Here is a 66,880-nt window from a genome sequence, read left to right on the forward strand (position 1 = left end):
TAGAGGTCCTCAAAACACGGACTCGCCGCTCAGCTGGCAAATAAGTCCACCAATAGTCCATCAATAGCCCAAGTGACAAATAGTTTTTCATCGACAAACATCATCGACATAGCAAAAAGCTCCGGTTTTCTCATCCGTCTTAAGGACGCTCTGCCAGAAACTTTTGTGGCTTTCAAACGTGCATTTTTTGGGGGGCAAATTCCAGTTCGTCTTTCTTTACCGTCTTCCCACGGCGGCGGTGTCGCACCCCCGGCCGGCCGTCTTCCGTTAAATCCACTTTGGCTCAAAGAACTGCGACGGACGGACGGTGCGGTCTGAAACCGACGCGCGCACCTCGACCTTGGAGTTCACCTCTAACCTCCCCCGGAAGTCGTGACGGACTCCTCTCCACCTTTTTTTTTTTTTTTTTTTTTTTAAACAGGCTGATTACAAGATTGAAGACACCTGCGATGCTAATCACAAGGACACACCTTAGCTTGAAAGCCCCCCCCCCACCCACCCCTGTGGTCAAATTCATTTTTCTTTCATTATCTTTTCTTGGGGTGCCACCATTTTTTTTTTGATCCAGGTCAGTTTCACTATTTCATTTTTTTTTTTTTCCCCACTTAAACCACCGGGGGTCGCTTGCGAAAAAAAATCAGTGTGAATCTGCTCATTGAGGGCAAGGATGCAAAAAGACAAGAGCGAACCATCAAGATAAATAAGAAGTCTTTTTTTTTTTTTATTGGGTGCGTTTCTTCTCTCATTCTTCTTTCGTACACGGCATCAAGCTCACAGTCGGGTCACAGAGAGACGTCGGGGGCTCCAATCACCAAAACGTGCACTTTTTTTTTTTTTTTGCCTCTCAACTCCTCAAACTAGTTCTTTATTTAAACATACCCTGGTGTCAGTGTAGAAAAAAAAAAAAAAACAACGACAAAATACTTGTTTTCAGTAACCACGACGACGTCCGTTTTTTTTTTCTTTTTTTTTCTTTTTTTCTTAAACAAGTGTGCAAAATAAGACAGATTTTGGAATCCTTCAGCGCTCGGCGTCTCAAAAGTCCCAGGATCCTCGGCGACGACGGAGCTCTCGCTCCACCTCAGTCCTGCCCGCTCAAGTTTTTCAATACAGCTTTGCCTTTCATTTCTTTCTTTTTTTTTTATTATTATTAAAGTGCTCCTCTAGCAAAAAAAAAAAAAAAAAAAAAACACAAAAGAAATCCCAGACGTGAGATCAGTCTTGATTTTTTTTTTTTTTTTGCCTCTGGTTTTAAACAGATTTTTAAAAAAAAACAAAAACAAAACAAAAAAAAAGCAATAATATTAATAATGAGGAATGTTCTTCTGAAGGTCAGAAAGGTCCCGCCAGGATCATACAAACTCCAGCTTGCCGTGGCCGCTGTACATCCCCCAGTGCACCAGCGACAGCACCCGCTCGCCGGCCGACTCGCCCTGCCGCGTCTTGTCGCAGCTCAGGCAGCAGTTCTCGTGGCCCGTCACCGGCACCATGCACTCCAGGTCCAGCTTCTTGGCCGGGTGGTGGAGGCCCAGGTCGTGGTGGTGGTGGTGGTGGTGCGGGCCGTGGTGGTGGTGCAGGCCGTGGTGGTGGTGGTGGCCGTGGAAGCTGTAGTGGAGGCGCGACAGCATCTGCTGCCGCCGGTCGCGCAGCCGCTTGCTCTCGCTGCGCAGCATCCGCAGCGCCAGCATGACCAGCAGCACCAGGACCAGGCCGCCGGCGATGGGCACGGCGATGACCGCCGCCCGGAACCACACCTCGCGGGCCGAGCTCAGCTCCTGCACGCGGGTCACCAGGTTGCGGTTGGCGCCGTCCAGCTGGTAGCGGCTGTGATCTAGCGCACCGGAGAGAGAGAGAGAGAGAGAGAGAGAGAGAGAGAGAGAGAGAGAGAATAAGACAAATGTCGAGGTTAGCTGCGAGCTAGCATGTTGTTACAAGTCCATTTATATATATTTTGTATCAAAAATTTATATTTGGTATTATACAGTACAGCGGTCCACACCCTTTTTTTTGTTCTACTGACCGGTTTCATTGTCAGACAGTATTGCGAGGGAGCGACATGGGGGCTGTGGTATTTTATAAAGATAATAATAACTGTGACTTTACTGCAAGGGTGGACCAACATAGCGTGAGCAACATTCGCTTTTGTCCCTTTTCTAAATCCTTCTTTTTCTCGGTGGGCTCTTCTTCCGTCTCCTCACTGGGCCCCTTTTCTCCTTCGCAAAAGAAACTTTCCGAAGACGTCAGTCATTTTGCTAGCCGGCTAACTAGCTTGCTAACTAGCTAGCTTGATTTTGGGTTTGATTTTAGTGGCAACGCGTCACGTGACCAAGACAAGCGCCTTGACGTGCGTCAAGAGTTGAGCAACAGACGGCTGTAACGGAGAGAATCCGGTCATTTTCAAAATAAGACGTCGTAAACAGAAATCATGGCGGTTGTTTTTATATTTTAAGTTATTATAACTACTACTACTAAGAATAGTATTATAGTATTATTATTTTACTGACTATTACTGTTGATAGTATATACTAAATACACTAATATTTTATACCGTATAGTATTGCATAACTGTGATTGCCGCTTTTTAAACACTTTTTTTGGAACACTTTCTTCATTCCTTGTGATGCACAATCACGTCGAGTTCTGCCACACCAGACCAGCATTTCACTGCCGTGTAATGCGACACGTCACAAGTAAAAATCTTTGAATGCACGATGGCAGCGGGTTTTTTTTATTTTGTTTTGTTTTTAACTTTAAAGGGAGACACGACTGTCTTTGAACGTGCACGGCTTTTTGCAGCCTAATGAGAAGCTTTTCGGGCGCAGCCTTTTCCTGGAAACCACATATATAAAGAGGGGAAAATGAGACGAGCGAGGAAGGCAAAAAAACCAAAAACAACAACAGATGAGTCAGAGAGGCTCAAATTGTGTGCTAATGATCGCGGTCGCTTTCTCGTGCTAGCCGGATCGTTTGAGTGTCCAAGTCGAGGTCTTGGGTTCAAATGGGGCGGGAGAGTGAGAGCCGTTTTCACACCTTTGCTTTGCGTTTTTTTTTTTTTTTTTACATTGCACTTCTGAAGATGAAAAAAAAAGTTTTTCAACAGCAGCTCGTTTGGGGCAACAAAAGACAAAGTGAAAAAAAAACAAACAAAAAGCATGAAGACGGCTTTTTTTCTTGTAGTTTGTTGTTCCCTTTGCGATCTCTTTCACAATCCCAAAACAAGTCGGACTGATCGCTGCCGTTTTCGTGACCTGGATTTTCAATAAAAGTTTTTTTTTTTTTTTTAAACCTTCCGACAATCACGTCACGCCAATTAAGCGCGTGCACGTCCCCCGCATCTGCTCCCGAAACATTACGCAACCTTTTCCCTTAGCGCACGTCCTCCAGATTAGCACGCCGTCGTTAGCCCCGATAGCATCTTTTTAGGTTTTATTCAACTTTCATTTACCCGGGGGAGCAATTAAGAAGAGATTCCTGTTGACAAGTGCAGCTTGAACAAAGAAGTAAAGCCTCTTTGAGCGGCGTCTTTGGGTTAGCGTTAGCTTCCCGGTTTGGTCCGCTAGATGGTCCGTTTGCGTACTCGCACTGAAGTGCGCGCTAGCGGGGTTGGATTCCAAGTGAACCCGAGACCCCTCGGGCAAACTGTTTTGACTGTTGGGGCCACAGCGGGTTATTAAATTTGACAGGGGGGCGGGGGGGCGGAGCAGCAGCAGATGGATGGAGAGTTTTGTGTGACCAACCAACCCATTTAGCGCTTTCTTGAATTCTATGACTTACTGACTACAAATAACATATCTTCAAGTTCGGCGGGCCGGATTAAAAAAACTCACCGGGCCGCACAGGGCCCCCGGGCCGTAGTTTGGCCACGCCTGTCCTAGTCTGTGCTCTCGCAGTGAGAATCCCCCTCGCAGCCCCGTGCGCTTTTTTTTTTTTAATGACTTTAATTGGCTTAAATATGGAGCAAATGTTCATCCATATGTTTTTTAAACAGTCGGGTGGGGGGGGGGTAATGACAAGGTGCGCGCAAAATAATAGCTTCATGACGTCACGTTACTAGCTTCCCACCGCTCGTTAAAGTCAGCTCTGGAACAAAACCAAAAAAAAAAAAAAAAAAGAGCAGCAAAGAAGACCGGGGAGAAGCGGTAGAAGAAGGAAAAAAAAACTACGGCGGCTCCGCGAGCTAGCGTACGAGAAACTCCTTTTACCTGCCGCGTCCCTGGTGTGCGCCAACTCCTGCAGGCCTCTGTAATTGCACATGTCGTCGTGGCAGCATTCCAAGTGGCCGGTGCACACGTCAGCCGCCGCGTTAGCCACCGGGTCCAGGCAGCCGTGGGTGAGCGGGGAGTTGGCGCCGAGCGGCTCCAGCACCCTGGTGAAGCAGGCGTCGACCTCCGACTTGCACATGTAGCCCGTGGACACGCAGTGCGGCGCGTCACAGTAGCACCTGATCTCCCCTGGAAGAGGCGGAGAGGGGGGAGGGAGGGGTTAAGATACCTTTGCAACGACAAGCTGTGCTTTTATAGAAAATGCTAAGCCAGGCGGAGGGCGGGGGGGGCAAACTACGGCCCGGGGGCCATGTGTGGCCCGTCAAAGCTTTTCAATCCGGCCTGCCAAACTTGAAGAAGTCATATTGACAGTCAGTCAGTCAGTCAGTCATAAAGTGTTTTAAGACTCATTTCAATAAAGAGCTGAATACCATTGGGCTTCAAAGACACTGATTTTTGATTGCAACTTCAATTCAATCGACACGTCGTTTCTCTCCATATGCCATCATATATCAACTCCTCCTGTGGAGGTCGGTCACCAAAACACTCCATCCATCTGCTGCTGCTGCTCCGTCGCAAAGTTGCGGGAGGTCATCGGGGTTCACAGTTGTAGGTACCAGAGAGGATTCTTGCTCCCAACAGCATTAGCTTGCCCCCCTCTGCCCCCCCAACCCCCCCACCACCCTTTATTAAGTACAAATACGGCCTTTGTGGCAAGACGGCCAAGTCTGTCAATGTTTCCCCCGTGGCTGCGCCTCACTTTTATTTTGAAAGCGGCATGCCGTGCGGTAAATCCAGCCAGATCCAGACTTCCTTCAAAGACCACCGGAAGATTTTTTTTTTTGTCTCACTTTTTTTTTTTTTTTTTTTTTTGCATCGTTTCAGCGGACGTCCCTCTCCGTCCCCCCAACCACCAACCACCTCCCCACCCCCCCGCTTTATAAAAACAGGAAGTGAGTCTGTAATTAGCGGTCCGTTTGCCCGAGTGGATTTCTTTCAACCCAACAGCAAACTCATAAAGAGAAAGAGGGGGGTTGGGGTGGAGGTGGCAGCAGCGGCTCAGAAAGTCTCCGTTTTTGACCGTGTTTTGCTTGCGACGCTTTACTTGTGGTCGTGAGCGGGCGGGGGAGAGGGAGGGGGGGGTTGGTGGGCAGGGCGAGGGGGCGACCCTGAGGTCCACCCGAGGGAGCTCACTGTAAACCTTATCATTACAGTGGCTTTCTTTTACATGGGCCCACTCATTACATCACCCACCGCTTCTTCTTCTCCTCCTCCTCCTCCTCCTCTTTTCTTAGAAAAAAAAAAACTTTATTCGTTTCAGAATTCAGAATTGCGCGTCGACAACCTCCCCCCGGAGAACCGTTAGCCTGCTCAGCGCCCATTTGCTAACAGCGGCGAACATGAAAGAGCCACGACAGAAGCTTGCTAGCTTGCTAGCAGTGCAAGTTTTGACCTTAGACCAGCGGGTGGGCAAACTTTTTTGACTGGTGGGGACCACAGTGGCTTCTAAGGTTTGACAGAGAGGTCGGAGCAGCGGCAGATGGATGCAGTGTTTCGGTGAGCCACCTCATAGGAGAAACAAATATATCATGGGATATGTCCAAAACGTGCTATAATGTCAATTGAAAATGAACAAAAGCAAAGTTACAACAAAATCTGTGTCTTTGAAGCCCTACGGTATTTTGCTCTTTATTGAAATTACTCTGCAAACACTGAAAAATTGGATGAAATACAGCTACTTCATGACTGACTGAATATTAATATGACTTCTTAAAGTTCGGATCGGCCGGTTTAAAAAGCTTTAACGGGCCGCACATGGTCCCCGGGCCATGGTTTGCCCATGCACGGCTTAAAACATTGCGACGATGGGAGATTCTTCTAAACCAAAACTCCTGAAAATTGCCCTTTCAAAACTCCATAAGAACACGTTGCTGCGGAGACTGAATCCTGATAAACTCCAATTTAAGGGGGGCGGGGGGCTGATTCAAACCACAGGAAACTAACCAACTCCCAACCTGCTCCCAGGGACGGACGGGGAGCACATTCATCAGATCAGTCGTTTCCCTGTGAGTGATCGGAGCGACAGGAGCTCGGCCAGGTCACTTGGAGAATATTTCATTAGAAACTCGAGGGCCCCCCTTGTTGGCCAAGGGGGTAAAACGGGCATGGGCGGGCAAACTACGGCCCGGGGTGCCTCATGCGGCCCGTTGAGCTTTTTAATCCGGCCCGACGAACTTAAAAGAAATGATATTATTAGTTGGGTAGTCGCAGGAGTTTTGTTTCGTCCATTTTTTTCAGCGTTCTAGGAGTCATTTCAATAAAGAGCCAAACACCGTTTTTCAACCGACATGCTCTCTACCAACAACATATTTTTAATTCCTCCTATGGATGTGGGTCACCAAAACACTCCATCCATCTGCTGCTGCTCCGCCGCCCCCTCTCTGTCACATTTTAGAAGCCCCCCCCCCCTCCAAAATCAAACAGTTTGCACACCTCTGGGGTAAAAAAAAAAAAAAAAAAAAAAGGAGCAAGGTGAAGCAGATTGGACAGGCTAATAATCTTCAGTGAATGGAAACTTCAAAAACGACCAACCAAAAAAAAAAAAAAGAATACCCAAGTGAATCACAGCAGTGTGGATTGGTCCGGTGCAGCGCAAGGGACTAAATCACAGGCCTTCCACCCCCCACCCCCCCATGACTTTGGGGGTAATTAAAGCTGTTTTTGTGGATATGACTCCTACATCCTGGGCCTTTGCAAGCGCAGTTGAATTACGGCTGGGGGACCATTTTTTGGGGGGTTGGTAGCAATGTAGTTATTGAGGGGAACTTCAAAAAGTAACAAAGCGGTACAGAACAACAACTAGGTTGGAAACAAAACAGTCGTCACAGCCAAAGCCACTCTTAGCTGTGTTTTAACTCTTTTTTTTTTTAAAGACTTTGTCGACTTTGAAGTCTTGTAGTCGACTTGTAGTCGACTCTAGACTTTATCTGAAATGTACCGAGACGGTTTTGTTTTAAAGTCGAGACACACACAAAAAAAGGGGGGAAGGTGAAAACTGTAAGGACGGGTTCAGTCTAGTTTTAACACACACCAAAGAAAAAAAAGGAGAAAAAAAAGCCAACAAACGTGCCCAGCCCAGCCAAACCCAAAGATTAATTATACCTTTAGTCAGAAGAACCGCCATGGCACAGAGTTCCAGTTGCAGCCACACTGAAATGAAAGTCGACTGTCGATCCATTTACAGCCGGGGTGGGGTGTGTGTGTGGGGGGGAAGTCACTAGCGCCACCGCCGTCGCGGCACAAACGAGCAAAACGAGTCCGCCTCACGTCCCGCGGAGCATCGGTCGGATTTCCGCCGGCCGATCGGTGCTGAGCGTCGGCTTCACATGGAGCTCACGGGGCGGACGGAGGCATTCCGGCGTTCGGTCGGAGGGGGGGAAATCCACCACCATGGAAGAGAAAAGTCGCGGAAGATGTCACGTCCTCTCCCGAGTGTCTCTTCTGCATGGAGACGTGAAAAGTCAGCCGACTTTTGTGTCGTTTGTTTTATGGTTATTTATAAAAATAATAATAATTTTAAAAAAAAAAGTGCGTTCACGTAAGAGCTGTAAGGCGCCTTCGTCTTCGAGCGGATAAAGTAAAAAGAAACGACGGGGGGGGGGATATACTCCGGTAAACGCGGTGAAACTGGTGCAAAAAATATATATATATATATATCACCGAGGCTCTTCTTCTCCTCCTGCTGCTACTTCGACGTGAAGCCGTACACGATAAAGCATCGTTGTTTTTGTTTTGTTGTTGTTTCTTGGGTTCGGCGAAATGTTGATTAAAAAAAATCAAAAGGGGGGAAAAGTCCGCTGGACGAGATCCACACGCAAACGCAGCACACGGGAGGGTTTTACTGAACAAATAGCTTCCGACCGCCGCGGCCCCGCCCCCTCACGATCCTGATTGGTTGGGAGCGTCGGTTGCGCGTCACCGTTTGCGCTCGGTGCTTCCTTTCAAAATAAAAGAAGCATATATCGACCTGAGAAATTATGCTATAAAATAGCCACATTATTTTTTCCCCCCCTTCACTTCCTTTCGAGAAATAATTATGGCGAAATACCGTTGTTAAAGCAAAAAAGAAAAGAAAAAAGAATATAAACACATTGTGAATTACAATTTTTCACTCGCTGAATAGCCATTTCCCTTTAGAAAAAAAGGTAGTGGCCGCAAGTATTTAGCTGACAAAATTATTATTGTATTGTTGTTACATTTTATAGCTTAATAATTCACTTGTCATTTCTTCTTTAAGTCAAACTCACGCATTTTAATTAATACATGCATGAAACAATATAGTGTAAAACAACAACAACAACAACAACAACAACAACAACACAAATTGTAAGAGCGAGTTCTGTATTGTCACAAACAATTGAGGAATAAAATAACATTTCCTGGAGACAAAAATTAGCGTGAGTGAAGTGTAAATGTGGCCAGTAAACAGAAGCCGCGAGCCCTTTGAAGGACCCAAAGCAAGGTATATGACATTACAGTCTAGTAGACACAGTGGCGGTGGTGTGTGTGCGTGTGTGTGTGGGTGAGGTCAGGAGTGTTGGAGGAGGGGGGAGGGGGAGTCTACCTTCAGCCACGCCGACGCCGGGCTCAGTCGCTGCTTCTTCCCCCTGCGGGCTGCAGCAGGAGACGGTGGCAGCCGGGAGGAGTGCAGCACTAGGCGGCGTTGTTGTTCGGTTGGGGCGCGACGGAACAATGCACAAAAAAAAAAAGGAAAAAAAAAAAAAAGGCCCATGGCGCCTACAAGACGACACGCACGCGCAAGCACAAGACACGTGGTTTTATAAAAGAGGGTTTGATGCATATCGGAAACTACACACAACAGGGTGCTGTTGGTGTGTGTGTGTGTGTGTGTGTGTGTGTGTGTCTGTGTGTGTGTGTGTGTGTGCGCGCGCGCGCCTGCGCGCTGACGGTTTTTAACAAACAAAAAACTATATTCAATTAAACTGAAGTTTGACGTGATGAAAAAAATAGATACATATATTTGTGTGTTACTATACTGAATTGAAGTTTGTGTGCATATATATATATATATATATATATATATATATATATATATATATATATATATATATATATATGTATGTATACATATAAAAGTTATACATTTTATATATATATATATAATATGCATATATGTTTGTGTGTACATACATATCCCCGTGGCTAGGATCTCAACCTAACCTAACCTTTCTCGACCGTGCGACCCAACAGACAACAAAGACACGTTTTCTGCTTCAGGGCAAAGAGAGCAAAGGAAGGCACGACAATTACCCTTATGTGCAATTCCACGGAGGCGCCAGAGCGCGACTGTTCTTACGTCATCCTGACTGCTGGGGGGTGGAGGTGGTGGTGCTGGTGGTGGTGGCAGGGGGTGGGTTGGAACTGAGCAGTCGCCCCATCACGGTCAGCAGCGAGCCGGAGTCAATGCTGCCATCTAGTGGTCAGAGGTTTAAGCGGACCCCTTCCAGACTTCCAGAAAGGACGACACCACAATTTGCTTGTTTTGTAAGACAAGTTAACCACAACTTCTAACCACACTTGCAAGCCACTTTTTTTTTTTTTTTTTTTTTTTTTTTTATGACCCTCACAGAAGAAATGCTAATTGTTGTAAGGCCACAGTGGGGGGACCGGTTTTTCAGCGGGGCCCCAACGGTGAGGAGTCAACAAAAAAGGTCTCTACCTGCTGAGAGGATGAGCGTCAACAAGCTTTCAGTCAAGTGGGGGCCGGCTGGGGGAAGGAACGACTACGCCTCACAGGTAGTGTCTGATTTCACACATTAGGAGACGCTCGGAGATGCGGACCGTTGGCAGATAAAAGGGATGCGGCAGACAAAAAGGCCCCTCTCTCCCTCCTGCGGCTGGGGCAACGATTGGGATTGTTGGGACGATGGGGAGCAAAAAAAATGGGCTTTCAAATGCACTCAGTCCCATGTAGATAGTTTCCCAAGTGGAATGACAGAATTTGTGTAGAAGTCTCGAGCTAGCCAACGACGGCATACTTGAGGACGCGTTGCAAGACAGGGACACTTCCTCCTTCAAAAAGAAAGAAAGATAGAAAGAAAGATAGAAACAACATCCCCTGTGGACGACTGCACTGATAAACAATGCGGTGAATGTGTCTACAGCAGGGGTGGGAAAACCTTTTGGACTGGTGGGGACACAATGGGTTCTAAACTTTGTCAGAGAGGCCGGAGCAGCGGTGGCAGCAGCAGACGTGTGGAGTGTTTTGGAGAGCCACCTCAAGGGAGAAACAAATATATGACGGGATATGTACAAAACATTTGTTTTAATGTCCATTGAAAATGAACAAAAGCAAAGTTACAACAAAATGTCTGTGTTTAGCTCTTTATTAAAATGGCAATGACCTGAAATTACTCTTAGAACACCGTTTAATTGAGTAAATACTGGTATTTTATGACTTACTTACTATTATATATACAGTATACGTATGCAATTTCTTCAAATTCGGTAGGCCTGATTAAAAATCTTAACGGACCGCATATGGCCCCTGGGCCGCAGTTTGCCCATGTCTGGCCTACAGTAGCTTCCATGTTTCCCAATGGGGTTTCGGGCTCTAAATTTAGAGGCATTAATACAATCGCAATACAAAAGGAGCCATGTGTTGCCTGTAGCTGTACAGGTGCTGACCACGCTCGGGCAACAGAGAACTTCCAACGAGAGCTGGCAGACCAATTGGCTACGTGCTAGCATAGCGCATAATGATTGGCTCCTTGTTGCGTAAAAAAAAAGTTATTCCCTGGCGATACTACCGTGTGGGTCAAACTACGGATACAAAACATTAAAAAAAAAAAAAAAAAAAAAAAAAAAAACCCTGAGATGCAGTACTAGTAAATGTCCAGCAGGGGACAGCAGAGGACATCCTAAAACAGACTTTGTCGTGCCGGTCGTAATTTTCTGTTTTTTAGAAATTTATTTTCATCGTCAGCAAACAAAGTAATGATAATCTGGAGGTGCAAAAATCAACATGAACAAAAACTCGTCTTTGGGTTTGAAATTCTGCAATCTAGAGTTACCAAACTACTATACATCAGGGGGGTCACCAACACCTTTTTGAACCTGAGAGCTACTTCGTGGGTTCTGATGTTCTGAGGATTCATATGAAGGGCAACCAGTTTGCTCTCTTCTGAAAAAAAGAAAAAAAAGAAAAGAAAGAAATCTCAGTTTGCCTTTTGTTATGATACTGATCTGTGTGAAAACAACGGGATGATTGGGTTTTCAACAATGATCAACGATGACTTAACAAGGTTACGTAAAACTGCGTATGTATATATGTATGTAGGACACATATGTACACTGTACATATACACCAAAATATGGTATACATACATTAATAAAAGAAAATCTTGCAAACATATTTAAGTTGTATACGTACTTCTGTACATATAGCTACTTGTAGAGGCTGAGGAGAGTTGTAGAGGTCACTTGTATACATCTCGAGATGTCATAATAACCTTGGTACTGAACTATATATGCAAGTTTATCTTTTCCTGATGTGTGTGTGTGTGTGTGCATTATTTCAGCCGACTCCGTATATTCACATTTTAACTTTTGTGGCCGCGCGAGTGTCAACGACGAACCCCCGACGCAGCAAATAAAATAAAAAATACTCAACGCTCACTTTAGTTGAACATGTTTATTACAATACATATATTTCACATTTGACCTTGAGGGGGAAAACCTCTTGATGCCCTGCTTTGCCACAAGAGGACACAGTCAGCATACACACATCGGCCTCGCCAACCCGCCGCGGCTGGGATACACTGCTCTGAAAACTAGGCTGCAACGTCGCGTGGATAATGAGCGTCGGCACTACAACTCTTTATAAATTAAACCTTATTTGTTACAGTTTAAAATGCTTTTCTTGGAACTCCCCCCCCCCCGCCCTCCCGTGCGCTAGCAACTGTACAAAAAAAAAAAAAGTAGAAGGAATGAACCAGAATGTGAACGTGGATGAACAGAACCAAAAATAAAGTAATGAAGCGTTGATGTCTCAGAAGAGGGCGTGTGTGGCACTACAGAGTGGGAATGGTCCAAAAAAGAAGAAAAGAAAAGAAAAAAAAAAAAGCAGCACACCATCAAATCGCTTCATGTTCTCAAGAATCTCACTCTCACTCCACCACCAGGCACTGGTTTTACGTTTTCAAGGTTGTTTTTTTTTTGTGTTTTTTTATTTGAATTTTTTTTTTTTTTAAAGTAAATAAGACTGGTGCATGCAGGTCCACCACAGCAGCCGTTGCACCGCCGAGTTCCACCTGCAGGGGGCGAATGTTTGAAAGAACCAGATGCAGAGATCCCCCACTCCAGAAGACCATTTACAGGTGGCATTCCAAGCGGTTGCAAAACTGAATTGAGGGGGGGAACGAAGGAACAGCATCGTGTGTGTGTGTGTGTGTGTGTGTGTGTGTGTGTGTGTGTGTGTGCGCGCGAGTGTGAGTGCGAGGCTTTTGTGGCTTTGAACATCCTCCTGTTTACACGCAGGTGGCGCACTCTGCAGTGCGGCAGGCTCACTGGAAGTGACGCAATGAGGCTCCGCAGATGAGTAGACGTGGAATAAGAAAAAAAGAAAAAAAAAAAAAGAAAAAAAAAAGAGGCTAGCTAAATGAACGTAGCCACCAAGGCGTTTTGATTAGTTTCTGATGTCCAAAAAGCTCTGATAGGCATGGCTTTCCATGACTTCAATCTACAAAACATATTTACAACATAGATAATAACATCTACAATAAATCTACATGTTTTTTTGTTTTTTTCTTCCACCCCCACCCCTCCCTCCCCCATTCACCCAATGGGGCATTGTAAACCGAAACGTCACCCCCAACCTGTTCGTTCTCCGCCGACCCCTCCCCACCAACGACGGCTCTCCGACTTGGTTCTCCGGTGCCGGCAGTCCAAATAGTACTCCTGTGTTTTTGTGTGCGAGTGTGCGTGCGTGCGTGCGCGCGCGCGTGCGTGTGTGTGTGTGTGTCAGAGAGAATCCCAGCGAGGCCTCGAAAGCAAACCTTAAACGCTTCACCCTCCAGCTTCTAACTTATGTGCAACGAGTTAAACCATCCTTCCGGAACGACGCCCGCCGCCGATCCCGCTTCCCGGCTCAGCAGTCCGACAAGTTCTTCAAACCATGAACGAGTTCTGGTTCTTCAACTTTTCGAGTTCTTTGATTTGCTGTCTCAGGAACAGAATCCTGCCGGTTGGTGGGTTGGGTTGGGGGGGGGGGACACAGAAAAGGGGAAATTGTCGTTAAGTGTTTGTTTTTTCGCGCTAGCGGGAGAACTTTCTATCGAGGTTCGCATCCTGACCTTTGCTCGCGCAACGTGGCTTGGATTTCACAGACTCGGACCAGCGAGCGCAGGTTCTTCAGCTCGGTGCAGTTCTCCGACATGCAGAGGCTTCCCATCGTGTGGGCTTCCTCGCGTAGTCTGGACGCCTTTGATCAATGACAACACAACACAGATATTGTTTTTTTTTTTGTTTTTTACCCAGTTTGTTTGTTTCAAAGATAGATATATAGATACATAGATAGTGTTGTCACGATACTGGATTTCAGACTTCGATACAATATTTGGGAAAGTATCGATTTTCGATACTACCGACCACAAAGGTTTCAGGGGGCCCGCACGTCGCCTCGATGTAGTACCGATATATCGATACTACGGAGAAGTCATATGGTATCATTTTTAATTTTCAGTATCAAAAGAAATATCGATATTTTTGACAACACTAATAGACAGATAAATAGAGACAAACTGAAATAGATTGACAGATAAACAGATAAATAATGGATAGATTGATAGAGATAGATTAACAGATAGATGGAGATAGATATAGACCGATAAATACTTTATTTAGGAAATTCAGGTTCTCAGCTGCACAGTCAGTCATCAGCATTTAGTTCATAAAAAGCACATAGAGAGTAAAAGAATAATTAACATAAAGATTTAAAATTACGGAAGCGCGTTGCTGCCACACTAGGGGAAAAAAACAAAACAAAAAAACAGGGCCCAGTATCACGTTATAGCGTGAAACTATCGTGTTAATTGGTGATTATTTTCACGTTACTGTGTGAAACTTTCACATTATAACGTAAACATCATTACGTAAAAACGTGAAATTATCGCGTTATTTGGTGGTGATTTTCTCTACATCTCTAGTCATGCCCACTTTCACCTCTCCAAAAACCGAAACGATAAACTTTATTTTATGGATACTGTTCACGTTAAGCCCAGAGATGTCCACACGAAATTTGGCAATGATTGATTGCAGTTTTCAGTCATTAAGCTACGTTCAGCTTTTTACGTTAAGCGTTTTAGAATGTCCCCTCAGCATCACGTTGTAACGTGAAAATGATGACGTAAAAATGTGAGTTTCACGTTACAACATGAAAATTATCACAAAAAAAAAAACGTACAGATGTCCATGTGAAATTTGGTGATAGTTGATCGCCGTTTTCGGACATTAAGCTACCTGAAGTTGAATATCGTTTTGGTTTCTGGAGTGGTGGAAGGCAAGGCATGACCAGGGATGTCCACATGAAATCTGGCAATGATTGATTGCTGTTTTTTCCGTCATTAAGCTAGGGCTAGGGTTAAGCTTTTTACATTTCTTTTTAATTTTTTTTTTTTAAGTTAAGCGTTTTAGAATGTGCCCTCAAGCCAGTTCTACCGTGAAAATTATCACGTAAAAAACGTCATAGTTTCACGTTATAACGTCAAAATTATCCTGAAATAACGTGATTTTAAAAAAAACGTTTTTACGTGATAATTTTCACATTACGTGAAACTTTCACAAAATAACATAAAAATTATCCCGAAATAACGCGATACTGAGCCCTGTTTTTTTTTTTTCCCTAGGATGGCAAGATAAAGAGAGTAGCCTCCCACTGAACGAGCTCCTCCCGACAACCAGCACATTTCAAATATTCTGACCCATGAAAAAATTGATGGGCAAACCTGTTTTTCCACGTGCTCCGCGGGCCACCCTTGTACGTGTTTGATAAGGTTGTCGTTGAAGTTGGCGGCGAGGGTCGGGGTGAAGGTGCAGGTGTGACGTGCTGCCGTGGCGCTGGGGAGGGCGCAGGCCGGGTTGGGCGTGTTGCTGCTGCAGCTGCTGCTGCTGTTGCTGCTGCTGCTGCTGCTGGAGGCCATGTGGTTGGGACCAGGGGAGGAGGGACTCCTCTGGCTGCTACGAGTTGGACCGTCGGAAAAGGAAAAGCAAAAGCAAGTCAGGGCCGATGTGTCCCGCTTGCTTCTGAGCGGCGACATTCAAGATGACGCGCTTGCAAGCAAACCAAACCGATTCTAAAACATCTGTGAAACACAATTTAAAAATAAAATAAAAATAAAAATAAATAAGAACGGTAATATGACATCTCAGCTGTGACAAAAATTGAAGACATTCTTATTCGAATCTGTTGTTACTAAACGGTAATAACCGCAATTGCCACCAATTCCACCACTCATTAACAAATGTCTGTACAGGTCGAAGCAATCTGCTTGGCAACAACATTGAAATGGGGAAATCACTTGACAGCCGTGCGAGTTGCAGTTGAGGTTTTCAAAAAAGGAGAAAGAATAAAAATAAATAAATAAATAATTTAATCAAATTCCGGTGCTACATTTTTATCTTATTTTTTTTTCTGTCCTATAGTTTAGCACATTGCATGCCTTTTATTACTCTAGTTCCCTTGTCAAGCTGCTGTAAATGTGAACATGGAGATCAAAAGAATATCTATCCATCCATCTATCCGTCCATCTATCCATCCATCCATCCGTCTTTTACTTCACTGCCTCTTTCAGCACCTACCCTTGTCGCTGCAGGGTGCGGGGGGAGGCTGCAGTGGCGTCGTGATGCTTATCGCTGGAGGGGGGAAGCTGTGACATCAGCTGCGGGTGGGAGGCCTGTTTGACCGACGGCGTGCTGACCTTCAAGCAGAGTCGGGTGGGGTGGGGTGGGGGTGGGGAGGGGGGGTTTCACAAATTAAATCCAAACCTCTGCAGTTCGAAACTTTGCGGTCCGAGCCGAAAATTCAGAGCGCTTCAATTATTCTGCGATTTTTTCATTTTATTATTATTATTATTTTTTTTTTTTGCGTCTCACTTTTGCCTGCGAGATGACCGACTGCGTGCTGAGGAGGGGCTTCAGGGGGCCGGCGTTGGTCTGCGGCGTGCTGATCCTGGGAGACACGTAGGAGCGCGGCGACGAGGCGTCCGACGTTAACGACATGGGCGACTGGTTGGACTGCTGGGCTGCTCGACGCCACGGAAGTCAGAGAGAGAGAGAGAGAGAGAGGGAGAGAGAGAGAGAGAGAGAGTGAGAGAGAAGGGCGGGCACCAAACAACAGTTGAGTGAATACAGCAGCCAGTAAAAACCAAACAAAACACACAAACTAATATTAAATAAAACAGTTGTCACGAAAAGGAATCACACCATCGCGTGGAATGTATTGCCTGAACATGGACACAAACAGAAACTGTCCTATTGTTGTTTAATGACATCTTTTGAGGTCATGCATTATTGCGCAGTCAAGGTAAATATTACTGCTGGATTCCGAACTGAAACAATATATTCAGAGCAGAGGTCGCATTAACCTGATTTTTTTTTTTAAACGGTGTCGGAAAAATTGACGGCTGTCGGTCATTTTGACAGATTGCAATTCACACCCCTGACCACTTGGTGGCAGTGATTGCAACGTCCCCTTCCTGACACATGGGAGGTGTGGAGACGTCGGGACGTTTTCTTTGCGCGTGTCTCAGCGCTCTAGCTCGCTTTCCACGACTAGTTTTTTTTTTTTTAATTGCGATTTTTAGGTTTCGCGTAACTCTTGGGGTGACGGAAACGCAGCTAGCGTGGACTCGGTTAGGCTTTTTTTGAGCGCTTTCGTCGTTGGGGTCGTGCTGGACGCAACGTCTTACGTGAAGCCGGTGTCATTGCTGCACTGGAAATGCTATCCCTCTCGAAAGTCTCGAGCGGAGTAACTCTTGCGTTACATCCGAGAGAAATAACAGATCTTAACGGACAGACGGTAAGACGTACAGGTCAACATCCCGAACCAGACTAGAAATTAGGTCACGCCATTTCCGAGGGCTTTCGAGCGCGACCTCCGATTTAGAGGGACGCCATTTAGATCACCTGACCAGCCAAACAGTGAAAATAACCACCCTTTCAATTTCGATTACCAACAAAAGGTTTTTTTTTTTGTTGTTGTTGCCCAAAACAAAAACGTGAATGGATGACATGGATGGATGCACTGGTTGCGGTCTGAAACATGGCAGTATTTAGTCCAATCCAGCCAGATAGAAGATATTATGAGCGGTCTTAAGACGTACAAAAAGCACGGAGCGAAGTCCAATAATACAAACCCAATGCGCTGCTTTAAGGTTTACCTTGGTTGGAGAGTTGAGCAGCTTGAGACAGGATAGTAGTGATGTTGAAGGCCGACGGTCCGGCGGTGAGGATCTTGTGGAGCATCGACTGTAATGACGCTTGTGTGACAGCAGCGGTGAGAACTGGACAAAAGAGGCAGAAGGGCACAGCGGTACCATCATCAGTGAACCGATGAATGCTTTGGATTTTTTTTTTTTTTTTGTCACACTCACCGGTGGCGCCCCGTTGAACGCGGACGGATGGGGACTCACCTTCGTTGATTTTAGCCATATCCACGCTGGTGTTGTTGAGCTGCAGGGCAGTCTGAAGCGCGGGGAGGAGCTGCCGGAGCAGGATGGGGTCCTGTAGTAGCGGCGGGGCCGGGGACTGCAGGACGGGGGACACGGGCACCGTGGAGGCGGTCGACGACCCGGGGTTCAAGCTCCCCGAGCCGGAGGACGACGACGACGACTGGGACTGAGAGCCGAGGGCCGGAGGTTTCTCCCCCTGTGCAGACTCTGTGGAGACGGAGGAGGAAAGGTCGGGTGTGAGTACGTTAGCATTGTTTATTACATCATTACTGCGGTCTACATTTGCACGTGAAAAATATTTTTTCAAAGGTTCAGTGTGCAATATGATCATATTGGTAAAAGCTTAATATTCTGCACATTAATGCATTAATAAAAATGTGTAATTGCACTACAACCTTTAGAATGGTTCTCATATATTGTTAGCCTAATAGCATATTGCAAATGTGTTTTTTCTTTTTTTCCGAAAACTTTCAAAAATGACTTAATAGCATCCTATGCTATTAGGCTAACGATATATAAAAATATACATAAAGCAAAGAGGGTCTTGCTCCCAGTTAGCTGCCATCTTGCACCACCATATTTCTAAGGAAGCCTTGTGTGGACAATCCAGCTGCCTGGCAGCGAGTTTTGTAATTAGGGTGAACGCTGGCGTCCTCCAATAAACCGAAGAAGAAGAAGGAGGAGGAGGACGAGGACGATGATGTATCCGGGTTTGCGTGCGCGGGCCATTGTAGTTCACTGGCAAGCACTGGGAGCAGAGGGGGGTGAAAGATGCTGCAATCTGAATTGTAGCCGCTTGATGTCGCCGTCTCTTCTTCAAAATCTCCAAATGTTACACACCGGACCTTTAAAAAGTCACAGTGAGGGAAACGCAGCGGCGACACAACTACAGTGAGCCTCGTCAGTAATGTTTCAAACAAGTGCCGGTCGGCACAGTAACATCCTTACAGGCGTGCGTACGTATCGTCTGGTAAAGGTTCAGCTGCAGCTTCATCGAGTCGCCGCCTGAATTCCTGACATTCAGTCACGCTGCGAGGAGCGAGTGGACCAGCGCCACGGTCTACACATCCCCCCCAAAGAATTGGAACAGAGGTGCCAGGAAAACGGCGGCCAGCGAACACACAGCGTGTCGCGAAGTGTTCACACAACACATGCTGCGACAGATGAGACGGCACAATTTAATACCGCTCCACGTCGGAGTAGTTACGGGCGGTTTCATCCTGCTATTCGGGAACGCCGGGGGAAAGCGGCCGGTCCACCTCATCCGGCCCCTTTGCTTATGACACCGTTGCTAGGGCTTGATTTTACATTGAAATCAGGTTGTTGTTGTTTTTTTTTTTTTTTTTAAGTCAAGACGATGTTAAAAAGAGGAAAATCCATTTTCCTCTTTCATGCTTCCGAGTCGGCGCCTCTAGGGTGCCGTAGTCTTCTGTTAACTGGCTACCTTTGTTTACTCGCATGTGCAGTTGTCAAAGCCAGGAAGTGACTCAGTTTGCTGCCTTCGGCGCTACCTGGAAGTAAATTCATTTTTCCGAAGTCGCGTACAACACGCACTTGTCCCGTTTTTGTGGCATATTTATATGTGGCAAGATTTACCCGCAAAAAGAATCAAAATCGAAACTCCGAGTTGTCAGAGAAAAGAAAAGAAAAAAAAAAATCTAAATTGTCCGAAATCGCCCAGCCCTAACCATTGGGCTCATCAATTACAACGGAACAGCTTTACAAGCCTCCAAGCGATCAATTTTTTTTCCAATTTCATAGAGGCCCAATTTCCAATTGATCAGGACAGGTGAAAATTGACAGATTTCTTTTTTTCTCCCCCTCCACAGTATCAAATAGGGCTGGTCGATATGACGATATACTGCATATCGTCTGGACGACAGAAAATGTCGAGCGTTCAATGTGAAGCGTTATTGTTTATATCACAGCGAGATCAATTTGTGGCAGTGGCACCGAGCTCGTGAGGGTAGTGGACTTGACTCAGACCAGGGTGCCGATTCTCAATCTCAACAACAACATCAACAACAAGATGACCAGCCAACACAAACCGAGGAGTTTGTAGCTAAAAGAGGGGGAACTTCTGTCACACGGTAGTGGTTTGGATTTAAAAAAAAAAAAAAAAAAAAGACCCACACGGACCGGACGACGGTAGCTTGCCGCTGCCCGGTCCCAACTGACGGACTCCAGCACGACGGACTTATTTTGTCGCCTGACAAAGAATACATAGAGAGCCAATGAGAGAAAGCAGGCAAAAGCAGGGTCGAGGGACGTTGAGAAGACGAAACCCCAGACGCAAGACGGCGCAACAGGCTTTTTACCCGTGGCGAACCACGAGCACATCGGCAAAGCCGTGGCTCCAATCTACACGGGAAAAAGGTCCCAAGTAAAACAAATGCCTCCTCGCTTTATTTCGTTGGGTATGTCATTTCAAACTGCAGCTCCACATTGCAATTTCACATAAACGATTCAGTAATTGAATTGACCAAAATGTGCTATATTATTGTGATGTATATCATATCGGGATATGAAATCTTGGTCATGTGGCCCCGGCCCTAGTGTCAAAATACTCTGTAAGACCACAACAGCTTCATTTTAAGACAATTGCAAACCCATCTGGAAGTGCGGGCTGCAAAAAACAATAGTAAAGAAACAGCCATGCAGGAAAACAGTGTAGCAGAAATTATGACATCAACAGTATAGATAGATAGCTAGGTAGATAGAACTCCCGGTGTCCTTTTGCGTTACATTTCTGCAGTTATTACAATTGATTAGTAATTAACAAGTTGTACGACGCAGCATCACTTCCATTCCTCCAGATGGCGCCTGTGCGCCAACCTTTCGCTTTTCGCCCGCGTACCGAGTGAATTATCCGCACACTTTCCGCATGCTAATGATGTGTGGCACGTTCACGCAGCAGCGCAAAGACATCCGACTAAATCGATAAAGACGATATACATATAGCACTGGATCGGTCCCATCTTTTGCAACCAGAGCTCTTCTGCTCCCGGGCGCCTTGCGCTGAAGCAGGAAGCTGAACGTACCCGGGCACCCAGGGTGCTTCCCAGGTTACCTGGCAAGTTAAGAGTAGTCACGTGACAGCGGTTAGAAAACACAGTAGCCTGATTTCCCCAAATCTATGACGCGCTCGCGTGCTCGGGAACGCGGCGGTCTCTGCAGCAGCCGACCAATCGCAGCTATGGAGAAGCAGCAGCGAGTGACGGGGCAGCATATTCCATGCAGGAGAAGCAGACGGTAATTCTCCAGCAATACGAGGAAATGAAACAAAAGTAAAAGCACAGAGCAACAGCAGTCTCTGCAGGAGAGTGCTAGCAGAGAAGTGCTTGCTGTGTATGTGGGGTAAATACAGTACAGTATATACATGCATTTAAAAAAGGCCCCATAAATAAATTAATACGAGTGTATACAGGCAGTACAATAAAAGCCATTTGGTTTTCTCACCCTTAGAACGGTTCTTATTTATGTATAATAATATCAACAGATCAAACAGGGTCTTGCTCCCAGCTAGCCATCCCATCTTTCACCACTACGTTCCTAGGTCACGGTGTTTAAGGTGAGCGCTTGCGTGACTGACGCTGCAATCTAAAATGTGAATTGCAACCACTTCATAAAACGCCGGTTCATCTTCAGAACCTCCAAATATTGCACACCTAACCTTTCAGTGTAAAAGCTCTAGTCTCAGTCCCGGACAAGACCGGTTCCGAACCAGGTTAAGTCTTTAGCGCAAGTTAAGTGTAATCCCCGACGTTAAGTTCCTGACCTCGAACCCTACAGAGTAGCAGTGGTGGCAGAAGTAGCAGAGGCCCCAAATAAGCCACAAGTCACCAACTTCGAATTCCGACCTTTTCGTTTGCAGCTCGGCCTGCGACAAATAGCGCCAACGCGAGAATCTTAGCGTAGCACTAGCGCTTCCAAAGCCAAAAGAGAGAGAGGACACTTACTAGCAGCAGTGAAGCCGGACGTTGTTGACGCTTGCATGGCCTCCCTCCTGTAGTCCCGGTCTTTAGGGAAACTATTGACCACTGCGGTTTTGCTCGTCTCTTTTTGCTTCTGTTCTCTGCGACGCAAGGAAGAGGGAAGACTGCGCGTTAAACGGCGACCTTAAAAAAAAAAACGACGTCGGAGGAAGCGCCACGCTGGCCACCTCTCTCTCCCTCTCTCCTACCTTTCTAGCCATTCCTTTGGCTTCTCCCATTGGGACACCTCCGTCCTGCAGTTGTAGTAATACTTCTTCCCGGATGAGCTGATGTGCTCCGTCCAATCGTCGTTGGCTTCGTGGGGCTGCTGAGACAAATGGGGGGGGGGGGAGAGGAAATCAACCGCGTGTTTATTCTCGACACGAGACGCGACGCTGCATTTCAGAGACGGCTCAAAATTTTTTTCTTAAAAGGGGAAAGATTTTTTTTTTCTTCCCCCCTCTCTCTTTGTGACTAAGCATCAGAAGTGACGCACGCACAGGACAGCGGAGCGGAAAACAAAAGGCGGCGGGGACACTCACAGCCTCCGAGGTCTTGCTGGGGTTAGAATGCGAGTTGGAGATTTGCACGGCGCTGTGGTCGTTGGAATTCTCGTGTGGAGAAAAACTGGTCCCTGCAAAGAAGAGAGAGACGCACGGAGGGTGTGAGAGCGAGCGAGCGAGAGAGAGAGAGAGAGAGAGAGAGAGAGAGAGAGAGAGAGAGAGAGAGAGAGAGAGAGAGAAACCCATCGGCGAGGGCGAAATCCACGGACATTACCGGAAAGACCAAAACCGTTACGGGCATAGAAAAACGAGTCCTTTGCGCTCCTGATTCCTGATACACCCAGTTGTATACAAACGTTACCGAGCTCGGCCACGACGCCAAACACTTCCTGCTTGTTTTTGAGCAAAAAAAAAAGAAAAAAAAAAAAGCCTGAAAGCGGCAGAAGAGGCCGAGCTTCCCCACTGCGTCGACTGTTTTAGAAATCTGATCCCAAGCTGGGTTCTGGTGGTGGTGGGAGGCGGGGGGCGGGGGGGTCTTATTGTGCAGACATCAACAACTGCACGAGTAAGAGGCAGCGGTGCAATAATCAAAACGACAAGACCCAACTGGAACCCGCCGCTCTTTCCCTTCCCCGTTTGGCCTTTGACCTCTTGCGCACGGCCGCACGCAAATTAGAAAAGATGGAACCGGGCGGATGAACTCGCCGCTCGGGAGTTCGACGCGGTTTATGAAGACGCGGATCGGCTTCCGACGAGGAACGACGGCGGGCTTCTTCCTCGTCAGCACCGGCGCGGGACGAATCCGGTGGCCGACGTCCACGCCGCCGGGAGGCGGCAAAGCGAACGAGAGCCCGGCTCAACTGGCTACTTGCCTTTCAAATTTCCTGGGATCCTCTGCCGTTAGCTTCCGATATCGTTTCATGAATTGGACCTTCGAGACTGGACCAGCCAACAAAATGAATATCGGAGGAAACGCGTCAGTCCGCCGCGGTGAGAACGAAATAAAAGCCCCAACCAAAGTCACCGTACCGGAAAAACGGATCACGTTCCGTGGTCTCCGAGTTCGTCGGTGTCGGAGAAGCCGCCGAAAGTCCAAAGAACGTTGCGTGCGAAGAGCGCTTGGACTTTAATCGCAGCTTACCAACTTCTAAAAACCACCTCCAATGTCACCACGGAGCACATTCTGACGAAGCCATAAACTGAAAACTCACTTAAACCTGAACATGTTGACCGATTTGTGTTCTTGGCAAAAAAAAAAAAAATCTTTAATCAGTTGGCAAGGACTGCGTTATATCCCTACTCTGTATGTTAAGGTTTACCTCTCTGGTCATGTTTATTTTTTTCATTGTGAGACATTGCAGTCTATGACCGGAGTTGATGTGCCAGTCTTGCATGCAGCACTATGATATTTCTGTCCTGTTGTTCTGTACACTCATATCCCCCCCCCCCCGAGATTCGTGCACCATGTACATGAAATCACGTCGTTTTTTATCATCCAGCGACCTGATGAGCTGCTGTCCAGTATGCCATAACTGGCACCTGAATCCAACAGTAGGGCGGTAAGAGCTGTGCTGATCGCGACCCAACTACCTCGCGATGACGTTCTTGCCTTCGGATATCAATGTTTACATTTATACTGACAAACGTTCCACTGTACAATAACTGCGAGATCCAGACGAAAATCCCCCCAAATTTGCCCACACAAGAAGCCCAAGAGCAGCCTCGTAGGGAACTCTCCTGTGCCAACACCGACAAGCGCGACGTTCCCCACCGGGGCCTGACGCTGCGCGTTCGAGAAAGCGTCCCGGAAAGTGTGAAAGCCGCGCCGCTTTCGCGGGGACGCGCGGCCGTTTCGCTTTTGTGCGCTTGGCAACCGCGTCGATCGGAGCAGATGAGAATCATTCGGGCAGGAAGTCGGTGATTTTTAACGCGGCGGTGTGAAACGTCAAGGTGACGAATCGGTTTCAACGTTGCAGACTTGAGCTCGAACGAACAAAATGCAGGTGCGCTTGAAATACCTGCGTTTTGGTAGGATACAAGCGGTGCAAAGTTATTTCTCTCTTTTTGGGGGGTTTTAAACAGCAATCACAGTTCGAAAGGGCAAGAAGAGTTTTTGTTTGACTCCTGTTTTCTTTGAATACACTCAAAACTACGACTCCAACGCCGTTTACAAATACTAGGGGGGCGATGATTGTTGCCGTTTTCCGTTTGCTTTTACAATCAGTTTTCCTTCTTGCATTTCGCTCGTTATCAGCGAGCACGAGACGACTCCCAAAATCACCCATGGCCAGGGTTATTCTAGTTCACAGCCAAACAACTGTGTACGTTTGACACGTGCCAAAGTGATCCAGCAGAAACGTTCTCGGGTGCATCTCCAGCCGTGTCAGGCACAGCCGGAGCAAATACACTTTTTGTTTTACCCCCAATATTAAATGCAGCTTGGTTTGTTTCACGCTTTAAGGACACCGCAGTTGAACTGCTGACCACACCTTGCTTTCGAAGACCAAACTGGAAGCAGCCATTTGAATGGAACCCTGACCCGTGTCGTTTTTCACTGAATGACCATTGTGTCTCACCTCCATCCCTGTCCCTGGCCCGGTGCGTGTGGAAAACCTTTGTCCTGCTGTGGCCCGTGCTGTCCGCGTGTTTGTTTTCGGGACTGTCGGACCTCCGGAGCATTTTGCAGGGAGGAGTGACATCCGAGGAGTCCCGCATCTTCTCGTGCCGGTGGTCCCCTCCTGGGTGGCTCTTGGATGAGTATTTGAGAGTCTGCAGACGACAAGGAGACAAATCAAACGTCCCAACTGCAGCAAAGCGGTTCACGGGTGGCTTGCGTGCGCCGTGTTGTTGTTGTTGTTGTACTTGACCACAAAGGACCTTCAAACCAACTCCGTCCTTACCTTTAATATGTGACTATTTCATTTCATTTATTTATTTATTTTTAAGGGGGTGGGGTGTATCAACAATGCTTGTTTGAGCCAATCTGCATTGGCTGAGTTGAGTCACGATATAACTGCGGTAGATTCGTTTCCCTTTGCATATAATATTGTCCCTGGAGTGCTTGTAATCCTGACAACAGTGTGTAAAAACAACACCACTTTAAAATAAACGTTTAGAGAAAAGAGAAAGAGAGAGAGAGAGAGAGAGAGAGAGAGAGAGAGAGAGAGAGAGAGAGAGAGAGAGAACGTCAACGCCGCTTGTATCTTTTTCTTGTTTTGTTTTTCCACCCTAACGCTAGCATGTTAGCATAGCTGTGATTCAAGCAAAAATGAAAACTGTCGTGGCCGCCGTTTTAATTGCAAACGTTTTGTAAACACTTCGACGTGAGGAGAGTCAAACTCGCCGAAACGGCTTTAAAGCCGTCCAACAAAATGTCATATTGCGGTCAGGCCCTAATCGGGCTTGGCAAGCGAGCTACCCCACAGCAGGCTATCGTTAGCCGTGGAGTTGCGATTAAAAGCTCGCCCGCACCAAACCCCAAGACAGCTGACTTCGGTGAAAAAATGTCCCGCTGTAAGGCAACATTTCGGTCAAGAAGCGTGTGCCGCCCCGGAAAATGACAATTTCGAGGCGAACGGCGCAGTTTTCCTGTTCTTTTTTCCTGCACTGGCGGAGGGCCTGTTGTGCTCCACAAGAGCCTGAGTTCGAGTATCCATGTTAATCTTATTTGCTATGTGCGAGCTAACGGCTAAGCAAGTACCTGATAGGGCTGAGAATCTCTTCGGTCGCACCTGCAAATAACAAGAAAAACATTGGTGAGGACGGAGTTTATCACGCCGTGTCGAGGAATTGACTCAAGTTCCCTTAGCAGCAGAGCGTGCAAGTTTCCATACACTTATTTTGGTTTAGGTTAAAAAAAAAAATAAAAAAAAATGGCGGATTGTCAGAAGCGTAGCTAGGAGGAAAAGGGAGAAATTCAAAATAAATAAGGTTGAGAAAAACATGTTTACCCATCGCCGAGTCTTGGTTGTTTCCTTGCATACATTACCATTAATGCCGTGTTAGTGTGCTTGAAGTGGGATGTGAAAGACTGGTAGGGGGGAGGGGGGGTACTGTGTTTTTTTTTTTTTTCTTCCCTGGTTGGCTCAGTGACCTGAAATCGTCAATTATTTCAGGGCTAGCTTCTTTCGATGTTAGCGGCAGCGCTGGTCGAAAGAGCGCCCTCACTCAGTCCATCTCCCACTCAGACGCGCACACCATCGTGTCGTCGGCTCTCCGTCGAGAATACGTAGAAGCGGAACTCCCAAGCGCCGGGTTGCCAGGTTGTCTTTTCACCCGTTTTGGGAAAACCGTGAAAGAAAAAATAATCAACGGCACCGAAACCATGAAGCAGAGAGGGAGAGAGCGAGAGCGAGAGAGAGAGAGAGAGAGAGAGAGAGAGAGAGAGAGAGAGAGAGAGAGAGAGAGAAAATAACATACTCAGCATGAAGTGCTTTTACCCCTGCGTCAGTGCTTCGAAACCATAAAACATTATTATTGTTATTATTATTATTATTAATAAAAAAAAATCTATTTACGTTAAGTGAAATTTTGTATTTAAATAGTTGCATAACTGACAAGAAATAGATATTTTATAATGTTGTGTTTTAAGAACATTTTTTTTGTACAGTTGCGATTCAATGACTGTGTCCCTACCGTGCACCATTCAAATGAAGATACGAAACGAGGGTATCTTACAGACATGGCACCCCAATGTTGAGCAGTGATTAGTTCTCTACTGACATCTGGTGGCCATTTCTTGTGATTCTAAGCCGTTAATGCCTGTAAATATTACACCCTCGAACAAATTTCGGAATTTGTCTTGCGCGATGACATTCATGGTGTATATATAATATATATATATATGTAAAATAACTGTTTGGCTTTTTCCAAACTGAATCTTCGTTCACCACAACAGGACAGTACAGGATTAAAAATCTCAATCGATTTTAATGCAGCAGACCTCGGACATTTTAACCACTTTTAAATAGCCACACACCAGACGACTCGGGGACCACACACACACACACACACACACACACACACACACACACACACACACACACACACACACACACACACACACACACACACACACACGACAACAGTACGTTCGAGCCACTTCGCACTTCGCACACGTCAGTTCCGTCTCGTTTTCTTCCGTTCTACTTCCGTTCTGCGTTGGTGAGGAGAAAATGGGAAATCCTCAAGGAAGTCCTCATATTATTATTATGATTATTATTTTATTTTATTGATTGATTTATAATGTTATAAAACATGTACATCATAAGAAAACAGAGATATTTTGTACTGCAACAATAACATACTCCTATATAAATATTCAATAATGTAAAATAAAATGAAACAAATAAAAACCCTGCTTGAACATGCAGGTGCAGAATAGAATATGGGGTGGGGTGTGTGTGTGTGTGTGTGTGTGGGGGGGGGGGGATGAAGAAACAACAAAAAAGGAGGAGAATGAAAAAAATAAATTGTATAAAATTGAAGGAAACACCAAAAGAAAAAAGAAAAAAAAATACAACCACAAGGGGTCAGGATGAATCAAAAAAATTCTAAAGCAGTATACAATCTGTCTGCCTGGCATTGACAACTTGTTTCTTTCTCCATAACTTCTCTGAAGATTTGCCAATGAGCTCATCACTATAATGTCCCATCACCATTTCCCCAAGTCTGAGGAGAACCAGGCTGCAGCTAGCACAGGGGTCGGTCCCACAGTATTTAAGTCTTTATTGAAATTACTTTTTAAAATCAAACTGAATTATTAAATGTTGTAACTTTGATTAAAACACTGGAAAAAAAATGAATGAAACCTACTTGCTACTAATATAATTTAAAAGTTAAAGCTTAACGGGCTGCATTTGGCCCGCGGGTCGTAGCAGCAGGAGCCGTAACTTTACCTGCCCACTACAGCCTGCCACGAGCCAGGTGTGGATGTAACACACACCTCAGTTCAATTGAGCTTTTTTTTCATAGCACCGTTACACAACAGAGAACTCAGAGAACTTTACATATTCATCAGGAATAGACTACAGTTATTTATTTATTTATTTTTCTTCCGTTTTTAGAGCAATTTTTCCACTTTATAAATAAAAAGACAGACTTTTCCCCCCCCCTCAAATAAAGCTGATTCCCAATAAAAAAATAAAAATAAAATAGAATGTTTGTAGAATGATAACATTGACTAATACGACTCTTTGTGATTAGATAATTTGAACGGGCACGAAATCAATCATTTGAGACAGATACGGGAATTACTCTAGTTGTTCGAAAATTTACGGCGTGCTATTGTTTTGTTTTCGATAATCGGGTAATTTAAGCTGTTGGGAGTGACAAAAGTGCAAACCAATCACAAGGAAGCGCTGGACCACAAGGCACGCCTTCGTAGTAAAAACCGACCAATGGACCGAACAGATGGGACGGGCTGACGCGAAGCCCTGCACGGCACCGATCCCGGACCAGTTTCACTCGGCGATGGCGCCATTGTCAGCGACGGAGCAAACCGTTTCCAGATCAGCCTCTTGCCAGCGCCGTTTATCCGTCTTGGAGAGTGGCGGAGACGAGGCGTAGTGATTTTGGAAGGTTCCTCCGGAGACAGCCAACATAAAGTTGAGGGTGTTTTGACGAGTTTTTAAAGGTACGAATCGCGGATTTTAGCCGGATATTTACACGAGGGAAGTTCGGAATGAGCCTTCGGAGGACTTGGCGCTCCAAGAGAAACCACTGAACTCCGAGCCTTCTTTTGCACAGTGAGTATCAGCACATTTCAGCGGGCTTAAAAGCTCGTTATAAGAAATAAAAAGCGACATGGGCTGGGGTATGGGAGATGGCAAGGCTATTTGCAAAGCTAAATTCTTGAAAGGTGGTTGTCTCGGGTGCTTAGCCTTAGTTTTAAGAATGCGTGTAACGCCGGGTGTAGTAGCCCACTGTCACTCTTCACCGCGCGACTTCTACAGCTAACTTCTCGCGGTGCAAAAATACCAAGAAACTAGAATTCAATGGAATTACTCCCCCCCCTCCCCACTATCACACCAGACAGGTTGAATTATCGAGCGCCACCGTGCGAAAGCGAGGCCAGTGTCGCGTTATTACCGTAATGTGTCGTGGATAGCGAGGCGTTAAAAGCTGTAGCAGAACGCTCGCCCCGCCGACACGAGCTCTATCAAAGAACTCCTAACTTCTACCAACATACAAGTTTCACTCTTCCCAGGAAGTAGACCACGCCCAGGGAGTCAGGTGTGACGACTTGGCTCGGCTCGGCTCGGCTCGGCTCGGCTCTACCCGACTTGGCACTCAACCCATGGCCAACTTCCATGACACCTCGGCGCACTCATTGGTTGCTAAAAAAACAAGCTGTAGTTACTTATCATGTTGAAACATGTGTTCCATTGCTTATTATTTGGCGTGCCTCGTGACAAAGGACGTGCTTACAACATCCTTAAGGGAAATTTCAGACATACCCAGATGGAATTCCGCATACCAGGGTATGCATATTCATAGTATAATCTCTGTAAAAACAAGACTGTTCTTTTTCTTGCATTATAAAAACCACCCAAAAACACCCTCAGTTGGGCATCCAAAAGGTGTGTAGCTCCCGTGACATGAACATTGCTGGAGCAGCGTGGTTCCGGGGGAGCCCAGAAGCCTGATTGAGGGGGGGGGGGGCTGGACCCACGGTGGTTGTCTGAATAGGTTGCTCATAGCTACTGATCTGCATAGCTCACATTACGAGTGTTTTGTTCCTGCTGTGGTGGGCCACGGCATCAGGGGAGGACGGCGTGGGAACAATGAACGCTTTTGCACGCTGGAGACTCAACGCCCCAGAATCCATCTGAGCGACTTGCTGATTAAGATGAGCGCTTCCCGTCGGTGCGACGGAGCCGGCGAGGAACCTGTCTGTCTGTCTGTCTGTCTGTCTGTCTGTCTGTCTGTCTGCAGAGAGGCAGAGGAGAGAGCTGGGTTTCAATACTGCCTGTCAGCAGCGAGGCTATTTCACCTCGGCTTAAGGTGGTATACATTGGTTTGAGACTCTTAATCCACGCTTAAGTTGGGATCACTATCAGCTTGCCCAGAGAGACAGGTAATCACCTTGTGCTGGAAGGTTCCATTCCACAGGTGTCAAATTAATTCAAATATCAAATCATGCATAAATCTTAAAAAAAAAAAAATAATCAAAAAAATACATTAAAAATAAATCTTTGAAAGAAAAATAATCTTCTTAAAAGAAGCCAAAGATTTCATATAATTTTGCCCCCGTCTTGATATTGCCAGGAAGCTACAGTTTGATGACATCATTTGTTAAACTTATCTTAATTTAGACGCCAAACGTTTCTACTCACACTCTGTGTTCTCTGCTAACCAAGCAGAGAAAGAATATAACAACGGCTAACTCCTGGAACTACTGTAGTTTGGAACTCCGTCTGTGGCAGAAGCTTATTAAATTCTGTCGACCAGCCACTGACTTCCGTGCCCACGGAACCTTACAAGGAAAGGCCTGTCCTTGCCCTTGTCCCCCGGTCAGCCACCGTGCCTCTTGTTTCATTCATTCTTGTACTCAAACAACTGCCTGTTTCTCCTACATACCTTCACACGCTACAGAATCCATTCATCTTTGTGAGTGAGTCAGTGTGGGTGTGTGAGCATCACTGCTGTACCCAAGATGAAGATATTTAGGCTACACACACACGAAAGCGCACTTTATTATAACTTTATTAATCCCAATCTTGGGGAATTTTCCTAATTACAGCAGCATTTAAAGTACAGGAGAGGGGGAAAAAGGACAATTAAAATATCCAAGGCATAAGAAAACTTTTAACTTTCATTTATATAATCATGAAAGTACATTTACAGATTAATAGAAAAAAAATCTTTTAATTGCCTTGAGCAATATTGCACCTGAGTGAGTGTTCACTGAGTGCAGTTTTACATGCATACAAACTCTTCATTCCACCTCCTCAAGTACTGCAACACTATACCATCGTGTGAGGGGTACAATTTTTCTCAGCACCGAAGGTGCCAGTCCAGAGACGTATCTATATTGTAGATAATACCTATCTATGTGTTGTGGTCTACTCTATCGGGAATGCGTACGCCAAGTTTTTGTTTTGGAAATACTTCCAACATCTTGCAAAAAACCCCCAGAATTATATGGGGAAAAACTTCAATTTAATTGTTTAGAAGAGCTGTTTTTAATTGGAATTTTTGGAAAACACTGTCCAAACGGAAGGTGATTGATTTTGTTTTGAAAGCCAAGCGGGGGACTCACTATGAGATTCTAACAGCTTGTAACCAATTTGTCCGTAGCCTTTCAAGGCTATTACCTTTCATAGCTAGGTATAGTGGGCTCAGATGACTGATGTCAGCTTTATTTGTCTCTTGCTTTATTTATGAGGTTCTTCCATCTGCAGCCACTTCCTTGTATTACTACACCGAGCCCCATTATGGCATCTCTGTGAATAATTTAACGTAGCCGGAGTGAAGAGAACCAAAATATACCGACTCGTGCGCTTGCTAGCTCCGTCCCTTAAGTCATAGTCGAGGGTGTCTTTAATAGTTTTTTTTTTTTTTTTTTTAAAGTTGGGATTTAATTTGAATTCAATTTAATGCAATTTCTACTCCCCGTTCCTTGTATCCTTGTCGTTTGCATCGTCATAGTGAAATGTTTTTTATTTGGTGATATATGAGTGCTTGCTGACGTCTGTTACCATGGACATACCATCCCGCAACATGCTTGCCTTCCATTATTGAAGACAGTCACTGAGGCTTTTTGCAGCCAATGAGAATAATGTTGAAATATGTTGTAGTTCACCCTGCGCACGCTATCGCTACCACCATCTGTGGGTGACAACACTTCCTGTTTGCTCAATGGAACAGTGTCATCATCTACAGGCAAGGGTGGGATAATTAAAGTAAGAGAACAAATGTATTTATTCAAGCGTGTAGTAGATTTTTTCACCACCCATTGGACATTCTTTTGACTAAAATGTCATACTATTCCTCTACCGTTATTATACCTTTCAGTTTTCCTCTATGAACTCGTACAGCGTGGAGCTAACTTTAGCTTCTGACTCTGTGGATGGTTGACCGCGCAACAAATATATTCAGAATGGCAATTATCGAGAACATAGTTTCAGGACTTTTTCTTCCCCTGACTGCAAAAACAATTGGTGGCATCCTGGCAATGCTTAGTAAAAACAAAACAAAATACTTTTTCTGAACCAGTGCTTTTGAATGTGTGCGACTTAACAGCTTTCCTGACCTTCATCCATTGTGAATTATCTGATTTTTGCAAGTCGTCAAACGCGCTAGTCTTTACAAGAAAATCTAGACAAGTCAAATTTTTCACGGTTTTGTTTAAAAATGTCTCCATGTAGCCCCTCCGTAGACTTGAGGTTTTTTTTTTCAGTGTTGTTTATACTAAATTAAGGCAACCTTGAAAAGTAGCAGTGCAGGAATTTCTAACGCGTGGGAATACCGTATGGCGGCTTCCTGTCCCTGTCTTCACAGGAGCAAAACACGGCAGATTAATAAAGGAGGGTAAGGTCGTGCAAAGGCCTCCTGATCTTCAAAAATACACACCGTAATCCAAGGAGGTTTTCTTTCACCGGCTGTTTTTCTCTCTTTATCAGCACAAACCCGTTGCAGCCAGCGACTCTGGCTTCCACGGGCCAAGGCCTCCCTTTTGTGCTCGAGGCGTCTCAAGTAGTGTCAGCTGCAGCTCTGTGTTGACGTTGCTGTCGCCTCCCGCTGGTCTTAAAACCACCGGACTCTCTTTCGCCTTTCAACATCTCTACCTGGCCCAATTCGCTCGACGATCTGTAAGCGTTTTGTCTGCAAAATCAGGTTTTTGTGCCTGTAGACTTTGTGACTTTTCAAGCCTTTGTGCATTTCATTAAATTCTTCCTTACTCCACTTGGCCCCAGTCCCCTTTTCCTTGTCATTCATTGAGTCCAATCAAAGCAATTGAACTTTCAATACCACTTTGTTAACAGCCCTTTGGAACCATTAAAGGCAACATGTCTCACTATAGTATGTCACTGGTTGCCAGGTTCACACAACTTAACTACATATCATCAAAGTTGAAAACGGCGATAACAATAATAGAAACGATGACAGCAACAAGGACGATGATAGTAATAACTGTGGCTCTGGAGCAAAAAAAACTTTCTTCTGTCTTGTTATGACGCATTTTACACAACAACGTCAACCCTGTTAAAAGGTTCATGGCTGACACTGGCTGCTTGCCCGGACGCAAATGTCAGTTGGACAACGCCAGCTTATTGGCCGAGCGGCAGAGAAGTGATGGCTTCAGCGTGGCGTTCGGTTGAAGTCACCGCGGAGATGCGGAACCATTATTGACCCTGGGTCAATAATGGTTTGCTGGCAACACTCCTTTGTTGGTTCAACAGCATTTGAGACGGGAAGTGAAATAAACTCATGTGGATCTCTTGTTTTTCCCCTCCCCTCGTGAGATCAGTACGAAAAAGAGTAAGCAATGGAGTGCATCAATTTAGCTTGTGAGAAGTTGTCCATTGTTTCCCCCCATTCCCTCCCCCCCCATGCTTTGACTTATTCCCTGTTCAAAATGTTGTTAATAGCACAAGCTAAACAATGTTTGAGTGCTCCAAATGAGTAGGTTCACCCATGTGCGGCTGCACGAAGAGCCGATTAAAACCTGTGTTGACTGCTGGGTCGTTTGACCCGTGTCGACGCAGGTTAGATTCTGTTTTCCGACTGCCCTCAAAATCCGATTGTTAGCGAGTTTGAATAAGATTTTAGGCCAGTGGGAAAAAGATATATCTAAGAGAGTGCTTCTATTGGTAGTTTTTTTTTTAGGATAGTCTTTTAGTGTTGTGTAGTTCTTATGTAGTATGTTAGTGAGGTAGAAGTCTTAAAAAAACCAAGGCCATGCAAAGTGCAACAGAGTAAGAGAGCAGCAGTACCAAAAAATCTTTGACCGTGGTTCATTGTGAATTGTGACTTGCTGCTTGGTGTTTTTCTGCGTCAGAAGTGGAACAACATGTAAACAGCTCAAACGCAGACCTTCCTTAATTTTCAAGTCTCAACTTCGTATTTGCCCTTTTATCCCGAGGTTACGCTTACTCCCCGCTCGCGTAAAGTAGAGACTCCTGCGCCGCCTTAACCCTTCGGCCGCCACTAATTGCTAAGCAGCCCATGTGTACGGGTCTCAAAATAAAAGTGTCTATTTATAGTTTTCCTTAGATCACCCTGTGTTGACAACACTCCTAGGGTTTCATCCAGAAAACTTGGTGGACCACTGTCGGCCATCGGCTGCCTCCCCCTGGCAGCTTATATACGCGTAAACATGTATTTTGCGTGGCGAGGCGGAGGCTGAGGGGCAGAGTCGATCTTGGTTTTGGGCCGAACTGGATCACCTTGGTTCAAAGGTTCAGAAGCACATTTCATCTTCTCAGACATTGGCTTTTAAACCCTCGCACGTGTCACGGAATGGACGTGCATACAAAAGCTGCAGGAGTGCTAAACAGTTAAACGTGCTTTTTACTTAGCTCTGATCAGATCAGATAGATAGATTAAAATGAAATGATGGCAGTCAGGTCTGTTGCTGCCATCAATAAAGATAAAAATAAAATGAAATGAAAGCGTATAAACGGAAGACGCAACAGTGCAACGGCAGATTCAGTACGCAGTGCAAATGTAACAAGGAAGTAAATGACCGTAACGGAAGAAACAGGGGCTGAACTTTGAAAGTCTGAATTCCGGCTCGCGTGGACACATAAATAAAATGATCAGAACGAGACCTGCGCAAACACGCAGCAGCATGCGTTCATTCAGAATAAACATGTTCAGGCCGTGCAACAAAGAAAAACACAGTGTTTGCACGTGGACTAACATCTGGATTAAGGATCGCAACTCTTTAGTCTGAATAGAATTCTTTCTGAGCGGACTGGATTGGATAAAAACAAAAACAAAAAAAACAACCACATCCCATCAGAGCCTCAACTTTGATGACTCCACACCTATCAGCTCTATAATAACACTACTACTACTACTAATACTAATATTTTATTTATAGGCGTCTTCCTCGGCACTCGACACTTTACAAAGTTAAAACAAATGCAATAAACCATCAACAGATAAGAGCTGCACACAGTACAATGATAAATAATCAATAATAAAATAAAATATAAAATGAAATGGAAGCAGTCGGAGAGAGTGGGCTATTTGGAACAGTTTTAAGTCTGGATTTTAACAGAAGAACAGAGTCGATATTACGGATGTCCGATGGGAGGGTAGAGAGAGGTGGAGGGAGGAGGAAGACCTGAGGCAGCCGGTGGTGGGTGGCAATGTGGAGCAGGTCAGCCAGATGGAGGAGGGTGTGGATGGCCTTAAAAGTATACACAAGAATTTTGAAGTTGATTGTGAATTTGGCAGGGGGCCAGCAGCGAAGCTGGTGGAGGAGTGGAGGACGGGAGGACGGGAGGGGGAGAGGTCGCGATGTGTTGAAAGGAGGGGGGCTCCGGAAGCGGTACGGACTGCGGCGGAGTTCCGAAACAGTCGGAGCTCGTGGAGGGATTTGTGAGGGGCACCGAGGAGGAGCGAGTTCCAGTAATGAGCAGTGCGAACGGTGCCGAGAGTCACTATGTTTGCATGACGCTCGAGAATACGAGAATTAGTGCCTTGGTCCAACTATGACAGGGCGACTGAAGTGCGTGCAAATGCGTTGGTCCGACTGAAATTGGCGTTGGAGAACTCCGATCGGGGCACCCCGATATAATGCGATTGCGATTCGTTCATGCTTGGCGGTTTTTACGAGTTACCATTTCTTTGTAGGAAGAGTACGTAAACTTTTTTAAGTCAATTTGTATTCCTCAGAGAGAGTTTGCGAAAACTCTCTCTGAGGTCTCTACTCTGCACAACTCGCCAGTTTATACAGAACAATGGCGATTCTCACCTGGAGTAGGATTGGGGCTTGTAGCTACTTTGTGGTAGCCCGATTAACGTTTCGTAGGCGTCAATAACGATCGTCAATTTCGATTATTGCGGAGCGGGTTATGTTATTCATGTGTGAGTGGAAAGACGGCGAGCGAGCTGACTCACTCTTGACCTGAAGAGAGGGAGTGGAAGGAGAAGCTGTCAGCTTTGGATACCGTAAATCTGGTACCGAGGAGGAGGAGGAGGAGGAGGAGGAGGAGTTCTGTTTTTATCACTACCTGGTCTTCATCTCGCCCTCGATCCGACACATTTTTAACGTCCGTCGAGTTGTTGTTTTTTTTTTTGTGTGCGCCACCAAGCACAGAAACGTCCTGGAACACGGTGGTTTCCCCGGCCATTTTTTTTCTCACCTACGTCACGCACACAGTGAAAAGGGCTCGGGCAGATAAGCATTAGAAAAGGGCCTGGGAGGAGTGGCACGTAGGATGATGACTGGAGCATCAGGCACCCGATGAACAGAGGAGTATTGTGTCCCACTGACTGAGAATTGAACAGAATCCCTTTATTTAGATTTTTTTTTTTTTTCCCTGCAAGATACGACGGTTAAAGAGTCTGCACCTTGTGGTTAAGGTCACTAAACACATCAGAGAGTGTGAGTCAACTATACTGCTGCAGCACCAAAAACAATACAAAAAAATAAAAACAATACAGTGATTACAAGAAACATTTAAACAGTACAAAACTATGGGCTCATTTAAAGCAGCAGTGGTAGCAAAATTCTACAAAGCAGCAGAAATTGGACAGAACACCGGGTTGCAAATGCAAATCTGATTCCAAGCCATCTCCTCCTTCCAGTCTCTCTTTTTTTTTTTTGTCATAAAGCGCTTTAAAAAGTGGAAAACGTCTTGATCAAACAAACAACACACACACACACACACACACACACACACACTCTATATAGCTCTGTATGTTGTTCCAGCTCTGTGTTTTCCATATTTTGCTGTGCTTGTGGTCCCAGAAGTGAGCAGTAATTAGAGTGTAAGTCCGGCCTGTCCCTGACCCCCGTGCTACCCCCACATCCCCGTCCTGCCTCCAGCAGCTGCCAGTGCAAAAGGTAAAGTGTGTGTGTGTGTGTGACAGAGGAATGTGTGAGTTGCTACTAACTAGCAGTGACCGTGTCCTCCTCCTCCTCCTCCTCCTCCTGCTCCCTGTTAATGGGTCTGAGAGGAGACAAAGAGCTGTTGTTCCTGTATGGGAATCAGAGAGCAAAGATGGGCGATGAACAAAGAGGTGTGAAGTCATGGATGCGGTTCAGTCGTTGGCTCTAACAGTAATTAAAACGTGTTTTGCTGCTATTCTTAATCTTTCGAGATTAAAAAAGTGTTTATCGTCGCGTGCGCGGGAGAAACACAGTGGCTGCGCTTTCCAATGAAATGAGTTTTCCTACTCCCTACACAGAAAGGTCGTTTAAAAAAAAAAACATGTTTAAAAAAACGTGTTCTGATTATACACTTTGGGTGAGATCCACAAAGGAATTTTGCAGCGAAAAAAAAAAAAAAAAAAAAACTACACAAACAAAGCAAAAGAATTTGCATGCTGTACATACAGCACAGTGAAAAGTGGGGCGAGATATGCATTGATGTGCAGATTGCTTCACAGCTACACCAGTCTCATTTGAATTTATTTTAATTGGTTGCTTGACCCATATTTCCCCCCCCCCCGAAAATGACCCCCTTTTTTTTTTTCTTTTTTTTCCGCAAATAACCCTTATTACAAACTGCACCCAGGGTCGTTACCAGGGTTGGTTTTTTTTGCGCACTTTGCGCTCGAGCAAGAACATTTTGAGCACTTATTTATAAATTAAAAAAAGTAAAATAAATAGATAACTAAAATTAAGGAAGTTGTTAGCGAGATGAGATGAAAGGACTGCGAGATGAGATAGCATTTATTGTCCCCCTTGAGTTGAAATTTGTCTTGGGCAAGTACATGCAGCTGCTGCAAAATAGTGTTTTCTTTTTGTTTGAAAAACATAATAATATATATATATATATATATGTATCATGAAAAAAAAAATGCGTGAACAGGTGAATATGTTCATTCCTTGGCTCTAATTTAGGCATCAGCACACGCAGATTTTTCTCTTCCTCACCTTTCTTCTTCGTCACCCCAAAACCAAAACATGTCCGGTCAGTGCCGGTGTGACGAGTACGGCTAAAAGTTACGTGACCTCGTATGCAGAGACACAGCTCGTTTTTTTTTTGTTTTTTTTTTTAAATTTCGTGTCTGTCTTTACTGGTTTCTTTGAGTCACGGTCATGCTTGGGAAAAGTCATGTACTTATTTTCCTCGTCAATGTGTAACAAGTTGTTTGCCCCCATCTAGTGGTTTTCTGGTGTTACTGCAATTTGAAAGTCAACCAACTGACAGATCGGACAGAGAAATGGCAACGATATGGAACAGATATAGACTAATTGCAGTTTAAAGGCGTATTAGTAATACTACTAGTAGTACTACTACCAGATTCTCACGTTCAACAAAGTCTCAACATCTGACTGAGCAACGTTTTTCCTTTCCGTACACTTTTTTATTTATGTACTCTGGGAATTACTGCGTCCCTCCCAATGACAATATGTTTGTGCAATATGTCCTCTCAAGTCATTGTAGGCGTACAAGACCAATCGTAAAACACTTTCACTATTGACACTATTGTCTCTACAAACACGGCCCACGTCGTCAGGTATCGTCTGTGAAGCGGCGTTAATGCGGTTTTGTTTACAAGTGGGTTTATAGCAAGCGGTTGAAAGTCGGTGGGGTGGAGGCTTATCACGGAAACCCAGAGGCAGGAAGTGGAACCGGTGTTTCAGGTCTGTTCAGGTGCGGCCGGTGCACCTGGCGGGGTGGGCGTGTCTTCCTGTGTTTGCATGCGGCGAGGCGCTGCCGTGCGGGAGTGCCCGCTGCTTTTCTCTCTCTCTCTCTCTCTCTCTCTGTCGTACGAGGAGAGTTTCCTGGTAAGTCCCCGCGTCGTCTCTCGTGTGTTCCCCCTAGGTTATTAATCGTCGATATTTTCGACATGCGGCGGTGCTGCTCGCGTTCGCTGACCGACGTTGCGTCGCGTCGCATTGGTGCGCGCAGAGAAGAATCGGCCTCAAGGAAAACACCGAAGCTGGCGTTGCCAGAATGTTCAGGGTTGTTTTGGTTTTTTTTTTGTTTTCTTTTCTGGAAATTCTATTAATTTGGCGACGCAGTGGTGCAATATTTAGTGCTGTCACCTGACAGCAAGGAGGTCGTGGGGTTCAACCCCCAACCAAGCCTGGGACCTTTCTGTATGGAGTGCGCTAATTCCCCCGTGTCTGTGCTGGCAAGAGGAACCGTTCTTTTTTTTTTTCTTCTTCTTCTTCTCTTGAATCAGCATTGTGACATCATGTTTAAGCCTCCAGATTTTCTTTTCGTTTAAAATTTCCTTAGTGACTCCTGTATGTCTGCTGTTCACCTTTAGGTTAGCACGCAACGACAATGGAGTGGCGCGGAAATGCATTCATTCAATTGCCGCTTAAATCATTCATTTCATTAAAAGAGTTAAAAGCAGACCCGTGTTGCCCTCTTATTTAGCACAGAAAAACCACAAACAAATGAAAAAACAAACAAAAACTATTAGTGGTTTCATTTGAGCTGCCAACAATATTGTCATTGATTGCTAGACTGTCAGATTGCCGGAGCGGTGGAGATCAATGAAAGCGGGAGCAGAACAGAAAATATTTCACCTCCTGACTCTTATTAGCTTTATTAACCTCGTCAGCGTCCAGCTGTGAGCCAGACAGCTCCCCCTTGTGTCCCTTCCTCTACTTTGTTTTTGAAAGGGGAAGAATAACGGCACCCTCCTGTTTTTAGAAATGTTTTAAATTATTTTCCTGTCCTCAATTTATTTTCTCTTTCAATACGGATCGTACCTCAGGTTCCACGCCCAGCCACTGGTCCGAATGATCGCGTGAGATCATAGCTGTCATCCGCACTTGCAGATCTCATGTCACAGTTTTTTTTTATTTTTTTTAAGAAGTTGTGTTTTATTTTCCGGCTGTAAGTTGTGTGCTTTTTGCGAAAAGCTGCCACTAGATGGTGGTATTGTCATGTGGCACAGAGAGAGAAGGAAGGACAACCTATCCACATGGAAAGGTGTCCCTTCTGCTTCTCCGTTGACCGTCTGATACTGTGCGATCTGAGAGCCAGCCTGGTCAGAAAGTTTCAGCTGTGGGGAAAAATCTCTCACGTCCGTGTCTTTACGATCCTTTCGGGCCCCTTTAAAACGTCCCCCGGTCGTCCCAACTGTGTAACATGCTTCCTGTAACTTAGAAACTTCCTTAAATGGAACGGCGGACACCCTTCCTCGAACGTGGAGTTACGTGGTTTTTCCATCTCGGATGCAGCGAAAAAGATGGATATTGCAGCGCTCCTGAGCTTTTTTTTTTTTTTTTTTTTTTTTTACACGAATACCCTCGTCCTCGTCCTCCCATAAGTCTGTCATTGCAATCACAAAGTGTCATGGTAAAACCATGCTGTAGGCCTCCGAGTGAAACACCCCGCTTCTCATTTTGCACAGGTCAATTTTCACGACCTGAGCGCAGTTTCGGTTTGGCTCGGCCCCCCTCCCCTCCGTTCACGCTGGACCTGTTCACACCGGGTCTGCTGGAAAAATTGGTCGCTGCCTGAGGCACCGCTACTACTACTACTATTCCCTCCTGGTCCCGGGGCCTCGGCGATGGTTTTTCGTTTTCATTTTATGTAAATGACAAACGGCGGAATAGTTGGCGGGGCGACGCGGCAGCTCGGTGGCAGGTCTCCCGTCTCGTCGGAAAATCGCTCTTGAACCCTGTTTCATAAATACGCCCCGTCCCGTTGCACATCCCAGTCCGGGGGAAAGCTGTTTTTCACCTGATGTGTCCATCAGCAACTTGCTTTGCCGGTTCACTTTGCCACCTTATGGCCTGTATTGTTTTTTTTTGTTTTTTTTTTTAATGCTGAATGCTTCCACACAACGCAAGCCAAGTCTGGCAAACGTAGCTTTCTTTTGACCGGGTTGCCATGAGTTAGTTAGCCCTTGTAAAATTGCCATTTCTCTTAATGAAATACGCAACATGCTTGAAAATTCCAACTGCAACACACTCACACTCGCGCACACACACACACACATTTGTGCTTGATTGACATCCGTTCATCCCGATGGTTCTTCCACGGAAACCTAACTTCTTGTCTTCTCGCAGGATCGAAAGGCACAAAACCCTGTTCACCACTTCAGCTCGACTCCCCGGTTGGGGGGCGGAGGGGGAGGTTACCAAGGAGCTCCTCATCGCTGTAACGGCCCACTGCCATTTTCCACAGCCTGACGAGATCCAGGAAGCAGCAGGCAGGAGCCATGCCGGCCCTGCCCATGGTAGCCGGCCACGAGCCAGGTAATGGACGTCAAGTGCACTTCATCTCACTTCTGTTCAGCTCCGTTTGCATAGCGCTGTCTAGTGAGAGTTATCTCAATTAGTCTTGACAGTACGTGTTCAGCATAGACCGCACTCTGTATGGTGCATAGCTCCTTTTTTTTTTTTTTAAACTCAGAAACTTTGAGCGCTACAACCAGAGAAAGAGGAAGTTGGTCCGACCAAGAAGGCAGTAATAAAAAGGCAGAAAACAAACAATAGGAGTGCAATGTTCAAGGTTAAGTGTGGGGATTTTTTTTAAAGAAGAAACAGCGACATCAAGTGGTTACATTTTAGATTGCAGCTCTTTTCCTTGAGCGCCCTTAGGGATTCCATACCCTCTCCCTCTTCAGAGCTTGCCAGTGAACTACGGTGGCGTGCGAGCGCCCAAACCTGGATAACTCGTCCACCTTCTCCTTTTTCGTCTTTGTTAGTTTTATTTCAGGATGCCAGCGTTCACCCTACATACAGCACCACTTTGACCCCACCCAGAGGGAAGATGAAGCTCTCTGCGTGGGCTCCTATTAATGGGGGAAAATATTATCATTAATATCGTGAATCTTTTTGTGACAGCGTTTTTATTTCATTAACAGATTTGGGACACAGGCTGTCTGAAGTTCCTGTTAGAATGCACATGATGTGTTTAGAGAGCAAACACTTAGGCAGTGAAATAGAGGGCACATGTAAGATCACACCACCTCCCCTCCCCTCCCCCCTTCAATATTCCCCCCTCAGCCCAAATAAACTGCAGGCTTCTACGTCAATTAGAATTTAATAAATGAAACTGCCAAAAATACAAAATTAACCCAAGAAAACATTGAAGCCATTCGATTAAAAAAAAAAGAAAAATAAAGTAAAATAAAAAAATAAAGGTTGTGAGCATGGATGTATTATAAGAACTGGATACTGGACTCACAATATGGCAGCGCGCCAATTTTTCCCAGTGGCCACTCGAGGTACTGCAGCAAAGAAATCCCTCGGGCCCAAAAACATCCCTGAGGCCGCAATACGAAAATGTCTTTCAAACGGCCAGAAAATCACCAGCTCGTTCTGATTGGCGGCATCCTGACGTGTCTGTAAGTGACGTTCTCCAGAGGGGTTCTGATTTGGCCCAATAGATCGTGTGAGTTACAGAGGCATGGTGGGAAAGTGACGCTGCTGCGCACGCTGTATGGGCCCATTAATGTGGAAGTCAAAAACGCATAGTGAGCAACTATGCATTGAAATTAGTGGGCCGCCATCTTGGACTCTGGGAGGTTGGTTATGAGTGACAGAATGGTTGTCATGGTAATTGGGTTACTTCATCATATATAAAAGTAATCCAACTACCGATTACTGATTACTCCTTTAAAAGTAATCAAATTACTTCTTTAGCTGTCCGTCCTTTAGCTGTCAGGAGCTCCCTCCGCTGTGCTTTTTGCTGGTGACCTGATATTTCTTCACCCCCACACAGTTATATTTTTTGAAAAATAGAAAATAGATATTTTAAAAAATTCAATATTGTAACATTTAAAAAAAAAAAAAAAAAGTACTTAACAATTCACAGTCCAACAGACTGGCTAAAAAAAAACAACAACAAGAGAGAGTTAGCCTTAGCCGCTGATTATGCACCAATGATCCGAAAATCTCCAATGCCCCTCTCTGTGTTGTAGCTGCCCTCCAGGTTTTCCACTTTGCCAGATAGCTGCTGCTGAGTAAAAAATGTCCTCCCCGTTTGGCCCCCGATGAAGTTTTAGCGTGGGTTCAGCTGGGGATAGTTAACCGTTCGAGCCTCCGCTCACTTCGACTGCGCTCGCCTTAGTTTGTTTTACCTCCTACTGAGGGATCTGCAGACAGATAAACCAGGCCCACTCCTCTGTCTGCTGCTGGACAATTTATTGTTCAGTGTTTCTTCAGGTTAAGCTTAGGTGCATAAATGTGCCCTTGTGTATTCATTCAGTCACATCTATCTATCTATCTATCTATCTATATCTACCTACCTATCTACGCTGGCCAGTCTCTGCCCAATGCATTTGCCGAGTCAACTACTTCCCGACAAGCCCCCGTTGCACCATTAAACATCACCATACCCCTTAAACCATACGGGTCAATCAGTGTTTTCTCCATCCAATATCTGCAAGCTGTATCAAGTCACAGCACCCTTGCTGCTTCTTAAGACAGGGCCGGCTGAACCACGCAGAGCCGTGGAGGGAAGTGAGCGACACCTGTGAGACGAGGAATTGGGAAATTTTTCTGCGATCTCAGCAATGTTTTTTTTTTTACCCTATAAGCCCAAAGAAATGACTCTTACTTCCTGTTAGTTCAGGTACCTCTGTATTCGGGTGGTTTCTAAGAAGAACTCGAAGAGAGGTGAGCCACTCCGACCTCTTGACTGGACGCCACATTCCCTTCGTTACTACTTACAGGTGCTTCCACTCAGGCTTCACTTGTCAGCGGGGTGATCGTTCATGCTGTTGTAGCTGAAAAAAAAACCCAAAAACCCTCGGACCGTCGAGCCGCTGACAAACCCTGCCGGCTATATGTATCTAATTATATTGATTACGCTTGTCCTTTTGTCCTGAGCTCTGTTTTCAATACGCTGACAGCTCCTGAACGGCGAAAAAGGTGCGCTGAGGCGCGGAGCCAAGGAACACGCGAGGCGCTTGTTACACCGATAAAAGCAAAGGAAGTTAGCAAATGAGTGAAAAATCAATGTTTTCTGAAAGGCTTGGCCTCTTTTTTTTTATACTTTTGATGAAGTCCCGGAGTCCTGGACTCTCTTGCTCCTCCTGTGAGGTGCAATTTCATCAGTTTGTGGCAAGTGTAACGGCTGATGTATGTATGATTGGAGTGACGGTTGGTTGCACCTGGACCACCCCACCGTGCTCGGTGAGGTCATTTTACCACGACGTTGATCCTCAAAGGTACGGTGTGTAAATGCTTTTGTCAAGATTTACTTGACGACGACAGCTTCATGAAATACATCTGCGCGATCGCTGTGCTAATGAAAGCAGTTTGGTTTTTGGTTCTTTTACGTATACCGTTGTATGCAAAGCAAGGCTTTTGCGTATTACTTTGGTGAACGATGTTTGGAATTAGCAAATAAATATTTGAAAGTAGGGCTGTCCCGATACTTATATTTTCACTTCTGATACGATACCGATATTTCAACCTTGAATATCGGCCGATACCGATATCAATCCGATATCAGCATGCTACGAATGGAACATACTTTCATTATTTATTCTGTAGTGTGGAGTGCTAAAAAAAAGGCAGCATCAAGTGATTCAAAACAAATTTACAAATTTACTGCTCCTATATTCTGAAAACAACTGAGAGCAGGAACAAAAAAACAACAAAACAGTATTGTCAGTTAACTAAACTCGTGATGACCCCGACTCCTCCATCTCCACTTTCTGCAGTCCCAGCATGACGTGGAGATTCTTTTTTCGCTGGAGTAGAATGGACTGCTTTCTATCGGAGTGTTAATATCGGAGACTTAAGATGACGTCCGATGTAATCCGATATTCCTTTTTTGGCTGATATCGGACCGATATCCGATATCAATATCGGATCGTGACAGCCCTATTTTAAAAGTTTAGACCTTCAACAGCTTGTAAATAATCAAACTTATAATTATGTACAATAAAATACTTATAATATACAACTTATGTACGACACTGCATTGCCGCTTGGCCTCTAAAGCATTGACCCTATGTAAAGATGAACATATTCATAGTGAGTATTTGGTGTGTGGATACCTGTTGGGAACCTTAGAGATTTGTTTGATTTTCACCAGGAGTTGACTTTCGCTCTCATTTTGAAACTGGAAGATTCCATATTAGCGTGTGTGTGTATGTGTGTGTGTGTGTGTTAGCAGTAACTGGAGCCCGAGTGCAACATGTGTCCAAAAACACCTGCCCACCTGCTTCCAGGCGGAGATTATATCATGAAGCTCTCCAATATCCTATTTCCTATGTATTCCGGAAGTCGAGCGCTTCTGGACTCATTCCGAGCGTTCCCTGTTGTATTTATTGCCCTTGTGCGGCATTAACAGAGTTATGGTTTCAACCGGAAGTGTCTTGAAAAAGGACAGAAGCCGCCTCCCATCAGTGGGCCGGTGAAATATTCTTCATCGTCCTCTGCTGGCCACTGCGCAGCTGGTCGTATAAACTCTTTCCCTTTTGTTTGGCACCTGACTCGGGCTAAATCTGTCTTCCCACCCACTGTCTGTCTGGAGTGCCTCCCTTTGGAGCGGGAGTGTGTTTGCATAAGTGCATTAATCAGGAAGGCGGAATTTCTTGAAATTGAGTGAAGGTTCTCCAGGATTTGTGCACAACGACCCTGGAGTCGAACGGGGTTTGCGACGAATGGGAATTTTCACGAAATATTCCTTTTTTGAGATCGTGTCTGTAAACCGCAATGTTCGCTGTTTTTTTTTGGATGGATTTTTTTTTAATTCGGTAGTCAGTATCAATAGTGTAGCGTAGGGTGACGTCGATGGTGTATTTTGTCTTTTTCACTGTTATCGCATTGAGTTCTGGGAGTAGTTGCTTTGGGTTCTTGCGACAACGTTCTGTTGTGCCGAGGAGGGGTGAAGAATTTTGACTTGTCCGTAGTAGGTGACAGGTATGTCCTTCTCGTGGAGTTTTGGTGTGCCATAACATATGATAGATATGAAGATGGTTTTTAAGAAGGAGCAGCGACATCAGGTGGTTACCTTTTAGATTGCAGCTTTTTACTGAAGTCACTTTTCGGGACTCCATACCCTCCCTCTTCAGAGCTTGCCAGTGAACTACGGTGGCTGGCCTGCGAGCCTAAAGTATCTCTCTCTCTCTCTCTCTCTCTCTCTCTCTCTCTCTCTCTCTCTCTCTCTCAGATATGCCTGTGTCCAAACTGACTGTTGTTCTTCCTGTTGGTAGATTGTTTTGGGATTTTTTGGGGAGTTTTGAGTTTGTCGCTTTTTTCTTTCTCTTTTGTGCTTGGTACTTGTTGGTACTTTCGTTGATTTCAGAATGCCTGTAGAACTATGAACATTTCGCAGATCTTTCATCGTTCTGTTTCCCGGCCCACCTAATGGGTTTGTTTGATGTGCTAATTCTGTTGCTAAAATGTTTTCTTTTTGGGGTAGTTGCCTTCGGGGTAATTGTGGAGGTCATTTCACGCCTCACAAAAAGCCTCACTCCTGACAATTCCCAGGCTCAGCGTGTTCTGCAAATACACAACACCAGTCACAAATGAACACATTTCTGTTTTACAAATGTACAACATACGTATCAAACAAATGCCATGCTTCAGAAACTAATATAACAGGTTTGGTGCATACAAAGAGAAAGAAATCAATCACAAAAATCACCCTTTAAATACAGACCAAAACTTTTCAAGCCCCCCCCCCCAAAAAAAAATCCTTCAAATATAAAAACATAACAACCTTCAAGTCAAAAAAACCCTGTCATTTGACTTTTAACATAATTTTTCTACCTTGAATATCAAATGCTTTTACGCTTTCTGACAAATGCCCTGTGATTCATCCCCCCTCCACACCAGCAGGGGGTGGTGCTGAGTCAGTTTAGGACCGCCAGGAGGAGCCGCCGTCTGAACAGAATAGGTGTACTTTCTTGATCCCAAATTGGGAACCTGCACAATGAATTTGCCACTTTTCGGGACTCCATACCCTCCCTCTTCAGAGCTTGCCAGTGAACTACGGTGGCGTGCGAGCGCCCAAACCTGGATAACTCGTCCACCTTCTCCTTTTTCTTCTTTGTTAGTTTTATTTTAGGATGCCGGCGTTCACCCTACATACAGCACCACTTTGACCCCACCCAGAGGGAAGATGAAGCTCTCTGCGTGGGCTCCTATTAATGGGGGAAAATATTATCATTAATATCGTGAATCTTTTTGTGACAGCGTTTTTATTTCATTAACAGATTTGGGACACAGGCTGTCTGAAGGTCCTGTTAGAAGGCTCGCAGGAACTATGGTGGCCTGCGAGCCTAAAGTATCTATCTATCTATCTATCTATCTATCTATCTATCTATCTATCTATCTATCTATCTGTCTATCTGTCTGTCTGTGTCTGTCTGTCTGTCTGTCTGTGTCTGTCTGTCTGTCTGTCCGCTGCTGACACGGAAGACATTTCTGGAGGTTTGGTCACATTTGACTGTTCACCAATCAAACGTGCCAATTAAACATGTGACTTTTTTTTCCCTGTCCAAAATACCTTCTAGTATATGAATTGGGCTCAGTAACTCATTCGCCTGCTAAGGGGGGAAACTTGCAAGGGTGGAGGAAATTACGATGAAACCCACCGTTTATTTCATTCATACAACTACATTTATTTTCACTTGACATGTTTCACTCGTATCCTCATCAAGTGAACCACTCTAAAACGACAAGTGCAGACATATAGACAGATATTCAGACCTGTAATTTCCTCATTTTGCACAACTCAGAAATATTCTCCTTTTGGGGTTTTTTTTTTGGTTGTAACTTTATACTCATCATGTTTTATGTATTTTTTCATTGCGTGGGATTTTTTCAAATCTCCTGTTTTTTGGGGGATTTTTTTTCCCCATTCAGCCACCACCGGTGTGGATGTGCGCGGACGCAATTGCCGTTTGACAGTTAAAGTGGTCAGTTCCTTCTCAGTAGAAGTTTTTTTTTTATTATTGTTTTTTTATTTAAAGAAGTTTCTGCCCTCTGGATTTTGTCTGAAGATCGTTTTAGCCCCCTCCTGCGTAACATCGCGCCGGTTTCGCAAAGGATCTCTGGGCTCATCCAGCGATCCTGCCACAACAGAACCCAGTGGTCTACTTCAAAGCACTGCCAGGCCCTCCACGCACAGCCGTGGCATGGTCAAGGTCCACATTGGCCGGGCCAAAACAAATCAAATGAAGCCAGGCAAAGCCCGTCCAGAAACAAGTCAGTCCACTCTTTAGTGGTGAAGGTTTGGATCGGGCTTGTTTCCTTTCTCCCTCTTTCCTCCTCTCTTATTTTGTCTCTCGCTGTCTGAGAAAGACACGGAGATCATTACGCGTGCCCATACATACATCTGGCCCTAGCTTTTCATGATGTCCGCAGTCATCGTTCCACTACTACGGTTGTTTTGTTTGGCCCGTTCCCCGCTTCGCTTTCCGTCTTTCCCTTTTCTACCCATGCGTGTTTTATGACATATTTAACGTCGGGTTTTGAAGACCTATGTTTGGTCCTCACCTCTCAACAGGTCTCCTCTGTTGCTTATCTTTGTTCCGCATTGTTCAGTCTGACACATTGACCCTACAGGGGGAACAGAATGTATTGCAATGGAGTCGTTGCGCAGCGGAGTGCGGACATGTCAACGTGTCTCCATTGAATGGAGAACTTCTGTTTCACCGCCGTGCACGGATTGACAAACGCGTGTCTCTTTGAATGTGTGCATTTACAACTCCCACTGCACATTCTCAACCCAAGTTTTCCTTTTCCTGTCTGGAGGTCTGCATGAGCTGCTGGCGACGCTGCCCTCTCAACTGCAGTCCCATGTCGGCCGCGCCGAGGACAACGTCTTCCTGCAGGACATGTTCGGAGTGAGAAGTTTCCATGCACTGATAAAGGTAAATCGACAATGTGTCAAAGTAACAATCTATTGATTATCGATTGGTTGTGGATTAAGAATTTAATCGATTAAATTAAATTAGTCACAATTTTTTTTTTTTTTTACACTGGGTTCTTTTTTTTTTTTCGTGGTGTGGTATATACCTGTATACCTAGAACAAGTTACTTTTAAACAACAACTTAAAAAAGAAATAAAAATGAAATGTGGCCCATTCGAATTCAACTTGAAGTCAGAGGATAAATGTTTAGGGTGTTTTTACTGTTATCTAATAAATAAATGGGTCACATTGGACCCTAAACATTATTTGAGAGTTAAAAATTGTGTTCCTTACACATTTTTCATTAGGAAATTTAGGTTCTGAGGAAAAAAAAAAATCGCCTCTTATCAATTAATCGTCAGTCGATCGATAAGGTCAATGAACTAATGATTCATGAATTAATCGGTAATATGCATCCCTAATATATATGTCATTTAGAAAAGAGAAATCTCTAAAATAACAAGGTTCTTTTACACATTTCTATGTGTATTCCAATCGTCTCCTCACCCACATGTTCTCTTTTCCCCTGCCAGCATGAATTCTTGGTGAGACATGCTACCTGTGAATCTATTTAATCATCGAGAGACCCAATTCCAGTTTCACCTTTTCTTTATGTCACCTTTTCTTTATGTCACAGCCTGTGCCATTCCACATCTTCAGCTAAATGACTGTATTTGCACTTTAAAATTGGCTTTCATTTTATATTTAGGTAGAAAATATATGCAATAACCGTGTCACCTTGATGGTTTTGTGGTACAATCTCCTCAGAGCTGACTGAAAGGGATTTTCCATGGCCTCACAATAGTTCCAATAGGTGTATGGTGGTGTACTTTTATGGCCAACTGTAGACAGACCAATCATTCAATCAATCATCATCGATCCCCTTGAATTTATAAAGTGCTAAATCGCTGCCAAAGTCGTCGCATAAGTGCTTTGCACAACCAAAGAGACGCCAACAGATCCTGACCGTGATATTAAAACTTAAACTTCAACCTTTTCTGCTCGCTTTTATTAGACGGGGAAGGAAATTCCTCGCCTTTTTTTTTTTTTTTGTGTGTGTGGTGCGGTGATTTAGAATTGTTGACCCTCATTTGAAGACAAGGTTGTGTATTTGGAGTAACCCAGAGGAAGCCATTTCACAGTAAGTGTAATTTGTTTTCAAAATGGACAGATGGAAATCAAGGAAAGTAGTCCCGTCGGCTGCGGAATCGCTCATGAACCGCAGCGCGGTGCCCGGGGATGTGACGCCAGCCACCGGGGCTGTTAGCCAGGAATTTGTAAAGTACCCTAGTAACAAGGAAAAGAAGCACATCTCTTATTTCCCCTCTCGACTTATTGAGCAAACATAGGATTCCACAGCCGCTCTTAGTTGGAACCCTATGCGATTGTCTGTCCCAAAGAAGGTGCCCCTCCACCCTTCCACCTTCTTTTGGTCCAGAGTCTAGACTGCAAGGTGTCCTGGATTACGCCAGGAGATCTGACCTGGGTGGTTTCACCAAAGACCGCTTGCTACATCTGCTATCACGGGTTCATATAGACACGAGAGAGGAACGAGGCTAAACCTGTCTGACCTGTGGTTTGTTTTGGGGCGGGGGGGGGCGGGGGGGCGGTGGTGGATAGAAAGCAGAGGCAGAAACACTATCCAGCCCTGTGATCTCGAAAAAAACGCCTTCTTTCCGTCTATCTGAACACTTCTCCATTGATCAAACTGCAGCTGTCCTGCACTTTCTCCGTCCGTCCGACTCAAACTCGCACTTGCACTCTGTCTGGATGGGGTTTTCTTTTTTTTTTTTTTCCTATTCCAGCTCCGCCTCCAGCTCCGCCGCCATTGACAAGTAGTCGGTCGTACCTCCGCCTTCATCTTTACAAGGACGCAGATTCAATTCCGGAGTTTTGAAACGATCTCACTGAAGCCTCCTGCTTTCAACGTGAGCTGCGACTCAGTTTTGGAGTCACACTTCGGTTGCAGCTCGCCTTCGCTGGGAGCATTCTGTGTCCATTTGAACTCAGTGCTTTTGCCTGTAGTCTCCTCCTCGCGTATCGCTTTGTGTGTATTTTAAGCCCACCGGGTATTTCTGGAAGCAAGTAACTTCACTCTCAGCCCCCTTTTTCAGAGACGAGGGCACACTGCTTCTTTGTTGCATGGTGTTTTTTTTTGTGTGTTTTTTTTAACTTTCACTAAAAGTGGACATGAATTCATTTTCCCAAATATTCTGCATTTGGATGTGTTTTGTTTTCTCCTATATTTTGCACTGAGGTGGCACTACATTACTCACAGGAGTGGCTGTGGAACCTCCTGGTCTTTGATTCAGTTTTGTATCCAGCAATCACACTCTGGTTTAGGGGAGTTCTTCTTGGCAGCTCCGCACCATTTTTCAGTTTGACTCCCCCCCCCCCATCCCCCCCCCCCACCCCCACCCCCAGTCCTGCAGGCCACTTCTGCAGCGCTCTGCAGCCGAAACAAAGAATGCGCTATGAAAAAAAAAAAAAAAAAAAGTGGAGTAATGACTTTAAAATACTTTCTACTGCGTCATGGACAGGCTCTTGGAAGGTGCGCACAACTGTAAATAAAAGCATTTCAATCTCGCGTTTGCTCGCCGAGCAGAGGAGAAATTCCACAATAACTAAGTAAGCCGTGGTGGTGGAGCGAGCGACTAAGCAACTGAGCAGATGTCGCCGGGACTTTAGTATGTTGGAGTGCCGCGAGACGCTGGCAAGCTCTCACATTTTATTTCATCTGTTATTTTACAACGGTGATGAAGACAGATGAAGTAACCAGAGGTGCCTGCTCGTCCCTTTACGGCCTTCTTCCACCTTAGAAGAACAGACAGTGGAGTCGGAGCGCCGGGTGGAGTTGCTGGAGCTTCGAACTGGACCCTTTTTTTTTTTGAGCATCTGTTCAAATATGACACGGATACGTGAAATTAAACAGAATTAAAGAAAACATTCCGGGATTTTTTTTTCCCGACTCGCGGCTTTTGAGCCAGTGCCACGAAACGTGGAGAGCACACTGACAAGTGTTTGACTTAACTGCCGCTCAGACGGTGCAAACCCGGGCGTTGACTATCTCCGCTTTGACGTTGCGGTAACATTTCAATTCCACCTTGAGGTCGACCTGTTCTCAGCCACAGCTTTGCATGCTTGTTGCCCACGGCACTGCACTGCATCAGTTTTTCAAGTCACAAGATTTTGTCCTCTGCAGCAGACTCTAGCATAGGGCTGGGCAAACCTTTTGGCTGCGTTCAGACTGCAGGCGAATCAGATTCCTTCTCAAATCCTATTTTAAAGGGCTGACTGTTCACATTGTGTTTTTTTAGCAAGTGCGGCGTAGAGTGACGTCACGGACAGGCAAAGCCGATCGGTGTTTGGACCTGTTCAGACGGAGACACACCTGTGCAAACGCGATTTGAAACTGGTTTCAATCTGTCTTGCGGAAAACCGGATTTCATGTGGTTTGTGACCGTTCAGACTACAAAAAGAGCCTTCCGGTTTCAGTCTGGATGGGCTAAAAGTCTGACTGGTGGGGCCACAATGTCTTCAATAAATTTGACAGTCGGGGGGAGTCGGAGCAGGAGCAGATGGATGGAGTGTTTTCTCCATAGGAGAAAAAAAACTCACCATGGGATATGTAGAAAACATGTGCGTTAATGTCCATTGAAAATGAACAAAGTCAGTGTCTTTGAAGCCCCGTGGTATTTAGCTCTTTATTGAAATGACTCTTAAAACACTGATATAATGGATAAAATGCTGCAACTTTACGACTCACTGACTGTTAATATCATTTCTTCAGGCTCAACGGGCCGCATATGGCCCCCGGGCCGTGGTTTGCCCACGCCTGGTCTAGTCAGACCTTTGACGGATTACTACCTCCACGACACGCCTAATGCACCATGTTTTATAGTGGCTTTACAACACGAATCTGAACCTCTGACGGGACCCTCGCCACGCGAATGCTCCGTTGGCTAAACAGCCGTCCCAACAGCTTGTGATTGATGTCGGGCGGGGGGGTGGGGGGTTGGGGGGGGGGGGGGGGGGCGACTGTGGATAAATGGGACCGAGACGGCCGTGATCGTCTTTTTAGCTGGAGACTTTAAGAAAACGGCTTTTAATGCGTGGCTTGCTGCCGAGGTTACTCTCGTCTGGTGTTCATCGAAGACAGGCTGACCTCTTAGGGTCTTGCAAAGGCAGGCGAGAAACGCAGGAGAAAAGGGGGAATGCTTTTTGGACGCATCCAATCACACGACTGTCCATTTGTAACACGCGAATAACTCTGTTTTTCAGCGTCCCTTTTTCACTGCGGGGAAAGCTGTTGAGCAACGTCTGTTCTGCGCTGGAAGTGCCGCGTCCTCGCGCTCGCAGCAGATGTTTTAAATGAACGGCGCATCCATCAGTCCGCAGTACGCTTTGACGGCAGACTCCCCCCCCCCCCCGCCCCCCGCCCCCCGCCCCTTTCCGAGCTCTTTGTGCGTATGTGGCTTTTTCGGTTCCTCAGACGGCGAGTTCGACGGCCCGTCCGTCCGTCACCGCGCGTCTGCTCAGCGATGGTATCTGACAGTCTCTTGCAAGCTGTCAACACATTTCTGCGCAGCTACTCGTAAATCAGTATTTTTTTTTTCTTTTTTTTTTTTTTAAATTCCAAATATGCGCCTGTGTCTGTAGCGCTGGAGCACAATCGTGGAACTGTGTGTAACAGGCGTGCGCTCGACCCCCCCCACCCCCCACCCCCCCTCCCTGGCAAGTGTTTTCCTATCCACTTGACAGTTCTGGAGCGATGAAACGACTTTCGAATGCGCAAATGAGGAAACGTTTCCGCCTGCTTTCCACTTTGGGGGCTAAGCCGAGCGGCCCGGGCTTTAAAGGTCTGCGCGAGATGGCACCTAACTGGGAGCAAGAGCCTTATATACCTGTATACCTGTATATGAGAACCGCTGTAAGTGTAGGAAAAACCAAATTGCTTCTGTCGCACTGCGAGCATGCACTTTCATAAATCCATTTATGGGGCAGTTTGTTACGCTTTTTGCCCATTCAAAAATCATGCATCGAGCCAAATTTTACACACTTGACCTCCAACTATCAACATCGTACAGCAACGGTTGTCGAGAAAAATAAGGCAAACGCAGCCAGTATGGGGCCGTATTGGCAGATGACTTGAACGCTGGCGGCGCTGTTAAACTACAGCAACAGAAACGCAAAGTGGAGTGTCAGTATTCAGTTGACAGTCTCGTGGGTGTACTGCTTATCTTTCCGTTTTTTCAATGGGAGCGTGGCGGTAGATGTTCCTTGCACACGTGCCGACCTTTTCGCCAACACGTCTGCTCTTTCCCCAGTTCTTAACGACACGCCGTCTGCCCTTTTTCAGATCCACGAACTGCTGCAGCACTACGAAGAGAGCAAGCCGGCCCCCGTCCTGGACAGCTCAGCAGCTCTGGTCAACGAGGTAAGTTTAGACACTATAAACGTTGCTTTTTTTTTATTTTTCTTTTTTTTTTTTTCACGAAGCTCAAGTGGGAGGAAACGCAGTTCTGAATAAAATAGTCTGATTTTAATTCAATAAAAGTCATAAATTTACACGCTAGACTTTTAAGAGACCACATTTAACATTTGTTGCATTGTTGTTGTTGTTTTGTTTTTTTTTGGTATTTTTACTAAATTGAATTTGTCAAGATATATAACTTAAAATGACTAATTGATGGGTTTCTGTCCATCTCCTGTAATTTCAATCTCAATTTATTCAGGAGAGCCCCTTGAGATGCAGCATCTCGCTTTCAACGGGGTCCCATTACAGACACAAGAAAACAACACCGAAACACACATCGCAATAATAAACTACAGACTCTGACTTCCGCAGCCCCCCAAAAACCCCACCCACCTCACCACAAGCTCTCAAATAATAGGTTACAGTCAAAGTAAGAAAACCGGGAACAATGCAACATATACTGCATGAACATGCACATACGTATACGCATTCACATATCCCTATAACAAGGCAATGCAATACAATATAAGGAGCATCAAAATGCCGTTGCATTTTTGTATAATGCCAAAAATAATCACAAGCTGTTCTTGTTTTAGTGTTTTGCTTTATATGTCCATGTTGGTCCACACCAGCTGGAATAATTAGATTTTCACGCTCCAGCATAAATAAACTACGCTTGCAACAATCACTGCCAACTCCTATTGTCGCTGAAAGAGGCAGCGACATTGCTAATGAAGTCATTTGATTGAGTAAATGTCAATTGCATTGACAGTTGTTGCCGTATTACACTGACACGCAGTGTTGTATCGCATCACAATGCAACATTCATGGACGCCAGCGTGCAGAAAGGCCCACCTGTGTAAACCCTCCAAGCCTGGCACCGAACACGGAGTCCAGCAAAAGACCGAAAACAAAACAACTGGTGTGTGGTTTTGTTGGGAGTCCACAGCCCGGGTTTATTGCAATCAAAGGGCCTCGGACCATTCCTCCCCTTTCCCACAGCCATACATCATCCTAATTAGTACTGAGTTGTCAACTGAGGGCTGGGAGAAAACGGAGGGCGGGGGGCCGAGGATCTTAAGAAACCCGGGTCGCCCAGATTTGTTGCGCAGACTGGCAGGAACCTGAGTGGTTTCCCTGCGATCTCGCCGGCTGCAAGTGTCAGCCGAGAGGAGCCAAGGCGTTCCGTCCTGGAAGGTTCCCATTCCTCCGAATCGGCCACAAGGCGAGCGCCAAACCAACCAGTCCAGACCCCGAGCGGAGTCGCCGCGACCGGGACGCGGACGCGGACGCGCAGGGGCAATCATCTCAAATGGAGATTTTCTTTTTATTGCTCCTTTTCCCGTCTGCGTGTTTTGTCCCACCCTGCTGTTAAGCCCTGAACACCGCTGACCAGCGAGCGCTGGTTTCGAGAATTCCACCAGATCGGAGCAGCCAATCTGGTGTGACCGACTGCGGCTCTTTAAACTCCTTCCGAAAGGTTTGCTCCGGCTTTCCCCCCCGGGTGTGGCGGAGCACCGTGGACGATCGAGGAGGACCCCAAAAAAAAATGAGTGTTGTCGCACTCGAGATTGGTCTTGGTCTCTGAGGCATTTTGACTCGATCTCGGGCTGGGTGGCCTCTGTGGTTTTTGATCAAGACCATCATTCGAGATGCAGCCAACACTGCAACGACACGATAATAAGAGGGAAGAATCCAGCCGCTGCCTTGTTGCGCCCTGTTTGTGACACCTGGAGTGGCACAGCCCCCTTATTCTTAGGTCATTTATAATTTTGCAACTTTACAAATTTACAACCCGGCTCGTTTTTTTTAAAAGTTCCAGTTGTGACATAAAAAAAAAAAACTCTCGAGAAAAAGGTGAAGAGAAATTAAATATGCTTTATTATCCAACAAACAACAAAAAAAGGCGAGGCAGAACTACAACTTAAAAGGACCACATGGTGCTGTTAAATCAATAAACGAGTATAACCAAGAGCTTATCTGTCTAGAACGGAAAAATGCCCAAAACGGGAAGGGGAAAGTCTTGCTATATCATCCATAAACAAAAAAAATACAATACCAGCACCCCCTAAACCCTAAAACTCCTAACATAAAGATTTCTATCATACCGCTTCAAAAAGTTGTCTTCCCACACAAAGAAAAAGTAAGCCTGGTGCGCCGGTTACCAGGCGTACCGTCAGGGTATTCAGTTGCGACGTTCGAAGGGGAAGCAACGGACTAAGTAATGTTCTGTCCCGTGAGGCAGAGCAGGCAGGGCACCGATCGGCTCGTGGTGACGGCATACCCTTCTTTGATATACAAAGTCTTACTCTCTCTCTCTCTCTCTCTCTCTCTCTCTCTCTCTCTCTCTCTCTCTCTCTCTCTAGTCTTGATATCAATCTTGATGTCTCGGTCGGTGCGGTCGTGACTACAACGCTACCGTCGAATCGGCCTCTTGTCTTTCTCTCCCCCACCACCTCCTCACCTTTAAAGGGTTTCCGTTCTCAATCCTTATGTCAAATTCCTGCTTCCTGGTAAACACCCCGCAAAGTGTTTCTGTGGGATTATCGGGTATCCGCATAAAACCCAGCAATGGGATATGAAATCATTTTGCAGCAGACCGCAATTCCGAGCACCCCCCCCGCCCTCCCCCTCACACCACCCGCCCTACTTCCTTTCTTGGCCTGTCTCAGAAAAAAATCAGTCTCCTCACTGGCACTGCTGCGTATTTTTTTATTATAACAGACATTTCTTTTTCTTTTTCTTTTTTTTCTCGCCGTACTGCTGCTCCGAATGAAGACAATGGAAGCAGTAGCTGAGGGCCGAGTTCTAAGATTTGTTGGAATTCGTTTCCGACTTCCAAGTAATATAGACTTAATTTTATTGCCCAGCATAAAACGACACCTTAACCTTGTCTGCCCCCCCCACTGGCTTCACTGCCTGCCTGTCCGAGGAGGTGGCTGCTTGCCGCTCAGTGTCGCCACCTACGCCACCTACGCCGGAGACACGATCAATGTCGGGCACGAGGGAGAAGAAGAAGAAGAGGAAGAACTTTGCATTAATTAGCAAATGTCGAAAAGCTCATCACCTCAGCCAGCCCCTAGTCTACTCATTCAGTTATTCTCTTTCAATCCAGGTGAAGCCGCACGTAAACAGGGAACTGAGTTCTTTTGTTTCTAGATCAGCGTTGAGTTGCCTGAACATCCGTGTTGTGTCTGCTTCCCCCTCGCCTTTCTATCCTCCTGCCGTCTCCAAATCTCGATACTTACCCAACCGCTGCTGTTACAAGGGATGCCCACTGGGTGCCATCAGAGTGCAGTCATTCAAACGACCCATGATGAAGAGGAAAAGAGAGCCTTGAACGTTCCCCTGTTGCATCGATGGCAACTTAAAATGTCCATCTACGTTTCTTTTCTAACCAATATCCCCTTTTTTTAAGGTGATAAAGAGTTAAATAAAAGTGATATATAAGAAGAATGTATTCCCCAAGGGTTTTGCTCGCGTCATGTTTGTAAGGCAGTTGGCAGTGAGCGAGTATTAAGGTTTGGATGCTTGCATCGTCCTCAAATAAATCAAATGGTTGCACGTTGAGCGTAAATGCTGTCCTGCCTGACAGCTTTCACTTCTGCTCCGCTCACACCCGGCAACCTGGATTTCTCAGCGGTTTCGGTGGAAGCCCTTCCGAAATTAAATCTTTATGCACTTTCTGGAGCGATAGTTCGGGAATGCCAGATGGAACGAGACACAAAGGACTGCGATATGCGTTTTAAGCGATGGAGTAAAAGGGAACGAAGACGTCCGAGCGTAGGCTGGTTGTCATGGTCGCTCACGCAGGCGATGTGTCAGTCTCATAAATGAAAGACGTCGTAACACCGGCTGTCTTGAGTGACAGTGACTTCATATCTTCGCAGACTTGGCGAGCAAGTGGTTGGAAGAGGTGTATTTATGGGAACCTCGAAATTAGATGAAGAACTCACCATACCTTTTGATGTGCGAAGACCACTTGTAGTTCCCTGGCAATGTGCCCTTCAGTAAAAATACATCTCAAATTTCCGACTGAATGATAAAAAAGAAAAACTATTGTCAAACTTAATCAAAGCCTTATATGTTTGTATTATATAGAAGCACATTTTCACCATATAACAACATGTAACCTCTCAGTCTGTGTTTTATTTGGCTGCGCAGCCTAAAAGCCACGTGATACCTTCGTAGGCATACAGATACATTCATAACAGGAAGCTGAGAGCCAATTTTTCCAGCTAAAAATAAAATCAAAATCCAACATGCCATGTCATTGATTATTTGCATGCTGCTTTTACACACTTTTTCCGCCCAGAGTTATTTGTTGCAAAGGTCTTTGTGGTTTTTTTTCTCTAAAATTTGGCTTAATATGCGTCAATATGTGATTCAAAATGAGGTCATTTCACAAGAAACCAACCTCGCTTCTTTGCCCTCCTCCCTGAATGCTGGTGATGGTTTGAAGATGGAAAATGTGACTGACAGATGGTGAGGGTGGAACTTTGTCTGTCTGTTTTTGCTCTACTCCACGACTGTGAACAACTTGGTGCCAGATTGATTGATACCAATGTACCAGAACAGGATATTTTTCTTCGCTGATGACTATTTCCAACCATTCTTGTTTCATCTGTTCTTTTTTATCCCTGATTTTCCCTCATTGAACGACTGTTTGTGTCTGATTCCCCCCCCCCACTCTCCATATTTTGACTTACCGTCACTTAAATTGACTCATTAGTGTTTCCCTTTTGTTTGATTTAACAACTTGACTAAATTTCAGCCTGTGTAGTGATGACTTTTTTATTGAGTCTTTTCTGCCTCTTTGTGTGGTTTAGCATTGGGATGTCAGCCCTAAAGTAAACAATGAAAAAGGCCCCTCCCTGCCAAAAGCACATGTGCCTCTCTTGGGGATAAGTGACATCACACTTTTCCTCCCTGACCCCGGTCCAACCTTCAGTCCAACCTTCAGTCCCTCGCCTTTTTACCTCTGCTTCACCCCTGTGTCTTCAGTTCTGCACCACATGGGTCATTAGTCAAGCAAACTGCAGTTTCCCCAACCTCGGTCACCGCCTTCCTGAAAGAAATTTATTGCAACGTTGAAAGATTGTGAATGATTGTCCGTGTAAAATTCAATGTAACAATGGTGCATGATGCCGCTACCGTCAGATTAGAATTGTATTTAACGGTGTAAAACATACAGACATAAGAAATGCATTATCATAATAACCATCTTGATGTCTTGATCTTGATGTCTGAACAAGCATCACAACTTTAATGGTATTAATTTGGATTATTTTCTCAAGATAAGTTCAAATGAATTGAGTGATGTATTCGTTATTGAGGAAAAATTTATCGCAAAAGCGTACTTCAATATCAAATGAACAATTAAAAGAAGGTAAACTAAAACAAAGTCCTTGCGTGCACATCAAATAGTCAAGTCTTTCCACGTGCAGACCCTATCAATGCAACTGCTAATGTGCTTCAAGATACCTTTGGATGTTATATAGTGCATTTCTAAAAAAAAAAGATTGATTGGTTGTTTGATTGATTGATTGATCAGTCATCCGTGGAAAATAATTGTTTTACTCACCAAGTATCTTTGCATGAATTGTTGATCGATCGCTCTTAAGGTCATTCTTTAAGAAGCTCCTTCGAGGAGCTGTCCACCACCGCAGTCCTGAAACTAAATCAATCGATGCCAGACATGTAGATCAACCTCCACTTGATCAGCGTGCTTCCAGAGTGCTGCTCCCTAAACTAATACCCTGTCCTCACACGTAAAGGTGACCAGAGGCATGGCCCATGTTGAATTGGTGTCACGAGACTCAATCAATTTTAACGGGTTGGACCGGAGTTTGCTTCGTTTATCGTCATCAGAATCCGAATTCACACATTCCCAAAACCGCCCGTTTTTCAGAGCACACGATTGGTGCAATGAACTTGGTCAGGTTACGCTCTTGTCGCTAGTGTTGTCAACATGGGTTCATGAAATATGTGTGACTTGTGCATCTCTAACGTTCCGTACAATCTGTCCCCAGTTGTTGGTGCAGCTGGAAGGAAAAGTGGCCAATGGAGAAATCAAAGAGCTCCATCAAATAATGACCAACCCTCATATTAAGGTGAGTATTCATGCATTATCCCTTTATGCACCTAGTGCTGAGAATTAACCAGAATTGCAATGACAAACGGTTTTATTTGTTCTAAACTACCATCTACTGTAAAATGATTTCACCCAGTATTTAGAAACCAACCAGCTCGAAGTGACAGTTACCAAAGCATTGACGCTTCTGTACTAATTTTAGCCAAACTACTGGATTACTGGATGGCGTCTGAATGAATGAATGAATGAATGAATGAATGAATGAATTTATTTCAAACATGTTTACAAAGTAATTGTCGTGCTAGTTGAAAGATGCTCGATATCCTCCATGTGTCATGCATCTGGGTATTGGCCAGTCACTAATAAAACATACAGCGTAAAAATATGCCTGAAAACATTTGTGGATCCCCATGACAGGTTGGGATCATGTGTCACGACACCTGTATGGCTCAGTTTGACTATTTTTGCAAGTGTTTTTTTTTTTATTTTTTTATTTTTTTCATATTAAAACGTATTTACATTTTAAAGTACTTAAATGGAAGAGATTTTGATCTCTTCTGAAGGAGCGTGTCATTACTTGACTTGCGACATGTGCGCGTGCTCTCATGCCGTATCACCTCTCCTCACATGCACGGGCTTCCAAGTTGGCTTGCCAGTTTTTCGAGCGTCTGAGCCGTTAAATTCCCCCGCTGGCTTCAGGAGGAATGCTCGGTCAACAATTGATTAGTTCCAGCATCTCGGTCTTTGACTTTCTCAGCGCGCCGATGGGACGGAGGCCCGCGACGGTTTCCATGACTTGAACCAACGGGGGCCGCATGTGGGCTCTTGAGAGCGGAGTATTAAAAAATTTCTTCCTCCGCCTGTCCTCCGGGGCACTTGATACCACACCAGTCAACCTCGGTGTAAATCACGCAACCCGGGGATGGTGTAAAACACAAGCAGATGGCCACAACCTTTTGAATGGCATCTCTGTACGACAGTAACCGTATCACCCTTGATTGTGGTTGAAATGATTCATTCCTGGGGTGGGGAGAAAATCAGCGGCCATTCTCTGTCTCCCCGCCCGCTTTTCCTCCCTTCCCTCAGACGTACAATTTCACGACGATCCCCGTGAAAAGAACTTCCAAGAGAACTTTCACCCATATTACCCTCCTCGGCAAGACCAATATTGACACGGATGAAACTGCCAATAATGATGGCCGGCTGTTTCTTTTGCTCTGCGCGTGTCCAGAGTGTGGTGTTTGTGCGTTAGGGGTCGGGTGAGGGGTTCAAGGCTGTGGAGTTGGGAAGTTGGTGTCAAATCCCAGCTGGACCGCACCAGTACCCCTTGGGGCTGAACGCTCCCAGTAACACGGCTTAAGGGGAGGGTAAGTTACACCCACGCCCAGCTGAAAACGGAGAGGGCCGGGGACAGGAGCTCAGGTGGGGGTGGAGGTTTAATGAGGGGGCCAAAGTCTGGAATGTACACGCTGGTTTATTTGGTCAGGCCCGGCGATATGTTTTCCTAGGATCCCTATTATGCTCAATGAACACAAACACATAAATGGAGAAACGGCCGCGATGCCCTGGAAAACAAGGGCGGCTTCATAACCCCTTCATCTCTTGTTACACCTGTCACTTTCTTTCCCCGCCCCCGGCCTTCCCGGGGAACTTTGTTACACGGTCCGCATGAGAGTGAGCTGGTAGATTTGATTAGACGGCTAATCTTTTGACACGGAGGCAAAACAAAGAGCCACAGACTCAAATCAAGTTCGGGGAGGGGGGTTGGGGGAGGGGGAGAGGGAGAAAGCCGCCACACAGAGGCCCCCAGTGTGTGTCAAACATGTACCCGTGGCTCTGTTGGGGTCAGCAGTCGCCCTCCACGCTGCCATGTAGCATGTGCTTTCTATTAACATACACCTGTTATTGCTTTTTTTTTTCTTTTCCATCATAGAATTAGCTCTGGCTCTGTTGTGGCTTGTTGTAATGCCAGATTTGTGGACGCACCGTCAATGAGAGAACTCTTTTAAGGTCGGGTTATTTCGCCTGGCGGGTAGTCCTCTGTTTGAAATGGTTAAGATTGGTCACGTAGCTTCCCCTAAATGCATTCAAATTTGTCCATAACACCGCATAATACAATAACACCACACACACACACACACACACACACACCGTACAACAAGATACACAACAACATTCAACTAGCACTAGTCTCTCAGCCTTGAATACAGAGAAAACGTATGTAGTCCTCAACCGCAGGGAATCAAGGGCTCAGCTAATACACATAAGGCGAGCTTGCAATTTACACTCATTTCTACGGAAGAGGATTAGGGGCCACAAGAAGAGAAAAAACTTAAGATCGAAAAAAAAATTTTTTTTCAAGTTTCCAATTCGAGGATAAAGTTGACGAGATAACAGTTGAAATTTTGAGGATAAAGTTGACGTAAAAAAAAAGACGACATGTCGTGAATAAAATTGACATTTTGCAGTTAGTGTCAACGTGAAGTGAGTCAAAAAAGTCGGGAATAAAGTCGAATGGCTCCGCGCGCAAGTCCAGTGGAGTACTTCCGTTTTTGGCCAGTTTCCTGATTACTGTGGGGGAACCTTGTGGGTTGCACCTGTTTTCGGCAGTTTACTTTTAACTGCGGGTAACTGGGTTAATCCACCATCCATCCAGTCAACAGCCAATTTCCACTTTATTTGCGTCGACTTTATTCACGAAAGCGTTGCTTTATTCACGCAGTTTCGTCTATATTGGGCCAAATGTTTTCACGAAATTTCGACTTTATTTTCACGAAATTTCAACTTGAAAGTCAAAATGAAAACTTAAATAAAAATCTCCTTCCTGTAATATTTTGTTTTCCTCTTCTCTTGTGGCCCTAATCCTCTTTCGTACATTTCACATCTGATTTAAATCCACAAATGAAATGTACAATGGTGTGGGCGTCTACCGTAGCGCAGAATGCATCGGTCTAGTCGACAACATTTCCAGCATCAAGATCAAATCTGAATGCTGCTTCAGCTTGCCCCCAAAATTCTCATCTGCTCCCGTTTAGGGAACATCTTGAACGCTGTACAGCAGCGTGCTCCCACATCTTAAACACTCTGCTCCTCTTCTCACCAGATCATTCTCACTGTCTGTCTCTGTCTGGCACATGAGGCGGAGGATGTTTTTTTTCTTCTTCTTTTTTTTTTTTTTTTTTTTTATATTCCTTCGCTGTGTTTGCCCGTCAGCCTGTGGAAAAAGCAGCGCACGTCCAGCTGCATCTCGACGCGGACACGCAGTCGTTAAATAGTTTGAGAAATGAATGGCTCAAAGACATCATTCTTCTCTGCGTCCCGTCACCTTCCCTCTCTCTCTCTCCCTCTTCTTTTTTTTTTTTTTTTTTTTGCACCACTCGTGGATGCATGAAATATCTGAGGGCACTGAGAACTCTATTACTTTGAGTTTGAGTTTCCTGTGAGGCATTCATTCTAAGCACTGGCACAATCTTTGGACAACCCTGGTCCAAAGTAATGTCTGTGTGGCATTGCCTTCAATCGGAGATATTCAAATATCTCACTCTTAATACTTCTAACTCTATCATCAGCTCTTATATTATTTGTAAAAAAAAAATACATTATATAAATTTATAAAAACCTTACCTTATAATCCCCCCCTGCAGTCCATTTTCTGCACCATAGACTAAAATATAATAACTTTACTCCATAGAAAACCCAACTTAGAAACTCACTTATATACATACACACACACATGCATACATACATACTTACATACATACATACATACAGTACTTAAATATGAAGACAAGTTTAAGATCCTTTTGATCTGACTGTAATCCCTTTATCTGTGATTTGTTCCCTCCACTCCCTCAATTCCTCTCCTTTCTCCAGAGCCTGCTGTCAGTTCACGACGTCGTGGCCCAGAAGAGTTACGACCCAGAGCTACCTCCGCTGCCCGAAGGCATTGAAGATGACGAGGATTCTGTGAAAATCATAAGACTGGTTAAAAACAAGGAGCCACTTGTGAGTAACTTTTTTTTTTCTTGTCTTCTGTCATCTCCGGAAAATCTACCTTAAACTTATGAAAGAGGATTAGGTTCCACAAGAAGAATTTTTTTTTTTTTTTTATTATTATTTTTGAGTTGAAATTTCGTGAACAAAGTCAAAATTTCATTAAAAAAAAAAAAAAAAAAGTCAACGTAAAGTTGAATTTCGTTAAAGACGAAATTTCCTGAATAAAGTTGACGTAAAAATGATGACATTTCGTAAATAAAGCAGAAATTTCATTAATAAAGTCGACGCAAATAAAGTGGAAATTGGCTGTTGACTGGACGGAAGGTGGATTAACCCAGTTACCCACAGTTGACAGCAAACTGCCGAAAACAGGTGTATCCCCGCATGGTTCACCCGCAGTAATCAGGAAACTGGCCAAAACGGAAGTACTCCACTAGACTTGCGCACAGAGCCATTCGACTTTATTCTGGACACTTTGGCTTACTTCACGTTGACATTAATTGCAAAATTTCGATTTTATTCACCAAATTTTGTCTTTTTTCAAGTCAACTTTATTCTCGAAATTTCGACTTTAATCTCGAAATTTCAACCTTATCCTCAAATTGGAAACTTGAAAAAAAAAAAATTATCTTCATTTTTTTCTCTTCCTGTATAAACTTGTTAAGAAAGGAGTATGTAAACTTCTGATAATTTCATGTATTAATTTACCCCGAAACTTAAGCAATGCGATAATGCAGCTGCACAGCACCCAATGTCCTCCTTGTCTTCCTTTACTTTGGTCCGCGCCACTTTTCTACGGCTGATGGAGAATGCAGATCTTCCTCGTTACCTTTTGGTACATTTTGAATTATTCAAACCTATCGGTAGCAGTGATTGTGTAACTTCACTCAAAACGTTCCCCCCTAACCTCCCTCCTCTTTATGTAGGCTCCCCTACTTTCCTCTCACTCAGGCCAGCTCACTTATTAGTATAAGAGTCTGGGCCACAAAAATAATTGCAGATTGAAATGTGTTATGTTGGGAAAGGCTCCAGTCACGTTTTTTGGAGGGATTCTGAATTTTGTTCGTCGAAGCGTCAATTCAGGACGTACGACGTCTTGACGAAGTGCTGATATACTGATTCAGATTCGGCTGTGATAGTGCGAGTGTCGAATGACTTATCGTGGAACTTCAGATGGAAATGACGGAGAACAGGACGAACTGGTTTTGCAGAAGAAAAAAAAAAAAAAAGAAGTTTCCAAGCATGAAAAAGGTCACAAAAAATAATTTCACTGACCAGACTGGAGATATGGAGAGACTTTGAAGCAGCATTGCCTTTAACAAAGTGTTTAAAGATGTTTCTCACCAATCACAATTACTGGATGTCCAAATATTTCCTCAGCCTAATGAGATCTTCGTCTTTCTTACGGAGGAGTTCTTCTTCTTATTTAGGTATCCATGTTGCTGATATGCGTTTCTGTGACATACCCATGCATTTGCAGCACAGAGTTGACAAAACGGATAAGACTTGAGGTGACTTACGGCGGTGAAGGCAAAGTCCTTCATTGACACAAGGCCTGTTTCTGTTTGAAATGATTTTGTAAGGCAAGGGGAGAATAATGACGCCCGCTGGGGAATAAGTGGAAGAGCGATAAAATTAGAGCGGGCTCCACACATGTTAGTGGTTTGCCGACGGCACATTTGATTTAAAAGCGATTCGTCGCTCACTTGATGGATTGGGCTGCGCGGTGTGTCCCGGGAGAACTGCGAAAGAAGATGGAGCACCGCGGTTCAAAGGACAAGCGGCTGGCTCGCTCTGTTTGGATGCTCTTATGGGTGCTTTTCAAAACCTTTGGTGGCTTAAATTGTC

At 45.2% G+C, this 66,880-nt stretch overlaps 3 protein-coding genes and 1 long non-coding RNA gene across 5 annotated transcripts in view; 2 read left to right on the top strand and 2 right to left on the bottom strand.

The window, feature by feature from the left end:
• Positions 1 to 1,278: 1,278 nt before the first annotated feature.
• bambia (BMP and activin membrane-bound inhibitor (Xenopus laevis) homolog a) lies at positions 1,279 to 8,207 on the bottom strand. Its single transcript, XM_076043113.1, has 3 exons — positions 7,425 to 8,207; positions 4,203 to 4,451; positions 1,279 to 1,831 (listed from the first exon to the last, which is right to left on the bottom strand). Exons 1-3 carry the CDS (start codon positions 7,498 to 7,500, stop codon positions 1,353 to 1,355), a joined length of 804 nt encoding a protein of 267 aa, XP_075899228.1. The 5' UTR covers positions 7,501 to 8,207; the 3' UTR covers positions 1,279 to 1,352.
• A 3,754-nt stretch (positions 8,208 to 11,961) lies between these two features.
• waca (WW domain containing adaptor with coiled-coil a) lies at positions 11,962 to 26,721 on the bottom strand. The gene is made up of 13 exons (XM_076043080.1): positions 26,438 to 26,721; positions 26,188 to 26,218; positions 25,064 to 25,256; positions 22,527 to 22,618; positions 22,194 to 22,309; positions 21,970 to 22,085; positions 17,972 to 18,217; positions 17,720 to 17,842; positions 16,434 to 16,582; positions 16,140 to 16,258; positions 15,287 to 15,518; positions 13,637 to 13,764; positions 11,962 to 13,521 (listed from the first exon to the last, which is right to left on the bottom strand). Exons 1-13 carry the CDS (start codon positions 26,476 to 26,478, stop codon positions 13,452 to 13,454), a joined length of 1,656 nt encoding a protein of 551 aa, XP_075899195.1. The 5' UTR covers positions 26,479 to 26,721; the 3' UTR covers positions 11,962 to 13,451.
• On the top strand, positions 25,490 to 26,044 carry LOC142899482 (uncharacterized). The gene is made up of 2 exons (XR_012928776.1): positions 25,490 to 25,597; positions 25,655 to 26,044. It is a non-coding gene; the product is annotated as an uncharacterized LOC142899482 (long non-coding RNA).
• A 14,964-nt stretch (positions 26,722 to 41,685) lies between the features above and the next one.
• Positions 41,686 to 66,880, top strand: part of mpp7a (MAGUK p55 scaffold protein 7a) — a 70,840-nt gene continuing 45,645 nt past the window's right edge. The window contains exons 1-5 of one of the 2 annotated variants that reach the window (XM_076043099.1): positions 41,686 to 41,841; positions 49,309 to 49,427; positions 54,826 to 54,903; positions 60,975 to 61,055; positions 64,910 to 65,041. In XM_076043099.1, the coding sequence (XP_075899214.1) occupies positions 41,805 to 41,841; positions 49,309 to 49,427; positions 54,826 to 54,903; positions 60,975 to 61,055; positions 64,910 to 65,041 (447 nt within the window). In that variant the 5' untranslated portion in view covers positions 41,686 to 41,804. Of the gene's footprint in view, positions 41,842 to 49,308; positions 49,428 to 51,283; positions 51,395 to 54,825; positions 54,904 to 60,974; positions 61,056 to 64,909; positions 65,042 to 66,880 lie in introns of those variants that run through there. The other variant, XM_076043100.1, reaches the window with a different exon arrangement.

Source organism: Nelusetta ayraudi, unplaced genomic scaffold, assembly GCF_046127955.1.
Source record: "Nelusetta ayraudi isolate G7.1 ecotype Tasmania unplaced genomic scaffold, CSIRO-AGI_Nayr_v1 ptg000073l, whole genome shotgun sequence".
Lineage (NCBI taxonomy): Eukaryota > Metazoa > Chordata > Actinopteri > Tetraodontiformes > Monacanthidae > Nelusetta > Nelusetta ayraudi.

Bases quoted from the DNA above. Each gene is read 5' to 3' on its own strand.
- waca (XM_076043080.1), bottom strand. From the start codon at position 26,478: ATGGTAATGTATGCAAGGAAACAACCAAGACTCGGCGATGG. The intron at 16,583-17,719 runs GTAAACCTTAAA...GGCGTCGAGCAG, and splicing joins TGCTCAACTCTCCAACCAAG to CCCAGCAGTCCAACCAGTCG. The intron at 13,522-13,636 runs GTCAGGATGCGA...ACCAACCGGCAG, and splicing joins GCCACGTTGCGCGAGCAAAG to GATTCTGTTCCTGAGACAGC.
- bambia (XM_076043113.1), bottom strand. From the start codon at position 7,500: ATGGATCGACAGTCGACTTTCATTTCAGTGTGGCTGCAACTGGAACTC. The intron at 4,452-7,424 runs GTATAATTAATC...CGCCTCTTCCAG, and splicing joins GGCGGTTCTTCTGACTAAAG to GGGAGATCAGGTGCTACTGT. The intron at 1,832-4,202 runs GTAAAAGGAGTT...CCGGTGCGCTAG, and splicing joins GCACACCAGGGACGCGGCAG to ATCACAGCCGCTACCAGCTG.